The sequence below is a fragment of the Megalops cyprinoides genome, chromosome 11 (assembly GCF_013368585.1).
Source record: "Megalops cyprinoides isolate fMegCyp1 chromosome 11, fMegCyp1.pri, whole genome shotgun sequence".
NCBI classification, from domain to species: Eukaryota; Metazoa; Chordata; class Actinopteri; order Elopiformes; family Megalopidae; genus Megalops; species Megalops cyprinoides.
In genome coordinates, this window is record NC_050593.1 from 12896709 (window position 1) to 12968797 (window position 72089).

Consider the following 72089-nt stretch of genomic DNA (forward strand, 5'->3'; position numbering starts at 1 on the left):
TTACTTTTTTTCCCCAGTACAAACATTCATTTTTATTCATTTTCATGATCACCAAACTGTGTCTGTGGCAAAACCCCACCAATAATCATTTAATTGTGCATTAAAGTTAAGGCCAAATGTTTATGGAATCAAGATCTATATTTTTCCCAAATGTTGAAGCGCAGACATACCCGCTGAAACAGAAACGGGGGTATGCCGGCAGCTAGGCTGTAGTGTATTATGTTTGGGATACACACCTACATATGCAGCAACACCATTGCACTTTTAATAAGACAAATTGCTATGCACCATGCAGCCTCAAGTCTGTGAAGACAAACAGTAGCCATGAACCGTGACCTGAAATCACCCCTCTCAATATAGATCTGTCGGTGGTGTTTAAAGTGTCCCCTGGAAAAACTGAAACGGAGCATTTAACCGCAGAGAAATGGAGAAATTAAACTACACACAAATCAACAGTTGTGTGTTGATATTGATACTAGGCATTGATACCACTTGGTTCAAATGCTTGCTTCACTATTTAAGGTGACAACACTGCCTCTTGTTTTTCTGCAAACCTGCGATGTTTGCTTTGTGCTGGCAGAACTGAATGAAAACTATATCTCATTCAGGAGACATTTTATAATTCTAATATAAATATTAACAATTGAATATGCTTTGCATAATATGAATGTAAAATGCATGTGCCTGAAACAGAAAAATGCATCTGAACACACCTCCAAGTCAAACATGAGAAGGTGGAACAGACGATTGGCTGTTTACTTTGTGGGTGTTTATTTTCATGCCCTTTTTCAGATTTGAAGTTATTGTAGAACCCAATACAATGATAAAATGTAGGGTTCCTTTTCCTCTGCTGTGGAGTATTCTATCGTACATCTACTGCATTTCCTCCATAATCAGTAAATTAAAGTCTGTGCTGTTCTGTGGAGCAGTGGCTGAATCACAATGAATCTCAGACATAAATTTGATGAGCAAGCCCATTTCAAAAACCAAATGCTCATGCTGATTATAGATGGCATTCACATGAAAATTAGATACGAGGTTGGAACGAATAGGGATAGAGGGGACATTTCTGGTACAGGTTTGGACAAATAGGAATACAGGTAAAATTGCTGGTATGAGGTTGGACAAATAGGAATAGAGGGGAATTTGCTGTTACAAGTTTGGACAAATAGGAATATGGGGAAAATTGATGGTATGAATTTAGAAAAATGGGAATAGAGGGGAAATTGCTCATATGAGGTTGGAAAAATAGGAATAAAGCAAAATTGCTAGTATGAGGTTGGACAAGTAAGAAGTCGGGGGAAACTGCTTTCCCAGCAGAAGCACAGTGGTGTGTGACTTGAACTACATCATTTATGTGGCTCTCAGCACACATATGTTTTCATCATCTGTGCGTCTGGAATTTCAACTAATGATTTAAATCAAGACATATAAGCTACAGGGAAAATACATTGCCATTACTGGAATCTGAAAGCAATGCAAACATGAAAAGTAAATTTAGTAAATTCCTGTTTAGATTAAAAAATGTATACATTTTAGCAGAAACAGGTAAAATATCTACAACATACACTATAGTTTTGGTACACTTCTTTATTACAGACTTAAGGACTTTATTGTTCAGTTTAAAAAAATAAAATGTTGCCCCCACGTTGCCAGAGTAATTAACTAAATTACAAGCTGTTATCCAAGAGATACCCTAAAACGAACAAACGCCTTCTGTGGCAATGAATCTGAAAGCAGGAGACATTATTATTAGTAATTGTTTTTTATTATTCATAGTAATTTTTTCCAGATAGATCACATTGAATACAGCCGTTAGACAATAGCAGTTGAGATAATCCATACAATAGATGTGTCTCAGTTCTCTTGTTGCCCAGTGTTGCGTGGAGCCCTATGGGGTGACAGGGGGAAAGGGTTGGGGGCTAAAAAAAGTTGGGCGTGGGCCCCCGTGGACAATAGGGGGCGATAGTGTTTGGCCCTCAATCACATTTCATTCAATTATGCGCCGAATCAACAAACTTTGAAAGCCGAAATTCCCCTCTGATCTAATGCAGCAATTAATCCTTCCCAAAGCCAAAAGAAAGTAATTAGACAATAATGAGGGGGTGTACATTATGCTAGATTTCCAACTACGTGTTGACCTCAGCAACTTCTACTCCATTAGCCAGCCAATAGCTTGAAAGCCAAGGGTAATAAAGCATGTCTTACACTTCACACAGACAACTCTTATTTATGCACTTAAATTACCGGCCTTTTGTTTGAACACAGGACCCATAGCAGACCACAAAAGATTTTAGCGAAAAAGCAAAGTTGTGACAATGATCTTTTGTTTTTTTTTCTTCTTTTTTTTTAAAAAAAAAAGGTCACAAAGTACATAGGAATACACTTACTTTTCAATGTTAATGAGCACTTATACCTGGCAGTGTTTGTACACACTCACACACACACACACTCACATGTACGCACGCGTGTGAAAGCAATGAAACGTGATCAAAGTTGGTTAAAGGAACAAAACCAAAAAAAAAAAAAACTACACGCAAGCACACTCCATATCCGTCTCTGCGCTCCAGCTACCTCTTCCAAAACATTTATGTTCCGTGGAGGTGCTGTTCATTTAAATGAAAGAGTTCAGCTGTGGTGCAATGAGCGAAGAAGGACAGGAAGCAAAGTAATTCTGTCAGGCTGAAGCGGCCTATTGTGGATCTGAGATCAGAAGCGTGCAGAGCGCCGTATTTCATTGTTTGTTGCAGTTGTTGTGGCATTCTGGCGAACATGTCGAGCATGTCAGAAATGTCAGACTTGTCATCCTGTTTAAAAATCTCATTTAGAGACGAACACAAAGGCATCCTTTTTTCCCCACAGCCCGTTTCTGGTAGGGCATTGATAAATCTACTATAACGGAAAGAAAGAGAAAATAAAAAAAAAAAGTCTGCATGCTCTTTTGAGGCAGCAAGATGACGATAAGGGAGAAGAAGAAGAGGAAGAAGAAGAAATATGGATTTGTGGGAATGTAGAAAAAAAACCCCACAATTGTCTTTCTACTCTACAAAGGATATGAAACCTGGTTCTTGAACGCCAGAGATGTTTCTGGTTTTTGTTCCATCTGAGCTCTTAATCGCATAATTGGATCAATTATTACGGCACATTAATGCAGGTGACCGCGTGCATTTGGCGAAGGGCTGAGCACCTCCAGCACGCGGCCCAGCTGAATCAATTTAGCGTGGTAATTGATCCAATCATGTGATTAAGAGCTCGGAAGGAACAAAACCTGGAAACATCTCCGGCAATCCGGGTAACCTTTCGCCCGCACAGAGAACATCTATCGTTCACGTGTCACTTCGGGTTCCTTCTGCTGGGTGACGCAGAACTGTAGAGTTCCAACAGCATGGCGGAGTCAGTAATGATCTTTCATGTTCTGCTATTCTCGAATTTTGGCCTCGCCGTGACAGGATGAGGAAAAGTCCTTTATGATCCATGTGTGACGATGGATACTTGCATGACCTCATGAGCATCAATTTAAGCTACTTAAATCAACACATTTTCAATCACTCTCTTTCCAATCCAACTCAGTTAAAACAAATGAATCCCAACATGTTTTCTCTCATGGCATTTCCTGGTTTAGGAATAAAGTTTACATTTTTAAAAATATATAAAATCAATGCACCGGGCTGTTAGAAACCTTGTTGTACATGAACTTAACAAGTAATTATTCAAATTCTGCTTCTACTGATTCAATGGAGCTCGATTTAGAAAAGACACAAAAAAAGAAAAGAATGGAATTTCAGTCATCAAATTTGATACATATCTTGAGAGAATGAGAATGAAATTCCGACAGACACAATAATGTGGCGCATACAGAAAATACATAAACTGCTCAAACAGGAACCTTTTCTTGGTCCTTATTTACAAAACAGCACATTCTTCTGTGAATCCTTCCCCCTCATACAGTGGTCAAAGCCACAGGAGTTCAGCGCAGTGACAGTACGGCAGTTTTATGTTTAATAAACGCCAGGTTTTCATTTGTTTAAAAAAAAATGACTACTGACAAAAATAAAATAAAATAAATTTAGCTGCCTGGGAACAACACGTTGGCTTTGTTGAAGCACTGTTTCGATCGTGTGTGGTTGTGGCTTTTACGTTAGCTGGCTCATTAAGCTTTGAACAGTTTATGTATCCGAGTCTTTCGGACTGAACGCTAAAGGATGCTCTGCACTGAAGCACTGCTGCTCAGACCAGCAGAACGACAAGCAGATGAACGAAAAGAAATTAAACTCATAGAGTTTGACGGCTACTACGGCAACAGTTGCCAAATACAATATAAGCCCATGTACTGTATATTGCAACACAACTATATATTAATTTAATAAAATACACAATATAGCTCTTATACACTTAACAATTTGGCTCATATGCACAGAAATTGCAGGAAATCAATAAAAATATGTCATTTGTATGTAAACACATTTAATTTGATACATTTACACATTAAATGATATTGTGTACAGTGATATGTGAAGGGACATTTCCTTTTTTTTCTTTTTCTTTTAAATCTCATAGCCGTAGCAGTGTCCTCTGCAGTTTATAAATAAATATTTCACAATTAACTGCACTTCAGCGTTTGAACACATTTTTCTTTTTTCTTTTCCTGTTTAATTTTTTTCCTTTTTTATTCATGTATTTATTCTTTTTTTACAAAATGTATAAATACTTTTGTTAATATCGGGACACTATTCAGTGTATGTTATATATATATATATATATATATATATATATATATCTCACAGTAGAGGAAAATTGTCCCTTATGTACAGGATTGTGATTGCCACAGGGGAGGGTTGGACACATGGACATTACTGTACATGAGGGATGGGGAACAGACAACGAATGAACAAGGTGTGTTTTACTGCTTCACAAATCTGGAATGTTCTAGAATGTGTTCGATAAATAGAGGGGAATACAGTCTACACATGTGATTAATAATGACAGGTGAAGAATGGTTACACCCCCACCCACCTCCCACCTCCCCCACCGCCTGAATCACACCCCCCCCACCCTCATACCCCACCACTTTCAGAATTAAAACATATTTTGTTCTTCAAACAACAATATCACAAATTCAGAAAAAAAGTTATATTTGTGTGTGTGTGTCTCTTTCTCTCTCTCTCTCACTCTTTCTTCTGTGGTTAAAGTCTGGAATACTCCATTTTTGCGCCGATTGTCGTGAGAAACTTCCATTCCTGTCATCACCACATGTACAGACACACATACACATTCGCACACTCACACACACACACCTCTGCCATGTGTGAGCGAGTATTTCTGCTAAAGGACTGCAGTGATATTGTTATGAGCTGGTGGGCACTTGAAATGCTTATAAGACAGGAGAGGCAGCGCTGTTCCGCTGACCCCCGCCTGGAGAGTCCCAAAGTCAGACGGCGACGGCGCTCCTCCGCCCCCACCCGAATCCAGATGGCACGCGCGCGCTTCACTTCCTGAGGGGTGCGGCCTCGCTCCCTCTGCAGTCCTGTAAGAGCTTGTCGATGTCCCGCACCACCTGCTCGGCGTCCATCCCTTCCCGGTGGGGGTCGGAGTTCCCGCGGTCCAGCTGATCCAGGACGCAGTCCATCTCGCTCGAGTCCTGGCTGATGCGGGAGCGGACGTCCGTCAGGGCCTTGGCTACGGGGTCAGAGGTCATGTACGGAGCGTCCTTCAGCTGTTTATTTGGTGAGAGGTGCTGGCCGTCTGGGGGGCCGTAGTGGCTGCTTCCGGGCTTGCCCTCGGCGCCACCTGTAGGCCCCTTGGTGGAGGTGCAGGGGGCGGGGCAGGTTTTAGTGGGACTGCTGGATGCAGAGGGGACCTCCTGAAGCAGGGGGCTGAGCGCACGCTTGGCTTTTAAATAAGGTTTGACGTTGGCCACCAGGATGGTGTGATCCCTCCTCTCCTTGCCGAAGGTGCAGAAAGTCTTTTTCCCATTGGGGTTGACGGTCTCGTAGGTCTCCGTCTCCACAGCGACCTCCATCCCTGCCGGTACAAAAATGTTGGTGCGGTAGTCAGCGCCTTCTGCCTGGTTTCCTGCAGGAAACTGGGGCATCCAGCAGCGGTCGGAGTGCCCTAGCACTCGGCACTCTTCTGTGCAGTTAATGCATTCTTCTTGCTCTGTGGAAATAGAGAAAAAAATCATCAGGTTTGTTTTCTTTTTTTTTTTTTGCTGTTGCCGAGGCTCTACCCATACGGGATTTCAAGTGACAAAAAGTCCTCCACTTGGGCATGGAGTCTGTGTGGCCCCACCGTGTCCCGTAATTAAGCGACACAAAACCGCGTACACACATGTACACTCCAATGAAAAAAGAGACGAAAAACAGAATAATTACACAAAGGAGGGGAGCATGCTTTCAGGGGAATAGGGGGTACCAGCTGGCAGAGTTTGTATTTTCCATGACTATGATCAAGGGGATGGCTGTGTTTGCTGGGAGCCGAGAATACATTCTACCCTAAAAAGGAGAAAAACAACAACAGTTCAATTTGGCAAAAGTACCACACCGTTATCACAAATTTATGTCACTGGGCTTTGAAGCCCTCCCAAAGCAGACAAGCCATATATTTGAGCCAAGCGCCTTGTGCATTTCTGTTTGTGTCTCCCTTTCATCTACATTCAGAAGAAACCACATTCCGGATTATTTGTGTTTGATGGTGTGTCCAATGCAGCCAGGACAGAAAAAAAACATATAATAAAAAAATATCTGAAGCGAAAAAAAAAATGGACCGGGCCTCTGCTCCCTGATGTAATTCTTCAAAGTGCTCAGGTAGGAATTAATTTAGAGGTAAAAACCATAAGCATATCTTTTTAAACCTCCAGCACATGGAGACACATGAATAAATACAGTTTCCGGGTTTGTGTAAAATATGAGTGTCAGGTTTCTCCATGGAAAACACATGACCAGACACTGTCCATTAACATTTCAGAGGCATGAGACAATATTGGTTAGAATGATTGGCGGATGAACAGGAACATGCACTTTGTGAGTCTCAACTCAATGGATAAGATCTCCAGTATTTCAAAACATTCACCTCAATCCAACAATTTTAAACACCCCAAACCTCACTTGACCATATATACAAAAACAAAGGTGATCCTGCATGTTAAACGTACGGCAACATTATATTCATTTTATCTCCTGCATCCCACAATGGCTGCCATGATGACAACAAGCAGCGGGGATATGGATCATTAACAGACACCTCCCCCATCACCCTGTTGGGTTTTGGGTCGGTGGCTCTAAATAAGAAACAGCTTATCCTCACGTTTGGGGATATCAGCTTCTGCCTAATGAAGTTCCACACATCACAACATTGTGCTGTCTATTGTAGCTGAGTTTCCTCTAAACGGCACCGGTGTTATTGGTGAGCATGTGCAGGTTGAGGCCATCCTGAATCTCACTGCAGGCGGGCCCTCGCTCTGGGGTGACAACCGGGCAAGCCCCCCCCGCTTTAGCAAACCGCACCCCTTACTGCTGTGTCATGCCCATCTTCGCAAAATGACTGGAAAAAAAAAAATGAGACGAAAACAAAGACAAAGACGTAGGGAGGTGAAAGCCGGACGCAGCGAGGAATCCCTCAGAGAGGAGCTGTGATGCAGGAGCGCATTGGGTTTCCTGTGGGGGCTGTTAGCGGCGGTCACACGGTGTAACCAGGCTCTGGCACTTCCTGTTACCTCTCCGTCTCTCGGCCGATACAGTGACTTTATTAATAGCCACGGCCACGCACCGCTCGGAAGGCTTTCTTTGGCGACAATCCTTTAAATGTAGGAAAACACAGCCTTTTTTTACCATTTTGTATTCAGAAGAGAGTCATAAATCATGCATGACGACGGCCAAACGCAGGCAATACAAGAACCTCTCTCTCTCTCTCTCTCTCTCTCTCTCTCTCTCTCTCTCTCCCTCTCTCTGTGCTTATTCTTGTCTCTCCTCATTCTTGTGCTACATGGCCAAACAGATCTGTCTCACCTTCAATAGTTTCCAAAGGTAAGGTGGGGAGTGTCTAGCACAGTACAAGGCCTGTTACATGGCTTAGTCCTTAGTTATTCCTGAAAAACACATTTTACGCTTTTGTAAAACACAGGGTCCCATGTGGAGAGGCACACGCGTCTGACTGCAGTGGAGGTGCACTCAGCATGGCCTCGGTTTTCCAGTGTTAAGTGCCCTGCTGTGGGCGCTCAGCTCGTGGCTGCTGGCTTGTAGGTCAGCCGTTTGTTCTTCCCTTCGGGATGGCTCCGGGAGCCGGAGAGATGAGCTTAAGACGACAGAAATGTTAAAAGAATGCCAAATAAGACTACAAAAGGTAGCTTGACATTTCAGAGGTGAATGCATTCATCTGGAGAGAGAAAAAAAAGACGAGCCCGTTCAGCCAGGGTTGACACACGCACACGCACACACACACACACACATACAAGCACACACACACACACACCTGCACACACACACACACACACACACGCACATACATGCATGACAATACACAGGCACAAGTGCAAACAAGCACACATACAGAGAGAGGAGCTAAGTATAGGCTATACTGATGACCTGAATATTCTGCTGCTTCGATTCTATGGTATGGATCTGCGCACATGGACAAGTGGAGGGATAGGGGAGAGTGAATTAAGCCTCCTGTTACTGGACACTGCATACATCACATCTCATTGCTTTTATTTTCCTCTGCCACAATGAAATCCAGTGAATGTCCCGTGAAAACAAGCACGAGTCTACGCAGACACATTCAGATGGAGCACCTCGTATAGATTATTAATATACACTGTCCTTTCATTTGACCTTGAGAGGCTCATCTGATAACCATTGTTAAAAACATGCTACAATGCTTGAGCACAGTCAGAACAACATACTATAACAATGATAAGGACATCATAATAACATTTTGGTGGACTGTAAAAACCCTGAGTATGATTTATGACTGTCTCCAGTCATTATTCGTATAGTTATAGTTTCATTTCTATGTCGTCATCTTCCATACAACCCTCCAGGACTGCAGAGAACTCTTCATTCATTTTGAAATTATGGAAATCATTATAACAAATCACTTCTGAAAAATTGGACTATTTTTGGTACTTCATTATAAAGGCTCAATGATGGAAATGCTGGTAGAAAAAGAGTTCTCCCATTGGCTCATAACTAAAATGAATGAGCTGTGCATTTATATAAAAAAAATGCATTAGCATGCTCTCCTAAAAGGTGTAATTAAGTATCACATTTGTATGAGACTATCATGTCTAAAGCTTATGGCAAAGAGGTTTCAGTACCCAGGACAAAACAGCACATAGACATTCCCCCCATCTTGACCTTTTCAAAGCGGCTTTTAAAAGGCAGATGTTCTTTGTAAGGTGTCTACTTTTCGCGGATATGGTGAGGAAGAGCACAAAGCAGAAATGAGAGTTTCGCGGGGCGCTTCTAAGACGAGGGCTGCCGGTGTTTTATTTGATTTCACAAAGACAATGCGGAGGAGCCAAAGCCCTTGTGTACACCTAATGCACAGACGGATGCATTAAAAGCTCCAGCCAAATCTTTTATTAGCATCTCATTTTTCACCCCGCGTCTCTTCGGAGAGGAGAGTAATACCCCCCTTCCTGACTAGTCTATCCCACAGCCTCCTTCAGCTCTTTCCATCTCTGCTATCCTGCAAACAGGCAGAACTCTCTCTCTCTCCCCCCCCTCCCTCCCCCTCTCCCCATCTCTCCCCGAGCTGCCCATTTGTGAAATGTCAGGAGGAATGGAATTATGATGCCAAGATTAAAAAACCGTCAACAGGCAAGCAGGCAAAACAAAGGCCTCCAGTTTGAATTTAGCATTAGCTTTCCTGTGTCTATGTTTATTGTCCTAACAACAACCCTACGCCAGCTTTCTGCCCCTAACTGTTCCATCTGCCCTCAGCCAATCAGAACGGGGGGGCATCATCTACCAACACTGGTGCAACTTTCTTGAAGTGGAACTCGAAAACAAATTCAGGATTCCTTTTTATCCCATTCAATGCATAAAAAACACGCTCTGATCTGCACAGCAGTCGAAAGAATCTAATTCTATGGGCTGTTAGCCCAGCTTTGAAAGAATGGAATGTTAAGGCCAATTACGGAGGCTAAATTGAGGTATGCATCATGGTGCATCAAAAATGCAATATATTTGTCTTTTCAGGAAGTGATTGGCCATTAGCTGCATTTCCGAGACGCTTCCACTAGACTCAATGCAGCGAGCAGCTCCATGGAGGAAGCACGGCGAAGCTCTCGGCAGTGCAAGAAATGAAACTGCCGCGCAAATTAACAATGAGTGATTAATGAGAAGACTGCCGTCCTAGGGAGAGACAGCATGGGCGTGCTCCTTGAAAACATCCCCCATGGTTGGAAAGCAAGAAAATGGAAATAATCTTTCAGAGTCTTATGGAGAAATGCCCCGGCTGCCTCCACTCTCTGCGGCTCGCCATGTGCCGTCCTGTTCCCGCTCATGCTGTGTCATTCACCCGACATTTTCGCATCCAGGCAGAAGGACGGGTAATAACAGACAGGCCCATGGCGTCCCTGAATGTCACCCTCGCTCTATGCTGGCTCCTCCCACCCGGGTCGCCGTCCCGGAGAGAGGCAGAGGTAAAATGGGAGCCGTGTGTCGCGAATTGGGGTGCACCTGTGTCCTTGAGGCCGGGCCCAGCCGGCGGGAGGGGGGGGCAGGACAGAGCCCCCACCCCCTCCACAACCTCCAGCGCATTTGGTGGCAGCTGGATCGAGCCCTGACCATCTGTGTCAGGCTGCTCTCGCACCTGCTCACCTGAGGGGGGCGCCGGGCAGACGTGAGCTAAATAAACTGTTGCCGCAGCACGGAGGGACAGGCGACCTCAGCCCTCCACCCCAGAACAGACACCCCGCTATATGGAGCGCGACGCATCCGTTCCAGCCCCACTGTTACTCACTTGTACCCAGTAGGCACGGAGGCGCTGTTTCAGGCTGCTTTTGCTCGCCTATAACTAGGAGACACAAGGGGGTGCTGTTTCGATCTTACACTCCGCTGACAATGAAGTCCTCTGCATAAGTAACTGGTCTTTGGGCATGCATGCATTGTGACAATAACTCAAGTCCTTTCTCTACAATATGAAGAAATCATTTCAAAAGAACTTAACACACAGAACACAAACAGTGACAAGCAAATGTTAACTTGGTACATTTGTCCACAAGGGACTTGCTGGCTTCTGAATTGGACACCTTGCGATGGAATAAGGCTATTCCTCTGCCCAGGCAGCTTTTAGCCATGACACAATGGCAGGAGCCTTTCATCGCAGCACGAAACAAGAGATTTCCAATACGCGCTGTGAAGTGAACCAGCAGGCAACTAACAATGCCACACAGGAATAACTAAGCCATGGACAAACGTCTTTCAATCAAACGTTTCCCTTTCATTACATATTCCTTTCCAAACAGTGGGAACTGCAGGCCCGCTAATGCCCGGTCTTCAAAGTTCTATCCTGAGGAGAATGTATTAGAGAACAGAAGGGAGGGGAGACGGCAAACAAAAAAAAAAAACTGAATCAATGGCTATTTATATGACGAAAGGTTACCTGGTCCAGGCAGAACCACAGCCTACAAAGACTACTTAGCGTGGACGCCTTTCTTCCTCTTCCAGTGTCAGGCGGGGGATCGCCACTGGTCTTTCATGTCCGAGGGCGGGTTGGCGATTAGTGCCCCTTTGGTGATCTGAATAACCTTATGCTCAGAGACACGCGAGGGGGCAGCGGATTTATGGATTGCAGGAGTTTCCCATCTCGAGCTGCAGGAAAGCGAGAGGCTCTCTGGTGTCTCCGTTGCCCTACCCCCCCTCCGGTTTCGCGACCGGATCGTGTTACCCCAGAACAGACCGAGGGGGTATCTGAACGGAGCTTTGTTCGCCATTGTGTCCGCCGCTTCGGAAACACGTGAGGAGGGGGGTGACAGGGGTTTGATCTGTGGAGCGGGCAGGGCTTTCCAAAGAAAGAGCGCTTTGAAAGCTCAGTGGGACAGAGGATATAATTACTTTAATCTCGCTGCGAGACCAAATTAACTGAACGGCAGACCTTCGATTACTTGCAGCTAGCAGTTGTTATCAGGCGTCATATTGTATCAACACATATTATATTCGGAGATCTGTTTCACAGTCGAGGCTATTTTACATACAAAAAAACAGCAAAAAAACCTGTTTATTTAAGTTTGATCACAGGCGATGTTCTGTTCCACTGTTAGCTAAGCAAACATAAACAGTGAACACCAGTGGTACTAGTGTCTGAGCTTCCCCATAAGGGAATTTCACTTTCTCTTTGATCTAAAATAAAACCCTCTATCAGCAAGGTTTTGAGGACATTAGAGCACTTCTTATCTTCATGAGATCACATTCAAAGCAAGCTAGGAAGCCTGCGCAGGCACATGAATGTTAAATCGTTCAACTTTATCTAAAAAAATGACTGAGAGCAACTTACCTTACTTGTCTCAAACAGGACGTTAGGATTTCAAAATTTAAGACATCCACACCCATCTTGTAACCAGGTGATGCCAAAGCCCAATTAATGTCACAATGACCCCAACAATCGAAATCTAGTCACAGAACAAGTTGCACAACAGCACACTGATCACCAGTATATCCCATTTCAAAGTGAGCGTTTTGTGCAACTGAAGGCATGTTTAAAGTGTATAGATAGTTAATAGTAAGCAGTTACACTGTTGGTATGGCATTTTGGGTGATTTTTTTTCCTTACTGTCTGAAGTTTTAAAGGACAGTAACACAGTACATTCCCAAACAATGTGATGTCAACGGTGTACACGACCACAAACACGCACACATGCAAAAGTAGCCAGCAAATGCAGACAGAATGGGTGTGAAAGGCCACATATCTAAACCCCTCTGCGTCAGTGTACTCTTCCTTGGCTGGGGTTTGCATGCCCTCCCTTTATTTAAGGGAAATGGTCAGGGAGGAAAGGCCGGTCTGATATCGGGAGTCAAAGGGGGGAAAAGTGCAGGGTCGGGCTGCATGACTGCGCTTTGATGCACCGCGAAATCTCACTTTTCTGCCGGAATACATACACTCGTAAGACTAATAAGCTCTAATGGCTCGCAGAACGATGCCTCGCGGCCGGCTGGTGAGAGTGCCGAAGGACAAAGGGGCCATTTAAGCCGCCACCATGTGGCCGGAACGCCGTGTGCCAATTCAACAAGCGTGCTTTTAAAGAAATGCACCTGCCTGAGCTAACGGTATAAACACCGAAAAAAAAAGAAAAAAAAAAATCCCTGTCAGATAGAAGAGTCTCACTGTGCACCTTGCTTTTCATCACCACCATAAATATTCAAAGGAGGGCACGCAGGTGTGTGTTTACCTGGACAGGAGCTCAGAGCGCATCTTATTAAAACAGGTGAAAACAGTGAGAGGCACATTTTAATCCGGCATTTAAGCCTTTGTAATTAGGACGTCAGGGATTGGGGTTCTCCGCGGGGGGCTCTGTCTTGGTGCGCCCGTACCTCGCCGCAGACCGAGCGCGGCTTTGCCCCCTGGTAGTGCAAATCTGCACTGAGATCCAGAATTGCAAATGCCGGGCTGGAACCCGCGGGGGCGCGTGCGGCGGAGAACAGCTGAGGCAACGAGGAGGCAGGTTCAAACAGGCCGTTCTTCCGCCATAATGGAGGGCTAATTACGCGAAAAACACTCGGTGCTCCGTAATTGTTTTCATCCACTCTGTTTTCACACAAGGCTATTTGGGGAAGTGCACCACTTAGGTTTCAGTACGCTTGCCCTGCGTACTGATGTTTTTGTTGCTAAAGATTTTTTTTCATGTTTGGTTAAAGCCTTGAAAAGTCAGGATTACAATTCTTGTTCCCGCTGTAGTGCAGAATTATTTTTTAAATAACAAATAGAAATATTCAAAATACAAGTGGGCAAACGCTTTTTCTAAGTTTCTGGATCAGATGGGTCACCTTAAAATGTGATTCTAAGACAGAGAGTTCTGATTTTTTTTTAGCTCAAGAGGAACCAGGAATCTAATAAACTAATTTATCTTAAAAGATTTCTTATCAAGCTCTCATATTGTTGTCTGGATGTAGACATAACTCCAAAAATAAATAGGACAGTCAAGGTTGTAATGATTTAATTAAATCAGTATTATTATTCTTTTTGGAGGCAGGAGGGAGGAGTCCTGGAAACACATAATTTCCTTCACTCAGTGTGTGTCTTCCACAATAGCAATGTTCTACCACTAGAGGCACCAAAGCGTGTAAGGGTCTACAATGCAGTCACAGCCAGTTGAAAAACTGACTTTTAGGTCCTTATCTCAGTAGTATTCACATTTGTTTCTCTTTTTAATCTTTTTAATAACATTTTGTCATTTTTGATCATCATAGTTTTTGATGACCTTGTGATCTGGCAGAATCATATATGCTCCATTAAGGAAGAACAGGTCCATATGACCCACCGAGTAATTTGGATGTGCTGAAACCGGTGACATCCTGTTGATACCTGTTCACAGCCATACCATTGATAGTGAGTACCTACGTCACCTATGCTTACAGGGTAAAACAGATTAAAGACAGCTTGGTACTGAACTGTGACAAAGGAAAGTCTTTCCCTGGATAAGGTGTAACCTTTTAATTAAGATGTCTGACAGCTTAATAGGACATCCTGCTGTTGGTTCTCCATCACAATCCAGTTATTATCAGTGATTGCAAGGCTGTTTCACTCGGTCATGCCATAATATTTCTGCCTGAAAAGCTAATAAACTAGCAGGAGATCACAATTTTTCTTAATGTGCCCAGCAATGTTTTACCCTACCTGATTCTTGACATTTTAAATTCTATTATGTATATAAAATTGTTTTATTTAATAACTACTATTTTTATTCAATAACAAAGTCAGCACATAATACAGCCCAAAAACATGAAAGTAATTCCATGTTTTCTGGAATTAATTTCATAATTTGTGAACAATAAGACTTAGCTCTGCAATGGCAAAACTTTAACTTTTAATATATCTAAATATGTTCATTAGTCTGTTGTATCATCTTGTTTTTTCCTTTTCAAACAGGAGTATGAATTCATACTGAGTACACTGTACTTGAAAACATCTCAAATGTCAAGAATGAGACAGGAACACAACAAACACCCTGGCCCTGTTTCCAAATAATGTACTTTTCTTGCTTAGTGCAACAAGGGAACCACAATATTTCAGACAGAAAGCTTTTATTAGATGGGCTTATAGCAGGCAGTGTGACTCCTACGCGAGTAAAGGGTAAGGAGATGCTTATTTTGTTAATGCAAATGTGAAATGTAATATATTCCAGCACAATGACAACGCCAACACCATGGATACTGCGGACATTTTGCTGAACAGCATTTTCATTGGCTCTTGGATCATATTTACGACACATAAAAGCATGTGCACAACACGGAACAAGCTAATGTTGGTTTTCTTCATAGACTAACAAGGCAAAATCCGGAAAGCACAAGACGAGGAAGACATGAACAGAGAAAGAGATGAAAAGAGAAACTGGGGGACCATTGGAAGAGAGGACGAGAGGGAAAGAGAGATGATGAGGAAGAGAAGGACAGACAGGACAGCAAAGGCAGGCATCTCGGGAAGCTTTGCAGGTCTCTGTGGCTAACTGACACACTCAGACATGGCCACTTTCTGCGTCGCCCTCCACTGCCCACGGTCTAACTGGGCTTGAGTTTCCTCATCTACTTAGTATTGATATTTCATCCTTCTCTTAGCATGCTACTGTTTACTGTCTAGACCTATGCTGTTTATATTTCGCCTCATAAATATGATCAAATTAAAACATTTTTTTTTGGACTGGAATGTAATATACGCATATTAAGACACTGCAAAGGGATAATCATTACAAATGCTTGTATCGTGTTTCTACATATTAAATTAGTCTGCTCCTCCCCGGTCACAGATTTCTGCACGTTCACTACGCTCTAATTTAGTTACAGAAGCAGCCATTTCCATAAAAAGACAAACAGAGTGCCTGTCTGCAGGAATACTGTATTCATGAAAAAAATCAAGATGGGAGCATAAAAAAAGCATATTTATATTTTATATTAAAAAAAGAAGACAGAAAAAAAAGAAATCCTCCAACTACAATTCATTATGGCACTGTAAGATTAGGGTCAAAGATTAGTAAGATTACATAGGATAAGTGTAGGATTATATGAGCTCAGTGATATTAAATAACAGATCTGTGAAGCGACAGAACACCTGCTCTGTAAACAACCTCATATTACATGTACTCCTCAAGCACCCCCCCCCCCCCCGCCCCAACCCAACCCGCCCACCAACAATGCAAGAACCGGGGAGGGTAGTGTATTCTACAGAGACAGATTGACCCCAGAAGCCCACCCCCCCTTTCCCCCCATAAATCCATTACAGTGGGATTAATGGCAAAATGCTCCTGGGGGCTGGCAGAGAATTACAATCTCTTTTAATTACGTGCTCATCCTCCCTTTAATCAGGAAAGATTCTGTTGACGAATGCAACTTTATTTTGTTAATGTTAGACGCCTCTGGGTGATGTGGAAGGTGAGCACATGACCAAGCCACTTCCGAATACGCATGTCCTTATTTAAACAAAAGGAAACGGAACCTGTGTTGTTACAAGGCACAGACAACGGTAATCTGATATTTTGTAACGGGAGACCTGAGGATTAACACTCCGCATCTGACTGTCTGGGTAAGCACACACAAACACAGCTTTGGGAGTGTTTGTTTTTGGTGTAAAACTTGGCAAACAAATGCGATTTTTATGGACAAAAACAAAATTCGATTTCCGGTAGCTCGGTGAAGTTCTCAGTAAACAAGCGAACGGCAGTCCTGCTCATGATTTTTCGGTCCCTGCACATCCATAGAGCTGGGACGCGCTGAATGAAAACCTCACGGATGAGGCCGGATCTGTAAACACTCAGACAGACTGAGCCCTCTCATTCAAACCCAGGTGGTGGCACTACAGTTGTGGATTCAATAACAGCATAATGAAACCTAACTTATTGGTCAGTGAACAATGAAACTCACTCATGCAACATGCACTCTGCTGATTAAACACCTGGATTCGACGCACAGGGGCGTGCAGGGATGAGACGGAATGATCCAGAACAGGTGGAGCTGTGGTTTGGGCTCTGAGATCTGAACAGAGCACTCAGCACCAGAAGGGAACTGTGACTAATTACAACCAGCACCTTGGATTCAGGCAGCATGAATTCACTCTGGCTATTACAGACTGAGTTAGACATTTCTAAACTAGGATAATATGGCCTCACAACACATATTAGGAAAACACCAACTACAGAAAACAAGGATATATGACCTACAGTGTATATTTAGTAGTACGAAATCAATATATTAGGGGAGACATCATTGCATATCCACCCCCACTTTGAGGAGAAAGACGTTTGATCTCCCCGCTTAAAGCAAATGTATTTTCATTGGCTAGCTGCAGGAACGTGATTTCTGTCCCTCGTTGTGTGAATTCAGTGCGGTATGTGTCTCTGCTGTCAGCTCGCTCCTATCTGAAGAGGTATTATCACAATCTGCTGAATAGATTATCCTCTGCGTCATGGTACGCATTCCCACTTCTGTAGGAAATACCAAGGGGCAGGAGGCTCGCCCAGTGCGCTGATTTGTAGTTTTTAATCAGGGCGGATTTCGACCACCTTCCAGACAGATGGCCGGGGCCGCTCGCGGCGTCCCACGGAAACGAGAGCGTCAGGTTCCCAAAAACGCCACAACAAGCGTCCGAAATCCATTTACGGGACACCCAAACAATCTATCTGCAACTGCGCCGTGCAGGTTCAGTCAGCGTAATCAGATTTACATGTACGCTCGCGCGCGAATGTGTGCCAGCGCGATCATGGTTGGGGACGTCGCTACGAGGTCGCGGCGCTCCTGGTGATCCCATTGGCGGAATCAAAACGCCGCACCGGGAACGTCCTGCCAGAGCTCCACCTCCGAGCGCCACTGATTGGTCTCGGTGATGCACAACAGTAAACCTGTACGCTATGGGCAATGCCTGAACTTGCTGACTGACCTGTGGAAGTGAGCCTGAGACAGTGACAATAAAGCAAGTATGGCTATGATGTAGCCGGTGTTCATACGGAGCTATAGTGAGCGTTTATGCGGACATATATGTAACATAGATGTTTATAAGGAGACATAGCGGATGTTTATGTGGAGACATAGTGAGTGGTTTTCAGCAGATGTAGCTGGTGTTTATGAGAAGGCGCTGCTGGTGTTTATATGGAGACATAGTGGGTGTATATAGGAAGACAAACAGGCATTTATGAGGAGATATAGTGGGTGATTATGAGGAGACGTAGGAGGTGTTTATGAGAATATATAGCTGGTGTTTATGAGGAGACAAAGTTGGTGCTTATGGGTAGATATTGCTGGTGTTTATGAGGAGACAAAGTGGGCATTTATGAGGAGGTACAGTGGGTGTTTATGAGGAGAAATAGGTGGTTACAAGGAGACATACTGGGTATTTACAAGGAAATGAAGTGGGTGTTTACAAGAGACAAAGCAGGTGTTTACAATTATACAAAGCAGGTGTTTACAAGGTACCTGGAGCTTTTCAAAATTTGTTTCTCCCTTACTTTGTCTGCTTAAATATCAAGTGCTTTGGGCTTGGTAGGAGCCCATATGAATGTCTACTGTAACAGTCCAGCACAAAGAAACAATCAAACCTCAGATAATGTTATTCCTCTTCTTCTCACTTTCGAGCTTTGGTGACATTTGCTCTCTCATGAATCCTCATAATTGAAGGATTCGAGCATGTTGGAGGACAATAGTTTTCAAATTAAGCTCCCATTTCCTGGGACCTGCAATCCCTCCAGGTATTGATTTGACAAATTTAATTAACATAAAGCTTATCTTAATTACCAAGATAAAGGAATGACAAACTGGGATTATCAGAGAAAAGACACCTGTTCCTTACTTGAAAACGAGCATATACTTCACCTAATAAAGTAAACTAAGAAACAGGCTGATAGCAAGTTGATAAAAGCATTAAAGCTCAAGCTCTGGGTTTGTCACCTGTGTTCCAATAATTCCGTTGCACACTGGGATACACATCTACAGTGACAAGCAAATCTACAGTAACACACCTGGACTGAAATGCCTGGCTGGTTAGTGTAAATTTACGGTATATTTGAATCATTTCACATGCTTGTGGACAGGTTGGTTTTATAATATATTTATAGCAGGGTGGTTAATAAAAGCCAGGACTAGTGTGCAGCTCTCTGGCAGTGTACTTATATCTCCTCTGTCTCAGAGAGTGTTCTTATATTTCACATGAATGTGCTAACATCTTTTGTATTTCTGAGAGTGTGCTTACATGTAGTACATTGGAGAGTGTTCTTATGTCTTATTTATCCCTAAGAGCGCTTTCATATATCTCCATGAGTGTACTCATACAGTAGCTTATATATCTTTGAGACCGTGCTTATATCTTATAGATTTCTCCGAGTATTCTATCACCTTTGCGTAGAATCCCCCTCCCAGAGAGAACCCTCCCCCAACCCACTGCAGTGCAGGTTTTGTCCCTGCCGATCCACCTAGACCCAGAAAAGGAAAAGAACAAGCCATACCGGAGGACAACCCCAAGTGAGGGGACAGAGGGGGAGGGTAACAGCCAAATCGAGTCAAATCTTCTTTCAACAACTCTCAGGCATAGGCTACAGCTTGAGACCCCCCAGCTGCCACCTTTAACGGTGGTGATGTTGCCTTTAGTGACCTCATTTAATGTCATTAAAGGTAGCATCACTAAATTGACAATAAATAATAATTTTGAATTGTGTGGGGTAGGTGGGGTGAGAGAGCTAGTAAAATTAAGTAATTTTATTATAAACGTAGCACCCCTCTAAGAGGAAACCACAAAAGGCCATTAAAGATGGCTGGTTTGTGTACAGATCTTGTCAAAACTGATAGTAAGTGGGAATCGGGTAAGCTTGCAAAGGTGTAAGAGCCAGACTGGCGTCAGCAAAGGCAACCTCATCACAGCAGGGGGAACTGGCAGATTAGGAAACATCTCCATAGCCAGAAGGAATGGCTCACTTACACACAAAGCCCGAATGGCTGCATTTTAATTCAGATCTCCTGGGTTCTCACTTGTGCCTTACCGGGCTTGCAGGGTTGAGGCCTGGGTTAAACGCACAGAGCCTGTGCTTCAGGCCAGCTGGACTGCCGGTTTGCTGCCGCGCGGCGGACGCGTGACTTCGCAGTGGCGCGACGTGAACATGCACGGCGTAACCTCGAGATGCTGCGCGCCTGTCTGTCACCTCCTCGGTGAATACACACATAACCTGCTGTAATAAGACATGTGACAGATGGGCGGGCTGGCACGCTGCCAGCAAGTGACAGGAAGCCGTAATAATCTCCTCCCGGGCGTCGCTGGGACTGCGTCGCCGGACAACACGTCACACGTGAGGCAGCGGTGAGGTGCCACAGCTTCCCCACGGACGCTGCCATTTAAAAGACCTGGTTCTGCAGGAGAGGTCCCTCTCCAAGCCACCCCTCTATTCCTCAATTATTGACTGTCCACACACACACTGAAAAAAATGTATTATCACTCGTCCTTTCTGCTGAGACGGAAGCGTGTATTCAGTGACATGCTGGTCCCACCCTACTGAAAGGGGGGGACAGTGCCATCTGAACGTGCGTTAAGATTCCGCAGGGGCATTCCGAAAGGCTCGGCGGCCTCGTTCATGCCTCCGCATGCTCGGCTATGGTTAGCCGCCGGGCACTCGAGATCGTCTCAGTGACGGCGAAAACAGCGGCCGGAATTAACAGGGTGCCTCGAGAAGCTCTCGCCTCGGCCGTGCGGAGGAAAACATATAGATAAATCACAATCTCCCGCAAAAGCAACAACAAAATTACAATAAGTGGCCACGCTTCAGCATAATGAGATTTCATGCATCAAATAGAAGTGTTTTTGCTAATCAAGTTGTTTGTGTAGCAAAGGACAGATATGCCTGACTCCCATTACACCCAAACCCCCCCTTTCCTCTGCGTTGCTTCTCTTCCTTTGTCTGTAAAATAACTTCTGGCTTGTATTATCTCATCAGTACTCTTAATAGCTTGCTAATTAAGCACAGAATAATTATGCACTCGGCAATGCCTTAAAGTAAAAGGTTAAACCAAAATGTGTATAGTACTGGGGGCCCTGGGGATAGATACACAACGCTAATTAATCACACGTGTGTGTGTGTGTGTGTGTGTGTGTGTGTGTGTGTGTGTGTGTGTGTGTGTGCGTGCGCGCACGCTTATCACCATTATGAAGTTATTAATCAGTTTGGGCAGACAAAACACTGTACAATATATGATATAATAAAATGCAAAACAAAAGGCTCAAATAATTTTCATTAATTACTACTGCCACTACACCCTTTCATATACTTGTCAAATGTTAAAGTGATAAATCGAAGCAGGCAATGTGTTGACAGTAGGCAGTTCATGTACAACATAATTGGTTACCTTAGCTATAGGTGTGCGTTTATACTACAAACATGAACACATGCAAATGGAGAAAAGGGAAAAACAAAAAAAAAAAAGGGAAAAAACCCTCAGGTTTTCTCGTTTCTATCTCTTCAGAATATGTGGAGTAGATCATCTGTGAGCTGTGAGCCTGTGAGTCTGTGTCTGTGAGCTTGTTACTTGTTCCATTATAATGACCTGGAGTGCACTGCCGGGGGCCTCTGCCTCACACAGAGTTCATGCAATCTATCCTGCAGAGTCACAGCCAGAAGAGCTGTTCCTGGAGGTGCTACAGGAGACACACTTTGGTTCAGCTACAAAAGGTCTCTGATGGCACGAAGAATTGCTGTCTCTGACAACACTAGCCTCTTGCAATAAGGAAGGTAAAGTTTCATCACTCCATGCTCCTTGCATTAGGATGTTCCTGCAACGGCTCATACGGAAGTGACCACGATAGGACACCATCAACAGGACACCACATTCTCAATCTGTTTTTCTGAGGGGAAAAATATATAAACAAAGCACTTTCATTTTTCATTTAGAAGGTTCATAGCAACTGGGACCTCTTACACCAATGCATGTTTTTGTTTTTTTTGCAGTGCAAGCAGTAGTACTTATGACTCGGAGGCAATTTTTCAAAGCAACGGTATAGAGAGGTACAGTACAGAGCTCAGAGTCAGAGGTGATAATACAGCCTGGAAGTACTGTAATGCTCAGATCTGTAATTTTCAGCTCTGCAAGTCCCATGACTTCTAGATGAAGCCTTTTTTTCTACAGCTAGAAACAATGTGTGAAAAAATAACAGCCTTTTCCATATCATTGCCATACCAAAAAAAATGTACATCATACATATATAGCAACAGGTGCAGGTTCAATTTAATTTTCAGGAACACAGGTGACAAAGCACAATGAGATGTTGAGAATAAATTTGAGCTTTTAACTATGGCCATGTAAGTTAAGTGTACGAAGACAAATTTAGCACTAAACAGAATCGCTTTTAATATGACACTGTGACCTAACAATTTACTTGCATGGGTGCTATGCCGATATAAATTCTAGTCTGGATTTGTGATCACATTTAATATAAGTTCAGCTAATTCTTCTAATGAATGAGTGTGCAAACTGATTTCCTCTCACAGTTTTTTTATTGTGTTAATTTAAGCAGTATAAACTATTTAGTTACAACTTAGAACATAGAGTATATACTCAGAATATAGAGTATATACATGACACAATGCACTTTCATGCAACCATGAATGCATTATTTGTGTACACATGTTGATGTCTTTGCCCACATGTGTGGTTTTGCACAGATTGCTGTGAAGTGGTTTCCGTGGATGCTACAAACTTCAAACAGTACACTGCTACCTATACAAGTAAGATAAGTTGTCTGACAGTAACAATGGTCAACATTCAAATTCCAACTCCACAGCAACAATGTTATATTCAATACATCATAAAAATTCAGAATGCACTGCAACAATGTTACATTCAATACAATATTCAAATACAGACCAGTGGTTACAGCTGCACTCCAGTCACATATATATTATAAGATATTATATATGTGTGTGTGTGTGTGTGTGTTTCTTGTAACTTCAGTACTCTGTAATATTAAATCAGCTTCACATAGATCTGCAGTCTTTGGTATAACTTCATTTAAAATAAGAATGATAAATTATTTTCAGAATGTCTTACTCCAGTGAGCTATAGAATATCAAAATTTTAAACATTTAAAAAACAATGCATTTCATAGCAAGAAAGCACTATAACAGCCCCTTTCTCTAAAATTGGATATGGAACATTAAATTCATCTTAATCATGTTGCATAGTTGTTTCAGTCGGTCCCAGCTTCATAATTACCAAGACCATTTGGAGTAAAAATTATGGATTTGCAGTCATCATTTACTGGAATACATAATAATTTGTTAAGCTGGGCTAAGAGAGAGCAGTGCTGATATTTATAATTTACAGCCCTCCACCAAAGAGTAAGACATGTTCATATTATTATTAGTTTGAACAGATTCCAATACTCCAATTCCAAAACAACATTGCTAATATGTTTTTGCTCCACCTCATTTTTTTTCTGCCAATGTGGGGGAAACCACATTAACTGATCAGCTCTACTCTCATGACTTGACTCCATAAGCTCATACAGAGGAAATCATGTCTGGGACCCTTGGAGAAATAATTAAACTATGGAATTTAATAAAGTTTGTGTATTAAACAGAACATGGAATAATCCTTTAAATCTCCCACAACAAGAGACACAAATCTTAAAGCTTGGGGCCTGGATAAGAAATCCAGGGTTCTTAGCCGAAAAATCATTTTCTTGCAGTTTACCTGCATCGCCATCTTTTTCTTGTGACACAGTAAAGGCATAGATGTAAAACCCGCCTAGTCAGCTCAGCAATCTCTTACAAAGGCTGAGTACTAGGGATGTAATGATACCAAAAACTCACGGTACAATAATACCACAATAAAAAGTCCACAATATGATATTTATCATGATATTAAAAAATGAAGAAAAATTATGACTTGAAAAATGTCCTTTATTAAATAATAAATAAGCATTTTTTATTTGTATAAAATTTGTTTTTCCTTTTAACTTAAAGTGCTTCTGCTTTCCTTCTTTAATAAAATAAAATAAAAGTAGCCAGCCATGACCTAAGCATGTGCAAAAATTGGCATGAATTGTCTTTGGCAATGAATGCTGGAACTATGTATGTACTATTCAGTGGCGCCTCCTGCTAAATCTCTTCTTGCAATAATACTTCGCAGCCTGCTAGCCACATTTTCCGCTCATACCAGCTCCACAAAAATCCCCGGTTATACGATTTCCCCCGATTTGCAGATACTTGCTTTATGTTTAAATTTGGTCTGGGTGGTTCTAATTCTTTAGTTGCCAATTTATCCTGATTACTACGGCGACTGAACGGGTTTTCCCTTAATGACATGATCAAGTTGCTCTGAGTTAAGGTAACATTAGCCATGTTGACCTTGAATGTGACAAGATCGCTGGCTGCCCCGGCAATCCCTACACCAGGTTACGTATGACGAAAGCATGTTAGTGCAAGCCCACCCGGAATCCATACAGATTGCATTGCAGTGCCTGCAGTTCGAAAAAAACTGCCCTAACATCAGAATCTGGGCAATTTTCAACCAGACTGAAATCGCCCGAAAGGGGTGGTACTCCATGGAACACGACTTGACGCTGATTGGACTATGATATTCACAGGCAGGACAAACTGTCTAGCAGCTAGTGTAACACTGTGGTACCATGTGATAGAAAAATTCCCTCCCTTTCCCCCTTTGGTGGTGTATTGCCCGACCGCCCTAAGGAACAAATCGCCCCGGTACAACTTCAAAACAAAAACAATACAAGTTGAGTTAGTAGAACACAGCTATACTAGCAAAATAACCATGTAATATCCTGGTAGATTTCGTCACAGTCCCATGATGGTATCGAGACATTTTTTTATCACGATATATTGTTACATCCCTACTGAGTACCAGTCAACTTTTTTACAAGTCATAACCATACCAAGACAAACAGTAGTTGTTCCCTCAGCTCTATTATTATTGTTATTATATTATGATTCTTATAATAATTGTTATTTATTTTGCTTAGCAGATAGCCTATTCAGAGTGATTTGCTTATGGTATCCAATTTTTAACATATGGTTGTAAACAATATACAACTATATGAACTTACTGATGCATTTCAGGTTTAAGAACCTTGCTCAGTGGTACAATGACAATGTCCCATGCGAGAATCGAACCTGCAACCTCTCGGTTATAACCACTGCTCCCTAACAACTATGGCACAACTTGGGTATCAGTTTGTAAAACACCTAAAGAAAAAAAAAAGACATCTAGAACCAGACTGTGAGGTTCAACTTGGCTTGCATTGCAATTCTGTTTCTCTGTCAACATTAGAAAATAGAATACAACATTGCAGGCAGTAGACTTAATATACAGGCAATCCATTTTTATTAAGTATACATGTTTTTAAAAAATCTCTAATTCAATCTTGTCCAGTATAAAAACCTACAAACATTAAGACACTGGCAGAGGCCTGGAGAACGACTGATAACCTTCGTTAGGAGACATTTTGAGATTGATGACATACACTCTGAATTCTAGCAGCTGGCTACTGCAGTTGGTTATTTCAGCACATACAGGCTTGATTATTATTTAGACATGACTCATTACTATTCAGATAATGACTTTTCTTTCCAGATTCTCTGCAACTTAATTTTTGTTATTTTAACAGCCAACGAGCATGTGGAAAATAAACTTCCAGTCAGTTAGATAATTCAAATTAAGTGACTGTTATCCTCTTAAACAATGATAAATAATGATTTAATAAGGATGTTCACCCATACGGGGACAGGGCAGCACCTCATATTAAGGTCTCATTAATCACCCATTAATAAAACATTATTACCATTTATTAATGTTGTTAACATTAACTATTTGTACTGCATCGTCTGTGCTCAAGTATAAGTCAACTCCTAATAAATGACTTATCAGTGCTCAATGAACACCAATTAACTCTATAAAATGTAATTTAATGTTTTACATTACCTTACTCCACAGGAGGCAGTAAGTTGTTAATGTATAACAAATGTTAGGGATGACCGTAGTGTATGAATTAATGGGACGTTCACATCAACTGTTGCCTATCTTCCTTTCTATATAACACATGGTAAACACACGGCATGTGCATGGTCCTACTGCTTATGTTAAGTGCCATAAAGTGATATTCAGGCATTGTGCAGAAGTATGTTTTTTTATATCCACAAATTCAGTTAAATCCACAAAACACCCTGGAACTGTAACAAAAAACTGCCATCCCTGTGAACATATCGTCATTTCGAAAAGCCCAAAAAAGTTCAAATTCAAATAAAAGTGGCAGATGTGGTGCTACAAAACCAAACAACAGTTCTCCATATGTTCCTTGTTAAGAGCTGTGTTGAAGTCACATGATTACAACAAGGTCTCACATTACAAATACTGAAAAGTCACATAATTCAAACATGTTGTGCATGGCAAAATGAGCGCTAAACCTGAATCTCTAAAAACAATGGCAAACCACTGGTTCAAGAGAGAAAGTACCAACAATGGCAGATAATACCAACAAAACAGGAAAAACAAGACTTTATTTACAGCAAAAAAAAGAAAGAATGGCCAATCTCAGCTTGTTTCAGATGGAAATCAGTGGTGAAAACCTTACTAAAACATCCAGAGATGAGTGCAAGGCTTGACAATGAGGGCCAGTAATAACAATAATAATGCCTATTTTCCATATAAATGGTTTACAGTCAGTCCAAGACAAACGGCCTCACGGCCTCCATGATTGCCCCTCTACAGGACATTGCGCTTCTTCCAGGGCAATTTCCAACTGCTCCACATTTTGATCACACAGCACTAATATTATAAAATTACAATAAGCAATATATATTTCAGCAATAGACGATATTGTGGGTGTATAATTGCTACCCTCTCCAGTACAATGAATGAGTGGTCCTTTTTGTTAGTTTGTTTGATTTTTTTGAGTGACAAACGTCCAAAGATTAAATTTTTGAATGCTTCAGAACACCCGATTGTGTTTGTCATGATGCGGCTCTGTGTTGATTAGGGTGTCAGGTACAGTCCTGCCTTGGCAAACTGAGCCCATAAATCAAAGGGCCGCATTTTGCCTGCCGTTTTTACAAATGACAGCAGAGGAGTCCAGACACTTTATAACACAGATTGAACAAGGGGCTTCGCTGAGATAAGGCTTATTATTTTTCAATTACACTTAACAGCACAGAAATACAGTTGCTGATAGATTTCATTTATCATGCAGTTTGTTTAAAATGTTTGCCGATTTTGTCTGATTTGTTCCAGTTCTAGCATGAGAAAAAAAAAAAAAAAACAGAAAACATTGTTGATCCTTCAAATTCTTTGTACAGTATTTATCAGTTCTTCAAATGACTGCGAATCTATGTCATGTTCTTTAGTATATTTGACAGCTATTGGAACATCATAGAGTGCTGCAGTAGCGAATGACCAAATAACAAAAGCAGAGAACACTGTTCCTCGAAACAAGTAACAAACGCTTCCCTGGTGAAATTGCCAACTCCAGCTCTTGGTCACGCCCAGCCAAAATCCAAGATACTCTACCCAGGCTGCTGCAATGGTCATTGAAGCTGCTGTTAAACATCTATTGAAGGACACTTTAACACCTGTCTGTGTTTAACTTGGATCCCCCCCCCCCCCCCCCCCCACCGAAAAAAAAAATAAAGTAAAAGAAAACAGGGAGGAACAGGGATTGCAGCTCTCTATCCTGCCTGAGAACACTCATGTCTTAAGTTCGCTCTCGAGTTGCACTCCGTAGCGGCTTGGTTAAGCCTCTGTCCAATCTTAGCAGTTTAGTGTAAAATCTCTCCTGCATCACCCCACAGCCTCCAAGCTGCTTCACGCTGGAGTAATTTGATTACTGCTGTGCTAAATACACGCCACTCAAAAGATTCATACACCTTCAGCCACATTTGCATAGCATTTAATCTGGAGGGGTGTGGGGGGGGAGAGACCAAACTGAAACTAATTTCAGAATATCTGTTGTGAACATGTTTGGAATGAAAACTAAAACATGTCAGAACTAGTCAAAACAGATAATATATTCTGGGATGTAGAAAAAAGGGGATAAATTCTACTTTCAAAGCTCAGTGGGCTTCAAAATAAATAAGCAAAGGCACACAGAGTTTCACAAATGCCTGCATTATTGTACTGCAAGATATGAAAGATGTCAAATTGCTATTTTCCAGACCCACGTGGACTACCAAAGTAAAAAGAAAATGGTTACCATGGCAACCCACATGAAAAGGGCATCAGATTTGACTTTCAACCAACACATTAATCCTTCAGAAATATACTTTTAATTAATTACCTCTTGTGACTTGCTACTATTTTCTGAGTAGGGCAGAATAAAAATCTCACTACCTACATTTTGTAACAGTGATGCCTCTGGACTCTCATGGTGGACTTCCGACAGGCTCCTCTGAATGACTAGATAAATAGCACATCTCGTACAATTATGTAACAGGCACACTGATTCTTTTCAAAAATGATTCAGACTTTAGCTGTGGAAAAACACCAAAGACCAAGCGGACATGAATGGTTAACTAAAGGGCTACACAGATCGTTTTCTTTCTCTATGTCTTTTTTCTTTTTTAGCAAAAAAACAAAAAACAAAAAAAACAATCAGTTTCAAGGTGTAGTGATGACTCATTGAAAAAAAAAAAACTTGTGTACATACTGAAAAATGTTACAAACAATCTTTTTCCATCATCTCAAGTTTCTAGGAAGGTTCCACACAATAACTACGAAAGTGTGGATGAGTCCACACTGATTCCTACCTGATGACACACAAAACTGTATTCTACTCATACATCTTTATCATTACGGTTCTATGGCCAAAAATATAATGCACCATCAGGTCTTCATGGCCAGCATTTGCTGTATGATGTCACAAAGTAGGTTCAGCCTCACTGCTTACTGTTCACACAGCCTTACAGTCTTGGTCACATGACCACAGAAATCAACATTAACCTTACAGTTTGTATTAGCTGATGGAAACACTGCATTTTAACCCTTTGCGGGGGCACATGTTTGTAATTATTTTACAAGTTACTGTCCATGAGATTTAATGCATGTTTTATGATTTAGTTTCAACCATAAACAGCATGACACATTTGCAGAGCCCTCTCTTTCGCTTTCATGCAGTCCATGCTGAAATTTCTGCCATTTAACCTCTAATGTAGACAGGTCTATACAATCACCCAGGAAAGCACCGCGCAATGAAGAGAAACACAAGCTTGGTTCAAGTTGCTTTAACTCAAAATAAAAAGTCAAACAATGCAATTACAGCATAATCAGAGACTGCCTAAAAGGGCAACTTGAGCAGGAAGAAACTCTCTCCATTAAACTATTCATGTAGCTTGGTGCCACACCCACCTGTTTTACCTTGACACTCACTGCAGTAACAAAAGCTAAAAGGTGACAATTAGGGGTATTTTTTGATATTTTGCTTAATAATTAATAAAAGTGAATTTGGCCATGAATTTGCTATGCACACAGATATATTTTTACAGTCTGTATTGTGGAGCTCTTGGTAAGAAGCCAAGTCACTACCAGCCTCCAGAGCCCACTAAACTGAAGTGAGTGACCTGTGGCAGGTGTGAAGGCAGTACTTTAGCTAACAAGCTTTTAAGTTACTTATCTTTGGGACTAACTGTAGCTGGGAAAAACACAAATTTGCCATTTTCTTCATATAATGGCTTTGCTTCCCTTTTGCATATGAGGCTTACAAATGTGTTTTTGCAAGCAAATTAGCTACCAGCTGCTGGATCCTGATGGGTGTGGTCAGCTACCCTTCCGTGGATAGCTAGCTGGTTGTCAGTGCATACTGTGGTTACAGAAGATGTTTCAGCTCTAGAATGCTAACAGTTTATCTTCCACACAAGTGCTTTGATTTTGTGAACCACTACAGACAGACGAAACCCCAGATCCAGGGAGATGCATCGGGTCAGACAGTCAAATGATAACAGCTTACAAAAACACTTATGGTGTTGTGCCCAGCACTTTAAAGCACTCTGACATGTCATTACTTCTGTTTAAAGATAGCTGCTGCACCAGTCAATATTCTCTCTGGAGGCTATCCAACAATAAATGCACATGTCAGCACACTCCAAAGGGTTAAGCATCTGTAAAATAAAATGTAATCAAGACCTGGGTCTTAATCCTATTCTGTCTTGACCTCAGAATGGGAGCCATGTTTTCACATGTTCATGCTGAGTGGTCATGCAATAACGGAATGGCTAAAACATAAGATAATTGTTTATTTTTAAATGCCACAGCCAAACCCTCCCTTTAACTGACATGCCGTCCTGCCATGCTTATTTCACCAATATTTTTTAATAACCACCAGGCAAGTTCAGCCTTGACTTTGTTTTGTTTTGTTTTGTTTTAATAAGCAATAGCCATACGCAGAGGGGGAAGGTGACAGAAACAATGGTCTTTTAAATATGTATTACCATGCACAAATTAAACCAATTAGGTGGGGTGAGTGTGAACGTTCACAGTATCAAACAGCGGGCTGCTCAGCTCCCTTTCCCTCCACCAGCCATATTGTCTTGTGTTCTTGCAGGCGGGACGCAAGGAGAGCAGACGCTGATGAACACACTCCAGGATTAGTCGGTACTGCAGGCAAATCCTTGCATCACTTAATCACCAATTAATATACGGCTTCAATTTTATTGCTGCTTAATTAATACACAGCTACTCATTTAGAGAACTTAATCAATTTTAAAATACCTCCCTGATGTGTTGATAGTGTACCCCTATAATAATAATAATAGCAATACTACCACTACTACTACTGCGACTACTACTAATAATAATCATAATAATTATAACAGTAATAATAATACTAATAATAAAGTTGCTAAAGTTAATTGCATATCAATGGAAGGGGTTGAAAACTGCTTCTCTCTTTTTTCTAATCCAATAGAAGTGCATTAAAAATCAAATACAACAAAGAAAGAAAAATAATAAAAATATAACTTTGTCCTGTACATTGACTGGCAAGCTCTGAAAGGAGGACCTGGATTACTCTAGCCACCCATCCTTCTCTTTGCACCTCTGCAGTTTCTATTTCTGGGAACATGTCTCCATTTCCAGCTGGACGGACTCAAACAAAGCAGCAGTTGAAAAAAGGGAAGAATAATAATATCAGGGGTGGATTGTGCTGAGTGGAAATTAGGGAAGATGCACCCAGGAAGGTTCTGACCTCCACTCAACTCCTGTGTTTCTGTATATTTTTAGTGCCTTGGGCATGCCTCTGTGCACAGAGGAAATTACAAGCTCAGCCTCCGATGCAGCAAGTGCTTGCTTCAGTCACTGTGGAGGCTGAACAGCGCTGTAGTGGAGGGAAAAAAAAAAAAAACCCAGGGACGCTATCTAAAAGACACGCTTCCTGTCATCAGCCCAGCTGCTGAGAAGGTACAGCACGCGACGTGCGTTATCAGAACAACACTGCGGCTTTTCCCCCACCCCAGAATCCTCGGTTCCATTAATACAGCTCTGCATTCTGGAGACACCGGGCGTGTCCGATGCCCATGTTAAGGTAACGCACCACTGCACTCCACATGCCACTGCGTGCTGTGGAGGCCTGGGGGGGGGGGGAAGACCAGGCAGAAATCGATGCAAAGACGGCATTAATATTAAGCATGGCAATGCCGACAAGGGCTCAGTTTAGCTTGCAGAAGTGCCTTCTGCCTCCTCTTAGTTTTCTAAGAGCTGATAAAAGGGCTGCGAGTCCACATGAGAACAGAAGTCCGCGGACGCGCGGATCTCTGACAGTCTGACGAGTGGAAAACACCCCCTCACTCCTCTACAGCACAACAGGCAACAACCCACGGCTCATCCGCCTCATCTAAATAATACAGAACTGCAGTTCTACATTTCCTCCAATTACATTACTAACACAAGCCAAGCTGAGACACTTCTAGGGCTCTGCCTACAACTTAGCAGGGTAGGTGAAGGGGGGGAAAGGGGTCTTTTTCTATATCCCTCCCCCCACTTCGATGAGCTACTGTTCCCCAGCACTGCAAATCACACCAGTGTCATTTCACTCCAGGAGATATTAACAAACAATGAAACGCACCCTCTGTGCTTTTAAAATATGACCCGAACTCCCCCTGTCTTTTCAATTCAATAAAGAGCCATTGGAAACCTGCCCAGGAAACGAGTCGCAGAAACAGAATGTTATTGGTAAAACAGAGCCAGCTGCAACCAGTTAACTGTCTTATTGCGACCATATCGATTTTCAGAGCTGAGGGAAAGTTACAGCCTTCATCGGGTTTCGTCTGCGAGGGGATAAATAGCCGTTGTATGTAGCGCTTTTTTCGGCTCCTGAACCTCATGCGTGAAGCCTCTAAAAGATCATTAGAAATCTGCAATTTGCCGAGAGATGTCATTACGCTCGGATCCGGACATTACCAACACCATTCCACAGGCAATCCTCTTGTTGTCGTTTGCGGCGAAACGCCAGTGATTTCGAGTCATTTCGAGTCATATTCTCTCTGTGCCGATGGGTGATTAAATTGGTACATTTTGAAAATATGAAACATATGGGCCTCTTAAACTGGCCAATTGCTCTTGCCGGTGCGTTTGCTCAAGCTAAAATGAAAATGTGGTGATTGCGGCAGACAAACGCAGTCAATGTTTGCCAGAGTTCGGGCCTTCTGCTGAATATATTTAGATTTATTGTTCTTTGTTGATAATATAATATATAAGTATAACAGTATAAAACGGCATAAATTACAGCAAGTTTGAAGCATTTCTGTTCTGATCATGTTTTCATGCTATTTTGCAGTGTAAAAGTCAATGCACATTTCTTTGCAATGTAAAAGTCATTCTGCAATGACCAAAAATATGTGCTCCTGAACAACCGTATTCTGAAGTGCCTGGTACAAGCTGCACGACACTCTAAGGTACACGGTATGGCAACACATACAGCCCTCTGCAACAACTGAAGTGGAGGAATGAGAAATTAATATCAGAGTACCCATTGTTCTACATGTGTCACATGTAATTTCTGCTAACGGCAGTGGCTAAAATAATTATTCATATTTAATCAATCTGAAGATGTTACATTGCCTTGTGTACGATAAGTCATTTTCCATGTTCCATTATTAAAGTTTTAAGGAATGACGCTCAGTGCTGGTTCTCTGCTTGGACTAAATGGAAGGGCTAAAGTGCTTTGGTTTATAAAATCATAATGGGCTTGTCTCGTCTGATAAACTGATAACGTGGCCAGAATGCTAAACAGAGAGTGAAGGGGGACACCAAAGACGGAGAGATGTGGAGTGTGTGAGGGGGGTGGTGGGGGGGTAGGTGGTAAAAACAGTAAAAGGAAAAAAGAGTGAAAGAAATGTAGGAGGTGGGGTGGAGGGTAAGATATATGGAAGTCAGAGAGACTGAAAGACAGAGAAAGAGAGAGAGAAGAAGAAGGAGAAAGAGCGGAGTTTCCTTATGTCATCTCCTTGCCGTTAGAGTGGGAGTGGCGACTCACCCTGCTCGAGAGGTGGGGCTTTAGTGGAGGTGGCTTTCATCTTCAGGGCCTCCTTGGCAGACATATCACAGCAAGACCCTTTATTAGTGTCCTGGTCGCTATCGGCCTGGTCGCTGTCGCCATGGCCACTGTCTCTAAGACTCGCTCGCTCGGGGTCCTTGAACGTGGAGCTGCTAAAAAAATGGAAAAAAAATAAAATAAAGTAAAATAAAAAAAGGAGGAAGGCGGAGTGGTGGCGCTTTTTAGCGGCGCTAATCTGAGTTACATGGTCTAAGGGAGTCATACACTGACAGGGGTGGATGTTTTGTTTAGCAGCCCTTACCTTTGAACAAACTGCTGCCTGCTGCCCATGTAATTGGACTCTGCGGGGAAATTGTCTGTCTGTGAAGGAGAAAGGAAAGAATTTACGTGTTGTTCTACACAGAAACGTCTCCTGCCGTGCAACAAGATTTCCTGCTGGAGAAATAATTAATAATGCAAGGGCTCTCTCTTTAATCTTCAGATTGGTACATTTTGATAACTTAAGAAAACATGGGACCCTGCTAATTAGACATCCTACAGAATCCCATAATTCCCGACTTCAAATTACCTGCTCAATGTAAACGGCACCCTCTCGAAGGGCAGGCGGCACATTTTGTCAGTCACACTCTTTAATTACTTGCGATGCAAAGGACTAACAAATGAAGCCGACTGTATCAGAGGCGCCTGTGTGGAGTAGGCTTCTGCCTTCTGCTTTTACATAAAGAGGGACACTTTCATGGCAGAATAGTTTCATTTTCAGTTAATTATATCTGCCCGCAAAAAAAAAAAAGAAAAAAAAATTCTATGCAGCATGTAAACTACAAATTCTCTGTAGATTAAGGACTCTCAGTCCTTATGAGCCCACCCCACTCAAATCCATTGTTATGACATAACATAATATATGAATCACTAGATGTGAATATAGGACACCAGTCTTCGTACACATGGCACTCTAACACAAGGGTTCATTGCATGATAGAATCTGAACAGAGGCCCGGCCTCTGAAACATAAAGTGACTCCTGTTCTAAACCACGGGCAATTTAGACAGCCAATTAATGGACGAGTGCCTTCTCCTGTGTGTCTCAATTCGTCAGCGGTGCATCAATGTGGTGTTTCGGCCACTGGTCAATACAGGCAGGGCAAACTAACTCAATTTTAGTGGTAGTCTAGACAATATTGATATACCTAAATATAAGAATGAGTTATGCCTCTTAATGGAACAACCACTGCCTCTTTATCCATTACTTCACTTTATTAATAAAGGGAAATCTTTTATATTTTTAAAGGTGTAAACATTTATTCTGGCTTTATTTGAATACAAAAAAAACACTGGAGGAAAATCCTTATTATGTGTGCTTATCATTTATAATGATCTATTAAATACATTTATGTTATTTAGTTTGCTTGTAAAACAGTAAATTACTTAAATTATCTTCTTACACAATTTTACAAGTTTTAGTTCTTCATTTCTAAATCACAATAAAATATTCTAGCTATAGCTATAGCTAGACTATATGTATACTATATAGACTATAGATGATATAGTTAGACTACAAAGACCTCCCTATCGGAAAAAAACAAAAATTTTGAAACAATCGGGGCCAAAAAGACATAAATCACAATATAAAAAATGCATAAAATGTTTGCATGCGAAACTACAAATGCTTGGAGCTTTCTAACAAAGAAAATATCAGTGTGTCAGGAACTGTACGAAAATATATTTGGATATCGCTTCCTCCTTAAGAATTGCTGATGATTGTCAAACAAAAAAAAGTTTTCCTGAACACCAAAGTAAATGGGGTGTAAACACAAGCCAGAGCATAAATAATTCTGAATTAAATATAAATGAAATCTACTGCTGTTGATGTGTCATTTGTAGACAACTGCAGTGAAATCAAATATCTCTGGGCCAATCTATCAGCCTAGACCTGTGCGTGTGTGTTTAGGGTACACACATTTTACCATTGAGCCAACAGGCAAAAAAGGATTTTCATTAAAGGACATCAGGAAAGATCAGTGTCTGAGTGTTTAATTGCACTCGTTCATTATTATGTTTTAATTATGTCTGCATTTACATAGTGTTTAATCACACTAAGCGCCTAACCGCACAGCCAGTTATCTCAGTGAGGAAGGTATCCTTACAGATGATACACTGACAGCACCAGCTTATAGGGCTGTAGAGCAGGTGGTCTTGTGGTGTGTAGCTCGCACACTCTCACACACAGACGAGCAGGCACACACGCATACACACACTCACTCACACACACGCACACACACACTCATTCACACACGCGCAGGCGCACACACACGCCATTTGGTCACAGCCAACATATTTACCCCATATCCTTAAGACGTGCACTTAGAATAAGCTCTACTGCCAATAAAAAGCACGTTAAGAAACTATTGAGAGGGTTTCCCTGCCAATTAGAGGGGAGATGTATCCTATGGCTCCGGTTCTTCCTGTCAGCTTAATATATCGGGTCATATTAACGGCCGGGCCTTGTCAATAAGGCGAGCCTGGATGCCATTAATGGAGTTATTCCACCAGTATAATGGGCTGCATATTTATGGAGCCCTGCCTTGTGCAGAGAAGCTGTGAAACCAGATTAAAGGGTTACCCTGGGTGCATCTGGCTGCCTGGCACATAAATATTTTGGTAATTTGATCACGCAAGCTGTAGAAACACCTGTCTAATCGTCGATTTTGGGGACAGTTCCGCTTTGCTCCGCAGCGGAAAATCTGGATGGTGGCATGCCGAGCTGGTCCAAGACACAGGAGGAATTAGTGTCAAAAATCAGCTTTTTTGTTTACACCTTGTCTCGTTGGCTCGCTACGAATGTACTGTACACTTGAAGCACGGTGGTACAGTTAGAGTGCAACTGAAACACATCACTGCAGAGGGGGTACACCTGAAACACAGTGGTACAGGTAGAGCGCAATCGAAGCACATCACTGCAGACAGGGTACACCTGAAACGCAGTGGTACAGGTAGAGCACAATCAAAGCACGTCAGTATGGACAAGGTACACCTGAAACACAGGTAGTGTACAGCTGAGGCATAGTGGCGCTGGTAGCGTAAGCTTGAAGCACAACAGCCTGGTTGCTGCACAGTTCTCCTTACCAGAGGAAAAAACAGTCTATGTGGAAAGAAAGCAAAAAAAAAAAAAAAAAAAAACTGAGGCGAGCAAAAATCATTGTGTGTGTGTGTGTGTGTGTGTGTGTGTGTGTGTGTGTGCCTGCGTGTCTGTGTGTGTGTGTGGGGGGAGGTGGGGACGCAGCTCTTGTGCGTGTTTGCACTTTTGGCTTTTCTGCGTTCTCTTTATGGCCACGCGGGGATTGAATTTTTTTTACTACGGACAGTAGAGCTGATGACAGCTGCTTCAATTGAGACAAATGCTATGGGAGGCGCAGTTTGTTTTGCGACCGCGGTGTGGGAGTCCGGCAAACGCTACGCTGCACAGTGCCCTCTCCTCGCCTCCTGAATTTGTCAAACACCTGGGCACGTACATCTGAGAGAGAGGCGTGTCCTTTGCTGTCTCCTGAATGTAAACGCATACCTCAGGATGGGGTGGGTGTTGGGGGGGGGGGGGGGGGTTGAGGGCTGGGTTTTTTGCGGACGTTAAAAGCGCACTGCACGCTGCGAGAGCGCCGCCATCTGCGCTCTGCTTGCTCCTCTTCATGCGCTGCCAGCCTGCGTCAGATTTGCATTTTTAAATCGCTGTCCGCCACCCGCACCTGGAGAGCTTCAATTGCAGCGCCTCCCCGTCCCCTTTCCATTCTGACGGGGGGGGCTTTTGACTTTTGGGGTGGAGGAGGATGCTGCAGTATTTGCATTTCATAGTTGACTGTGGCTGGCCTGCACACACAAACACACACACACACACACACGTGGTCTCAGAGAGACAGGCATGGAGAAGAGACTTGCCGCCTGCTTTTTTCGGTAGAGATAGGAATTCACAGGAGTGTGACTCTCCAGCCACCACCACTTTACTGACGTAGGAGAGAATCAGAGTGTGAGCAATAGGTTCTGTCACTGTGCTTAACAACACTGAATCACACTTAACACTGCATGACACTAAATGCTGCATCGTACTTAACACTGCATCACACTTAACACTTAATGCCATCATACTTAACATGTCATTGTCTTTCCCACTGCAAGGTACTTAACACTGTGCTGCACTTAATCGTGCATGGTGCTTAACACTGTGCCATACTAGACAGTGTCCTACACCTTATAATACAGTGTACCTATACTACACCTTAACACTGCATCCCACTTAACCCTGAATCACACGTAACACTGCCTTATACTAAATTGCATATCGAGCTCAGCATTGCTTTGTGCTTAACACTGAATCATGCTCAACACTGCATTACACCTGACGCTGCATGGTGATTCTCCTCAACATCTGATTCAGCTCATCCAGAGTCACTGCTGCAGCGCTGAACTTGATGGTTTCTGTCCGATCTAATAACGTCACATAAATGATCAAACTGGCTAAAGAGCTCCAGTCCAAAACGATGCCTTTGATTGCGCTTTGACTGGTCCACAGTGGAGCCTCTTCCCCTTTGCACATTTTCTGAGGACAGGTAAAGGCTACAGGTAAAGTCAGGTAAAGGGTGCGAAATCACCCTGAGAAACCTTAATCTGGAAACCACCTGAGTGTATCCTGAAAGGGTAAACTGATTCTGCAGGTGCGCTAAGGATCATAGGAGCGTTCACCTGCACTACATCTCGGATGACAGGCTTTGTCTGCTGTCACCAAGAGAGACAGCAGACCATGAAAAAGCACCATTGTTTCGGCATGATCCTGGCGTGCACAGTAGCGCAACAAAATCCAGTCTGTGGAATCCATACTGTAGCTAGGAAGTCAGCCACGCCGCTGGACAGAACTAAATGCCACCAACACGCATTTCCCGTCTGAGGTCCCAAATGAGTTAAATGATTTAAAAATCCATTTCTTCTCACTGTAAAATTAATGTCATCTTGTATATAACATTTGCGGTGTTCAGCGTCTGGCTGATGAATTATAGATCATTAAACAAGCTCTCTATTGTATATTACTACTTGAAACTTGCCCAAAAAATCACATTACTATTTATGAGAATTTGAATATTCTTCCAAATTATTTAATCAGAGTCCATTCAAAATAACACTTTACAAGTATGCTTTATCAGCAGAACACATGCTCCACTCATCAGCTCCTATTAGTACATGTAAATGTACTAATACTATTGTAAAAAAAACCTGCACTACATAACTTTTGTTTTACATCGCAGAAAACCATGTGTCACTTAAAACAAGCATCGCAGAAGCCACAAACTACAAGCTGTGTGCTGCAAAGAGGATGTAAATTGCAAAGAGCCTAATAAGAGAGACACCAGAGTCAGCGGGGACACAGCTCAAACAGTGCAGATCCCAGTCCATCATGCTCCAGAGCAGCAGCGGCAGAACAGAAAAGCAGGGGCCTGGGTTATGCGAGTCTGAATTATATTCCAGGGCCCCGGGCACCACTTTGATAACTAAATAACACGTATGCAAATCCTATAAATAAGGCCCCGGAAAAGGGATATCTGAAATTAGCAACAGTTCCAGAGAAAGCACGGAGGAGAAGCCAACGGGGTGTGCAGTTTACAGAGAGGTTCACCTCGCTTGAATGTGGTGTGGTCTTTCCTGTCTATCGGAAGCGCATCTCATTGTCTCATTATCTTTGCACTTTCTTCATACGATCTTAATCGGGGGGTGGGGGGGGGGGGGGGGGGGGGGGGGGGTGGGGTAGTGTGTACCGTGGGAGAGAGAGAGAGAGAGAGAAGGTGCAAGTCTACATTATGTAAAGCAGATAAAACACCACTTCAAACCTTATTTGCTTAAACATGTGCGGATCTTGTACATCGACTATTCATTTTCGAGTGGACCAGCGCGTTTTAAACTGATACTTTGGTAAATCCAGGCACAGCCCGAAATAGACCACGTTGCACCCACACAGCGTCGGTATGAGAGAGAACTAGAGGGGAAAGAATCTAGTTTTAGCTCAGGCCAGTAACTCTGTCATCTGACTTTAAAAATTGTAGTTACTGAACCATGGACAGGGAAAAAAAAAAACATTTTAAACACGCCAATGTGAAAAAAAGTTAAACACATCCAAGATGAAAGTTAAACACATCCAAAATGAACATATACCAAGTAAATAACACATACCAAAGAGATTCTATGAATTCTAATTCTAAGCTCTAATCTCAACACTCAATGAAGCCCTCCTCAGCCCAATAGATACAGCCGTCACAAAACGACAAAAAATAACAAAAAATGGCAAGTGGGCCTCATAAAGACAAGAGTTTCAATAAATCAAGCAACAAATGACAAAAAAGATAAATTAGTGCAGATGCCATTTTCAGAGATCCGCTGCTCATTGGTCAGCAAGGTGCATTCAGGTGAGAACACGAAATTGTTTCCAAATGCTTTCCTATTGCCTGTCAAATTAATTGCCAAGGACATCAATAACGTAAGAACAATTCAGAAAATGCCAAGTCTGCTTCCTCTTGAGTAAGTTCACATGACTCACAGTCGATGCCTGCACAGTCCGCCAGTTCTGCCTTTTTACAGACACTTTCAGGCTGTGGAGGAAAGTGCAGTAATGCCTCAATTATGTAAATGGAACAGGAATAAAACAACAATTTTGATTATAAACGATTGGCTAGCAAGAACATATGAACATTTTCGCTCCGACGCTGCATGTAATTAATTTCAGCCTGTTAACTTTTAAAGTTTGACATTTAAATTGTGCTGCTTACTTGTTCTGTATTTCATAAAAACAATCTACTTTTTGCCATTAGTTCAGCCCTCCCTTGGAGAAGCTCGAATGATGAATGCAAAAGTAATGTGCTCTGAAATGGGATCAGAGGTAATATACGAATGCAATTTATTATTGTCATTAATATTATTAATTATTATTATTTAAACCATCTGACACGTTTGGTTATGGTTGTAGGTGTTACTGAGAGCTGACAGGAGATGAACATTTACTTCACACTTCCTTTTAAAGAACAAAATATACTGGCATTATTTTGAGATTCTCAGAACTTCACACAAACCTCATGACAGGAACTGCTGACATCTCAGAGTACAAATAAAATCAAACCTTTCTGCTTCAATGTGGCACTGTGGAAGCTAATTGAACAGTGATATTTACAGAATTTGCAACTGGACAGTACCTAGTCAGGAGCCAGAACAAAAAAAAAAACAAGGAAATTTTAAAAAGCATGAGGCAGGTATTGTTTACAGTGGTTCTATGCATGCATATTGACGCTTGCACAGGTTATCAAACAACACTGATAGAACTAGGACATACCAAAAGAAACGAGACTCAGAAAACAAAATCAATAAGCACCGCTCTAAAGATTTTCCCACAGGCCAAGAGCGTGACTTATTGCCTTTATACCTTTTCATTATGTCTCACGAAGCACAAAATGGTGCGGCTCACAAGGTTTACCTTCGCTATGAATGACCTGAATGACAGAGAGGAGAGGAACACTGTGTTGAAAGGTCATTCCCAGAGCCAGGGATGCTGTCTTTGTATGGGTTCCAATCAAGGGCAGTGGAGCAAAAACACACTGATTGTTTTCCTCAAAGCGTCTTTTTTTTTTCTTTCCCTGTCAAAACCTGCATATAGCAAACCCCAACCTCAATGTTCATACACCTAACTCTCATATATTGTACATAATTATGTTCATAATTCATGATAGGCTCAATAATCATTTTCATGTGGAAAAAAAAAAAAAAACTCCCGTACACTCAGAGTGTCGCATCTTTTTTGTCCAACTGATCCGGGATCTGCTGTGGGGCAAAAAGCAGTGAGAAGACATGACATGCTGTCATGCTCACTGGTTGTACCACTTCATTTGAGAACCACAGTACTGCAAGATATTCATTCAGAGTTCACACATCTTTCAGTGGCTCTCTCTCTGCTCCCAGGCAAGGCCAGCTGGGTGCTAGCTGTTCCGTTAAAGCTTCGCCCCTTTAACACTTTTGTTCTGTCTGTACAGATAGAGCATGGAAATTCTGTGTTGCTATTGGAGGAGGCAACCCAAGAAACCGCCATATCCATGCCTCCCTAACTCATTCATTCACTCCCTTGATAGCTGGGTTGCTCCCTCAGCAGTGAATAGAAGTAATAACATTACACCACTAGACGGACAGGCAAAATATTCACTGCCTGCTCATGTGTGGATTCATGTATTTTTTTTTTGTACTCAGATTACCGCCAAATAGTAAATACAAACAAACAAATCGTTTGACATATCTGAACTGGTTAAAGGTTAAGCACCTGAAGATGGCACCGAGGCACTAAACCTCCCGCGGGACAGGCGCCGTGTACCGCGACGGCCAGGATCAGCGGCGGGCACCCTCCGTCGCCACCTGTTACAGATTTGGGCTCATCCTCACAGCTCACTGCAAATCCCTTGAGTCCCGCTGATTTCCTACCTGGATAAGTCGGGATCAGTGATTTGGGGAAGAGGGTAGGTGGGGACACGCGAGGCTCTGCTGGAACGTGCCCCTTCGCTCCGCGTGGCTTCGGGGGTCCGCAGGTGCCACTCCGCCACACCGCCGTCAGACTCTCAAGGCAGTGGGCCACGGGTTCAACCAAACTTTTCAGACATGACATTCCACCAGGCCTCTGGATGAAGTAGACTGCCATTGTTTCATGCTATTAATGTCTATTTTCCCTTTAAGGGTTATGCTGTTAACGCTCAGGGATGCTGCTCTAACCACAACAGTACCCTCATGCCTGCAGAGTGGTGCTGTTTCAGGGCATTTTCAGCTTGTTACAAATAGTCACTGTCTACCAGCAGGAGGCTGAGGACATACTTCCTCCTGCTTCAACTGTCCTCATATGCAGATGCCATACACCTGTCGCCTTGGTAACACAGTGACAATCTGGACAGGCCATAAAGCAGAGTTTGGTTTTGGCAGAACATTGGGACTGGCACCACAACAAGCATCGGGATTGGCTGAATTTAAGACCCGCCCATCTCACCCCCCCTATTCTTTAAATCTACTTCTTTGCACTTCTCAGCCAAATCTGCCTCCGGAGCCAATTTCATCCCCAGTCACTCCTCTGAGCCAATCCACAGGAAGCACAGACAGAGTCACTAGCGACTGTGTTTGTTTGCTTTTATCTCTGGCACCAGTGAACTCCAGCATCTTAGCGCGAGATCAGATTATCAACTCTGTTAATTCCTACTGTTTGAAGCGCTTTCCGTGACTTTTATCCCAGCAAAGAAAACAATAAATGCAATTTAGCTCCAATTCGGTGTCAGCAGGCTTTGTGTGGCGTCGTGGAGGAGAGAGAGAGCTCTCAGCGACAGGACGGGGTCTGCTCTCTTCACTCCTATGGATATCAGCACATTTCCATGACAGTTTCGCCTCAGGGAGACAAAAATGGATTAAGGGATATTTTTCAATACCCTCACACAGTATTCACACACACACACACACACACACACAGAAGATGATTTTTTTTTTCCTTTTCAATTGTTTTGTTCTAATACTCTATGAAAGGAGCTCAAATCGATGTGAACGAGGTCAAAGTGTGACGAATATCTAGAAACAAATAAGCAAATGCAAACGTGAATACAGGCAGTGCGTTCGGCCCACAGTTTATTTCATCTGTGTCATTTTTAATATTCATGAGAAAGGAGAACAGAATGTTTTAACATGGACTAACCCACAGTCTTATGCAAGCAAGATAAGCGAAACTCCCCAAATCAGATTCTGCCATTCTGCCATACCATACATGTGAATCCTCCACACCTCAACACAACTAATCTCAGCTGAAAACAATTCTCAGGATATCACAATACACACATTATACTGACACACAAACCTATGAAACTGGCAAAACCAAATCTACACAAACGGTAGGCCTACCGAATAAAGCATATATGTTAACAATATAATGTGAAATCAAACATTTTAAATTATATTATAAAGATTTATGCTTCATTTTGAGATAAGCATTGACAAAAGAGATCCCTCTTTTCTGTATTTAACAACCTCCAAGGATGAAGACGGCTGTGTTGACTCTCTGAGCGGTCAGATTTCATCTGAAGGTGACCCCATCTCTGCTCAGGTCAGTAGTAAGTTATCAAGTGGAGCAGAGTGAATTTGCAGTGGGAGGCTTGCTTAATGCTGTGTTGTCAAAAAGTGGGATCATAACGCCATCCGAACTCTTTTAAGTGCATCCGCGGTGCAGAAAGGAGCTGTCAGCCAGGGTTTAGAATTAATCAGCGAGCCCCCAGAAGAAACAATCGCGCATAATCTACGGCTATAAACCAGGCTGACCTTCCCTTCAAACCCGCCGTTAAATCTTCCCTTTAGACAAGCGTTTCAGAGCTCTGTGCGAGACTTGCATCCTGGTCGACCTTTTCGGGCAACACAATGACGGGCTCACCCCTGCGCCATCCATAGGTCTCAGACCGGCTAAATAAAAGCACGCACAGGGCTGCCGACATGCCCTTAATGAAAACCGAGTTCGTACAGACAGCCCCCGCCTGTGTATTTACAGTGTAGGCATTCTAATGCTAAAAGCAGAGGAGAGGAAACAGACATACGCGCGGTGAGAACAGGTCGAAGATGCTCCAGACATCGACGCTAAACTTTCTTCAACATTATCACTCAACGGAGACTCAGTTAGCTGTACTTCATTTATTAGCGCAACAGATGATCAATACGGATACACGCATACCTCTCGTTTTTTGACGAGATAATGTCATCATTGCGAATTTGCCCTGGGACATCAGCGGCATGAGCTATTGAGCAGTTTATCTGAAATGACAAGAGCGGCAGTGAGACGAAACCTGCTACAGTCAGTTGGAGGGTTTAATGGCCTTTGAAAAAGAAAGCCGAAATGATAAAAAACGAAAAAAAAAAAAACAAAAAACAATGCACGACCACGCAGTGCACATCATTTCTGAATTCTGAGCTGAGACTTTCAGCATCTTTTCCCTTCCAGAGATGTAAACCCATTCATCCAGCCGAATCTTGCCAGGAGAGGAAGCTGAAATATGTGTAATAAAAAGGTACAATCTGTACACCCAGACCATTAAAATGCATACAAATGGCGGCAGGGAAGATAGTAACATCCTCTCTGACTACAAAGAAATCTGACATCATTGTCAAATTCCACACTACCTCATTCAGTAGACAAAAAAAAAACAGATTTTTTGGGGGGTGTCACTACTAACAGTCTTTTACTCCAGAGACGGATGCTAACTAATTTCTGAGTTCAAACCATTAAAACAATGTGCCCATTATATCATTATGTCCAGTTAGTATCCAGTTACATCCAGCCACCATGTTGCTGTGTTTGCCAAATCAGTCTCGGATGAAGCTTGTATGGTGGCAGGCAGATGACTAAGGTCTGACAGTACATTCATATTACACCCCAACACAGTAATAACGCTTGAAGTCTGTTTCTTCAAGTGAAATGTTGATTGCATCGGTTAGGGGGAAAAAAAGACGCTGCATTATTTTACAATGCAAATCAATCACAGAATGTCACGCAGTGAGCATAATTCTCAGCCCCCAGAGAAATGCTCAAATACTTTGACGTGACCCTCCTTTGCACCAGAAAGTAATGACACTTTTAGCCTGGTCTGCAAAGACAGGTCACATCAGCCAGGCTGAGCTCGACCATACTTTGCAAAACAGTGATAAAAAATAAGATAATATAGTAGATTTCTGCTGCTGGCATGAGGCACGTTAGTGTGCTGTATTGATTTACATCCTGAAAGAAGCAAACCTGATGAATAAGAGCAAAGTACTTTGCAACATGAAGTCATTACTGGCTACACCTACAGCTCTCGCTTAGTGCTTGAATAGGCCCCTTCTTCTAACAACGCACCATTGAAGACATACTCAGAAAGTATGATTCACAGAAATGGCACAGAGATACCAGAGATGACACCAGAGAGACATTACAATTTACATATTCTGTGCCTGTATGGTACCCCAGTGTGGCTGCACATAACATAAGATTGGACTTCATGCACAAAGGACTGGACAACCCCCAAACCAGAGCTCAAATATTTCCACTAAATTTTTCCACTTCATATAAAAGACCAAGGTGAATGAAGCTGTGTGTGCGTGTGTGTGTGTGTGTGTGTGTGTGTGTTTGTGTGCGTGTGCCTGTGCGTGTGTGTGTATGTGTGACCTTTTTCAGTAGGAAGAACTGAAAGACACAATACATCTCACTGTCCTGTTCACTAGTCTGCAGTGCTACATGTCAAGAAGGCTAAGGACAGCCCATTTCAGCATCTCCACAGAAACCCCCCACAATCAGATCTCCCAATCCAACACAAAACTGCAATGCTGGAGGGGGAGAGTTAATGGAGAGTACTCTTATCAATGCTTCCTGGAGTTTAAACTCGGCAGATAGGAGTATGGAATTACAGCACTACACAAGCCACTTAATTATTTACCAGTTACTTGGATTTAGAGAATTTTTGTAAATAATACATGCAGTTCAACCAACGTCTTTATGCATCTTTATACTTCTGTATGCTGCTAATGACTGTGTAATTTGGTCCAGAGATTCTCAGATCCTTCTGTGAGTCACGTGGCCACACATCTACAGAGGGAATTTGTTGCTGCTTCTCTGAAACATTTACAGCATTATCATCCATTCAAAACGAGAAGCTCCATACAGCTCTGACTTATATCAAAATTAGGACTGTTCCTTTCCCTTACTTATAATGTGCATAATGATGCCCCCCTCCCCTCAGCCAGAGCAGGGGGGAGAAGCAAATCTAAAATTGGAATTATGAATGCTCGTGTTCAGCAGATTGAACATCAGAAGGGTTTTGTGGTTTCACACTCCCCCCCCCCCCCCACGCCACCACACACAGACACACACACCAAGCCCCCCTAGCCCACACACAAAAAAAACAAGGGTTCCAGATAATTATTGTGGCATCTTCCATTTTCACGCGACTTACTAAATGCAATGAATTATTAATAAGAGTAAAAATATCTGTATTTATTTGGCAACAGAGTGCTCTCGTTACCTGCAACGAAAATCAGACGGCTGAAAAAAAAAAAAACAACAGAAACAACAACAAAAAAACACATAAAATCACAAAAACAAAACAAAAAAAAAATCACAGCTTCAAAGCGATGCAAACCAATGCAACAGACAAAACCCACTACCTGCAGGAATCAAACACAATCAGCATGCGTCTCTGGAACCTGAACAGAATTGATCATGTATACAGAAAACCAGCATCATCAATGCAACACATGCTCATGAAAGCATCAGGCTGCAAACGGTGTGTGTGCCGAGGAGAGAGAGAGAAAGACAGAGATCTCATTTGCACCAAAAACCCGGAAACTAAGCGCGGGGAAGTAAATCAGAGCAGCGTAAGACAAAGCCATTGTTTCGTGTCCCGAAGCCGCCATAAACATCGGTGCTATTTTTCGCCACTCGACAGACAGATGTTGAAAGGGTCTCCGGCATGAGAATATAAAAACCGGAGGAGATCTAACGGCACATGCCTGCTGAAGAGTGGGAGGCATTTCAAAGCAGCATAACTGCACTGACACACTCTAGGGCAGGATCTCCGAGCACTCGTAAACACAGCAGCCACAGTGCCAGGCCGTCTAAATGAGAGCCTGTCGCGCTGATATAAGGGAGGCACTGTGATGGCCATCCGACCCATTTTACACACACACTCACACACACACACACACTCACACACGGAGAACACACAACGCCATTCTCCAAAAATACCCCCCACCCTGCCAGCCTGGCTGTATACTGTGTTGATTAACATACATGACTGCTCTCATGTCTGTTCTCACATCCGGTAGAGCTGTCACGGCACTAAAAACATGATTCATTTGATATTCACTATGTTTTTGTTAGAAAAAAACTGACATCAGTAAATGCTTTGTTAGTATAAACTGCTTCTTTACATCTTAATTCAGGTTAGGCTTTAAGTGTAATGTAGGCCTATTGAGAACTTGACTATCCTTCAAATGACATAGTAAAATGCACACTGAAATATCCAACATTGTCATATCTGCTTAGGTTTTTTAGTAATGTCTGTAATAGTTCATATTTAACACATAATAGGAAACACTTATGGGTATGCTGTACACAAAGATCCTCGTACAAAAAATAAGATGACAATGACTCAGAGCCTGCACATTTTAAATGAAAGTGGCTGTATTCTCTGTGATCCCCCAGCTGGGTCCCGCCCATCTCACAGACAGAGCCTGTGCAACCTGAAGGGCTTGTTATGGATCGGGGGGGGGGGGGGGGGGGGGGGGCGCTTGCGAATGTTTAGTGGGGGGTCTGCCTCACTGCAGTCGTCTGACCTGCGGTGAGCTCAACCAGTGAATCACTGTTCTGTCTCGCTGTTTGACCTTGCGTGAGTCAGTTGACCTCGGTGTCCGGCCGGGGCTGATAAACAGGGGCCAAGCTCGATGACACGGGCGCTACAGCGACCCCCTCCTCTTTCAGCAGAGACAGCCCCATGCAAGTCCTTTGAAGCGCCCCCCACAAAAGAACCACGCTGTCTTCACTTTTTGTCTGGCGATGAGACAGAAAGTCATTGAAGTCGACTAAAATGGCTTGCTTGTAGTTTACATGGTTGCCAGCTCTTACAGAGTGTTAATATGTATGTGATGTATATGACTAAGAGGCAGGCTAGGCTTGAATCACAGCTCCTCTGCAAATCCTTTTCCTCCTGCTAACTCAAGTGGAAAGCAGCCATAAGGAAGACTGACTCCACCTAGAGGATCATTTTATTGCTTTTTTTGCTTCACCTGCTTTTCCAGCATTTAAACATTGACTTACAGAAGGTGTTTATTTAAAGGCCGTAAAGGAGCTGTACACAGGAATGCAAATAATAGAGTAAGGATTTAATACAACTAAAAGCAAGCAAAAACAAACCAAAGGCATACACCATTCATTTTGCCGACAGATACAGGGTTGACTAATACAACCATGCCATGAGGCTACATACCTACAAAATAGGCTATCATTCTTTTTCTTTCAGTGCTCTAGATTGTTGCTGGGTAGAAATTCCATCTCAAACCAATGGACAGGTCATTTAGACTGGAACACACAGACCTGCACACTCAGGGCTTAAACAACACCCTTTATAAGGAATCCTGGTCAAATATGAGTCCAATCTCATTTTGTAATCTAGTCACTAGACTCGCGCTGGCATTCCTCCCGCTGATAGGCCAGAGGGGCTTGTGGGAAAGAATTCTCCATCACTTTCAAGACAAGCATGCGGCTCAAACAGATTATAAATCCCTCTCTCTCTCTCTCTCTCTCTCTGCTTTGAGGAATACACCGCTGGATCCATTTTAACCTTGATTCAACTGTAAGTAATATGCGTTAACGCCTTAAGCTGAATTAAGCATCATTACGTGCCATCCGTCTCCTTGCTGAATAATTCTTTACAAATCAAATTATGCTGCTTGTTGCTCTCTGCAGGGTCTGTTTGCTGGTGCTGCTCGGGCCAATACCTTTTATTATTTGAAGCGCCGCGACTTTCCCTGCACCAGCTGACACAAACTTGGAGGCTGCTGTAAAAGGCATTATGGGGGCAGTAATTTGGTGTGGTGTCGTTGGGTAATAAAATGAGGTAAGGTGCCCTTGTGCAGCTGTGCCTATTTATATATTTATTTATCTCCCCTCTCCCGCTGCCATTAATGACAGATACATAGAGCTGGCCGAGATCGATAAAGGGAATTCTGTCCTCTTTTCCTGCCATATCCCTATAACCACTCAGTGCCAGATTTAGGTTACACTCTTTAGGAATGGGTGGGAAGAAGGCTTGTTTTTTTTTACACCTTGGGAAACCTGATCTCAGGCTGATCTCCCACACTGTTTCCTGTAAATAATAGAATACACGTGTCCGTCGAATACAAGAAAACAAAACATTGCAGGTAACACGATGTTTTTTCGCATTGTTTTGCTTTGTATTGTTCGACAGGAGAGAGTGGCCAGTGATGGTGTGAGTAATGGCCTCTCGGAGAGCTAACAATAGTACTTCATCACATCTGCATTACGAGCCGAGTCACTAGTCCTTCGCCATTATTCAGTTCACTTAAAAGGGGGCTGCTCAGGTTGGAGCGTTTGACAGTGTGACCTTGAATATTTTATTCCAAACAGAGACGTGCCTCTCTATCTCCACAGTAACTCAGAAAAGAGCTTGGCAGTACGCGCTGGGAACACATCTCTCAGATCAACACATTTTCCATCCAACGGAATAATATTAAAAACCACACACGTGCACGTGCATGCACAAACAAAAAAAAAATCCTGTGATAGTCATGTTTTCTCAACGTATTTAGTCTGTTCCATCTCCACTCAGATCTTGGTCAGATGCCTCGGACGTGTTTTTCAAACACATGCTACAGGCAACAGAATCACATCAGCCTTTAACAAATACCCTAGGAATACACGCACACAACACGTTGCTTAATAGAAGGGCCTAATTCCTTTTCTGCCCATGGTAATCTTGCAGGTTGTTTATGTATGCCTCGTATGAACTGTCTTAAGTTGGACTTCAGCCTTGTCTGACATGACAGATTTCACATTACTTAAAACAGGCTTAGCACAACAGATATGCAGTAGTTGTCAGGAGCTTACTGAAATCTCTCTTCACAAAGAGGTCTTAGCTGGAAAGGAGGAAAACAAGCAAACCTCTTCGCTCCCTTAGCCACACTCACAGCACCCACTTTCCACAGCAAAACACCCGCCTTTACTTTGCTAGGGGCAACTCTGGTCACCTGTGAGGGGTTACCTCCCTCAAAGCAGTAGACTGTGTAATATAGACATATAAATGAAATATATTCTTCCAGTAAGTACGATGAAAATGACAAGACACAAACATGATCTGAGTAAGTAACTATACAATGGGAGAAAACAAGGATGTGAGAGGCTCAGCAGATGCTGACGATTTGGAGGTGTCATACAATGTGTAGTCTACACGCTGTCTGAAATTGTGAAATACATACCTTTCTCTTGACTGACTGGACAAAACAGACATTTGAAAATCTACATTGCACTGAACAGATGTTGAACATTGGCTCTGAAATCAGACATGTACCCATTATTTCTAAGATGGCTGTGCAAAATGAGAAACCTAGATCAAAACTCATTGCTGGCAGACGTTAAACTTATCAGCAAAAGACACCTTCAAGCAGCACCATATTGTCATAATGTCTGTCAATCTGTCAAAAGTACTGATATAAATATACATTCCTGTATATGTTTCTGTATGTATTCATAGCATGAAATCATTCCAGCAGCTTGCATCATATGACTCATGTAAGAAACATGCTGGAAGAGAGAAAACTGCATAGTGAATATCAAGCAGAGAGATCAAGAACTGTAACGAAAGCCTTGCTCTTGCACGTATCACAAATCTCTGACTGCGCACGCATCCAAAGTGTCTGCTTTCAAAAAGTGCACAATTATACCAACAACCCCCCCCCCCCACCCCACCTCTAATTGTGCACCCACATCTCAAAGCTGAAGAGAGACTGAGGGGAGGGAACATGAGGTAGAGAGAAACTGTGCTTCCTACCTGAATTATTGACATCCTATTAACGGGGGTCTCGGTGGTATTCGTCACTGGGCTCGTAAAGCTGGTGTGACAGCCCACGTGTCCCTGAGGAACAGTCAGGTTGTTGGCGGTGGGCTTGAGGTACATGACCTCTGACCTGGGTGAGCTGAGGGGCAGGCGTGTCTGGTAATCGAAATACATGGGGGAGGTGGCGAGGGAGGGGCTGCTCACCACGTTCATCACGTTCATAGCATCTCTCTCCTCCACCTCACTCTGAACCAGCATGATGTCGTTCTTGTTGATCTTCTTCTTCTTGCCCTTGCCCAGCTGCGGGTGCGAGTACTCGGCGATCCGGCAGTTGTAAGTCCGTATCTCCTTGTTCTCCCGCTTGCACTTGACGGCGATGGTCACCATGGCGGCCAGGAGCATGATGGAGATGACGCTGAGGGTGACGATGAGCGGGAGGGACATGTCCCACTGGTGCTGCTCCTCGTTAATCCGCGGCTCACCCTCAGGCAGCGGGCCTGTGTACGCCTTGATGATGAGCTTGGCCACGGCCGAGAGCGTGGGCTTCCCGTGGTCGATCACCTTGACGATGAGCTCCACTACCGGGGCCACTTCCTCCCAGAAAGGGTGGGCCGTCCTGATCTCCCCGGTGACCGAGTCCATCTCGAAGAGGTGGTCTTCGTTGCCATCCGAGATCTCGTAGGTCAGGCGGCCGCTCTCCCCGTAGTCGTTGTCCAGCGCCCTCACCGTTGTTACGATGTGACCCACGCCGACATTTCTGGGGACGTGGATTTCCGCCGTGTCGTTCTGCAGGAGGGGTAACACGATGACTGGTGCATTGTCGTTGACGTCCAACACACTAACCCTGACTGTGGCATTGCTCTCCAGGTGAGGGGAGCCAGAGTCTTTCGCCAGGACCTTAAACTCAAAGTACTTGGTCTGCTCATAGTTGAAGGATCTCAAGGCGTATATGGCCCCGTTGGTGGGATTGACAGAGACGTAGGTGTAAATTGAAACGTCTCCAACGTTCGAGGGCAAAATGGAGTATGACACAGTTCCATTCTGACCCAAATCCGGATCGTGGGCTAGAACTGAGCCCAGGTACTCCCCGGGGATGTTGTTCTCTGGCACCTGCAGGAGGTACACCGATTTTGTGAAGCGGGGAGCGTTGTCGTTCTCATCCAAGATCTTCACGGTGAAGGATTTGGTGGAGTTTAAAGGTGGGATCCCGTTGTCTTTGGCTACTATGGTCACGTTGTACTCATCCTGTGCCTCTCTGTCCAAAGGTCTGTCTGTCACCACGGTGTAGAAGTTGTCATAGTTCTCCTCCAGTTTGAAAGGCACGTTGCCCAGCACCCTGCACTGGAGCTGCCCATTCCTCCCTGCATCTTTGTCAGTGACTCGGACCAGCGCAATGACAGTCCCTGGAGGAGCAGCCTCACTGATGGCTCCCTGCCTCACCGAGACAAAACCGATGGATGGCCAGTTGTCATTCCTATCCACCACCTTAACTGTGACTTTACAGTGGCCAGGGATTGGGTTTGGACCAAGATCCTTTGCCTGGACATCAATCTCTATGATTGGGTTTTCCTCATAGTCAATTTCTCCCAGGATCTTTATGACACCTGTTCTGGGGTCAATGGAGAATAACTCTCTGATCCTGTCTGGGGCGTAACCACTGAAGGAGTACACCACCTGCCCATTGCTGCCTTCATCTGGGTCTGTTGCATTTAGGTCTATCACTACTTTCCCTGGGGGTGAGTTTTCAGGAATCTCCACCACATAGGAAGGCTGTTCAAACACGGGGCTATTGTCATTAGAGTCAATAACCTTCACATTGATTTGCATGGTCCCTGATCTGGAATATTCCCCTCCATCGGTTGCTGTTAATATAAGGGTATGGTGACTGCGCTCCTCTCGGTCTAAGGCTCTCTGAATAACTAACTCCGGGAACTTCGTCCCATCTCCTCGGGATTTTACATCCAGAGAAAATATATTGTAATCGTCTCGCGTTATCTGATAGGTTTTCAGCCCGTTTTCCCCGGAGTCCGGGTCATGTGCGCTCGTTAGTGGGAAACGGGTGCCGGGAGCTGCATTCTCAGAAATGTCAATATCGATCTGATCCGAAGGAAAGCTGGGAGAGTTGTCGTTTATGTCCTGTATTTCCACCTTAATCATGCAGATCTCTTTGTCATTGGCAAACACTTCCATGGAGAGCTGGCACTTGGGGTTTCGTCGGCACAGTGTTTCCCTGTCTATCCGCTGCTTGGTGTAGAGCAATCCGCTTTCGGGATCCACGTCAATGAGATGCGGAGCTGAATTCTCTAACACCCTGAAGTTGGATTTCTTGCCCCGCTCTCCCGGTCCGATTCTGGCGTCTTTGGCAATGTTCCCAATCACTGTTCCCGGCCCCTGCTCTTCCGGGACGGAATAATTCAGGTTTTTCAATGTCAGGGCTTGTGCCCATAGGAGCAGAAAGATGAACACCGTCAGATGCATCCCCTTACGCTGCCCTGCGCTTTTATTTTCCATGCGTTTTAGCTTCCGACCTGTTGATTTGCTCTGCAAACTGACAATTCCTATCTTTTAATTGCAATCAGGCTAAAGCTCTTTTCATAACAAAAAGGACAAAGTCATTTCGTCGCGTTTTCTTGCTTTTGGTTCCTCGCTGGCCTTCCTTTTAGCCCCTTTTTTAATTACAAACGGTGATGCCGTACACCTAATTTAAATTCAGTTGAACGCCCAGACCCGTCTGTGGCATAATCGCAATCCAGTTTCCTCAAAATGCAATAGCCGCGGTGCACAAGCTCATCTGAAATAAAAAAAAAAAAACAAATATCCTCCCATCAGAACAGAAAATGCAAGGAAATAAACTATTTTGTCACCGGCCGGTTTTCCGTCAGCATTTGTTTAATAGAAATTAAAAAAAAATATTCCTCTTCTTGGTGACATGTATTTTTAACAAACACTCAGCACATGAGATATCCAAATTCAGTTTTTTAAATAACGAAAGTAGATTTAACTGTGGGCGATGGCAGGCATTCAACCTTAAGGTAGTGCTGGTTTATTTATGTATTTATTATGAAGGCGACATGCGTGGCTATGCATTTTGGCATTGAGTAGAAATGATCACATAAACAGCGCTCACATATTCCGACAGTTCAGTAATAATAACAATAGCAATTCTGACAGATAAATCCCTTCAAGAATGTTTTTGTGACATGCGCTACAGCTGCGTCTCTGTGGCGATCTCTACCCGTCTGAAAGCAGCCCGATGAATACAAATGCGTTCAAATAAGCTTCCTAAACGCACTGACAAATCCACATAATCCTGCCATTTAATGGAATCCGACAAGAATTTAAATACCAAAACACAAAATAAAATGAATGACATGGCTAGCTGCTTCTGTAATTAGTTTTTTTTTCGCCCAAGCTCCAGGGCTTTTTAAAAGCTGTTGCATTCTCACTGATACGGGGTAGCTGGCTAGTCCTACAAGATCACCGCGCTCCTGCATCTCAACACATACAGCAATCTTTACAATCTGTAAGAATGACTGCAACAGAATAAGACACCAACTTACCCTTGTAACACTTGGCCCCGAATTACATCTTAACGTCCTCTGTGTCCCCTATTTCTTCACAGGCTCCAGTGTACTCTACAGTATAAGTGGCTAAACTGGTGCTGAAAGTGTGCCAGTAATATCAATGAGCAGGTTTCCCTCAGTACCTCTCTGATTATAATGTAATGGCTTTCCCTTCCGCTCAAGTTGTCTTCAGCGAGTCATGAAAATGCTTCTGAAGAATGCCTACGAGGTATGTGAAAATCCAAATAGAAAATATAGATCCAGACCGGATATTAAGAGTGTGATCAGCCCTCTTGCATGCTGCATTGATGCGGGTTAAGACACCGCTGTGATATCATTGCCCTTGCTCTTCTTAAGAAGTCCAACACATGACGATTGAAAAGAAGAAAGTCAACGGTCCAGTCTCTGGATGTCTCACAGAATTGTCACGCCAAAACGGTGCACGGACCTTCCTTGTCACATCAACTGTTGAAAACGCAAGGATGATCATTTAACACACAGCGGACCTTCAGCTCTCTCTCAGCGCCACTCACTGACTAACTCCGCTCACCTCATAGTGCATTAAACACGGTTACTGATCTGCTGCCAACCAATCAGCGACACAGGGACATAACCTGCCGTCAGATTCTCGTCCAATAGAATTTGTATATTGCGCATCGAGGGAGGGATGTACGAATCAATTCAAGGAGTACGTGATTTGACCTGTTAGTTTCGATGTAGTAGACAGTGAGAAGTCTTGCTGTGCGTTTTATCTCAAATTTACTAGGCAGGGTGGCTAAAGTCAGATTTGCGTTTTCTCCTGGTGTATTTCACTCGCGCGGTCACAGGTCAGAAATGTCTGTAGAGCAGGGCTACAATCCGTGCAGATTAATAGAACTTGTTACTTGCGGTATATTGCTGAAAGTAATACGTGAAGACTAACATTGTGGCTTTTGCTGGACAGGCTTCGCGGAACCCAAGCGAGATAACGTTATAACCAATCCGTGAATATGTAGACGATGGCAATCGAGAAGAGTGTGCAAAAGAGCAAACCAGTACATTCTGTTAATTTCATAGCCTAAAAAAAATTACAGCGGCGCCCTAGCCAATAGACTGTGAACCCGATTTCTCATAACCAATATTGTTTGCGTTTTTATATATTTATAATAGCCGAGAAACGTAGCTTTGAAAACGTATAAAAGCAAGAGGTGGCGCTGTACTACCTCGCGAGTTACATTGAGCGATAGAGAATGTTCGTTTCCGCTAGGTAAAAGAACCGGTTAAACCAAAACAGCGCATTTTATCTCTAGCGCAATTCATTAGAAATCAGCATGTCAGACCGTCACCTAGCAGCAATGTGTTGGCTAAGAATTCTAGTTGAAAACACTTTTAATAATCTACTGACAGTTTTCATAATCATAAATACTCGAGCTGTAGAATTCACAATATACAGTGCAATAGTATCAGATAACTAACTGACAGTGGCATGAAATGAAGCTTCATCTCATATGTTTGAGAAGCATCGATTTGCCAGATATTTGTTGTAGGTGAGATCACATGTAATATGAAACAGGAGAGGTGTGTGGGTAATGTTAGAAAGTTGTATGTGTGTAATGTAAGCGCTTTGTTGATTGAATGCTGGAGACGAGTGTGTTAACATGCTCAGTCCAAGTCACCTACACGTTACGTTAATTACTGAGCAAACATGTTCAAGACAAAAATAATAAAAAATGGCCGCAATATTCAATCGTAAATAGGCCCTATTTGCGCAAAAACACCGATACTCATTTAAAGCAGCGAAAGGATACACGCTATCAATCTGGCGAGGGGCAGCGCTAAACGTACCTGCAAGTATAGTCTTTTGGTGGAAAAAGCCCCCAAGAGTAAAGTAGGCTATGTTCACTAAAAACATCACACCCACAATCACATACACAAAGGGAAAAAGAGATTAAAAAAATCAGAAATAATGAAATGGGGAATTTAATGAAGGAGATTTCTTTTTAAAATTCAGTTCCTCTCCTCAATTTGCCTGGAAAAATAAAAAAAGACAAAAAACGTCAAAGCTCACACCCAAACATATACGGCCGAGTATCATTTAGTATCAGAGTATCATGATTTTAAGATAAAGTGCTGTTCTCATAAAACAAGAATATTCAGTTCATATTCCAAAACCACACACCATCTGGTTACCTGAGCTAGATGAGCAAAGTGCCACCAATCAGCCCTCCTCTTCTGTGATGTCAAGTAGTATGGATTGTGCTTACTGTATCTCAATCCCAGCATGCATTTCACATAGTCTTGCCGTGGATATGGAAGAGCAGACTAATGTTCATATATTGGACATCATCCTGTGGCACAATGGGTTATGATCATGTATAATGTAGGACCGTACATATCACAGATGCATGCCTCTCTCCGTTTAAAGGAATAACAGACTGCACTAACTACCTTCTGAAGAATTCTTACCAAGTATTTGAAGTTCCAGACAGAACATATGCATCCAGACTGAATACTAAACATGTGATCATCTTTCATGCATGCTGCATTGATGCAAACCACTTCTGCGTAAAGTGCAAACTGTATAAATTGCTCTGGGTAAGACTGTCTGCTAAGCACATGTAACGTAATGTAATGTAGTGGGTAAATCATCAGAATGTACCTCGTCTCCCCAGATTCTCCTTTTGCTTGAAATTGTACATTAGTCATTTGAGAACAGGTCTGTGAATAACATAGATAATATTTATTGCTGTGAATTGGGTACATATTTCCTCTCATTGTACATGCTCCAGGAGGACCGGTGAGATTGTATCAATTTGAAATTGTTCTCATTGTAATTAAATAATGTAGTGAACAACCACTATTTGTATTTTTGTACTTAGTTTAGCACTTTGTGTCATACTTTACACTTGTAGTCTGTCACTGTGCTGGAAGCACCTCTGGAGAAGGGTGCATGCTGACTGAGTAGAATGACAATGATGCTACTGTTATTCTCACTGCCTTCCACTGGGGGGAGCCCTCACGTGGTGGTGGTATAGGGTTCGCAAGTTCTCTTAGGGCCTAAATCAGTGCATTCACAATGTTTCTAGCCATAAGATTTGTAAAGTGTTGGCTGTTCATATGTTGGTGTGCAGTTAACTGGGCCCTGTCTTTGGTCAGAACATGATGCAATATCCAATGAGGACTTGAAAACTTCACCCAGGTAGTGCTGGCTTTACAGCTGACGTTGAATGTTGCGGCAACAAATGGGTGTGTGTGTGTGTGTGTGTGTGTGTATGTGTGGTGTCTGGACAAGAAAAGACAAAGTTTTTTAGCCACAACACAGAAAAATAATACATGGAACCACAGGCAACGCACAAATCAAGAATCCATGCACTGTGTGCACATAAAAATATAAAGATTATGCATAATAATAATGGAACACTGTTTGCATTATGCCCTAATAACTGTATCAAATATTAGATATTAAATATATGTGGGGTTGACTAGGAGTGTGACCTGTCAACTAGCTCCCCTAAGTCTGTATCCCCAACTGACTGGTTTATTTCTGATGTTATATTTATAGATTTTACAGTATTGATAGCGGTTACAAATCCAGAGCAGATTTTCAGATACATACACCTCCCTCCATTTGTCATGTATTGTAATCTTCTCCAAGTGTCCTATCTGTTCTTTTGATGCAAAATCATTAAACCCTGATTTACTCTGAGGAGACAGCACGTGTGGTTGGTGTGCGTGTGTGTGTGTGTGTGTGTGTGTGTGTGTGTAACACAGCAAACAGCAAACGAACAAAAACTCAATATGTCAGGTACCTTCGGCTTGACTCCAATACATCGCAGCTGTCCTTGTGTGCTTACAAATTATTGAGACATGATTTTTTTCAGTCCCAGGCATTTGAAGGTACTCAGGGCCAGCAAAGGTATATTTCTGAGTGTTCATGTCCTGTCATAAATCACATTGCACAACCTCCCCCCCCCGCCCGGGGATTACACTAAGCACCCTTAATTTGGGAGGAGGGCTAATTTGCAATTAAGTTGCATCAGATAGAAACCGTGACCAGGGGTTTCAATGCTTTGTGAAGCCAGGTGACATCTTAGGTGACCTGTCCCACCCAGACTCTCCTGCAGAACTGGTTCTGTCACCCTTTTTTTCCTGGCAAACAAAGAAAGCTCCATCAACTGAGAGAAACCGAAAATAAAGACACAGATCTGGGCTTTAGGACTTGATGTTTCGTTGATTAAGACAGGCAGTGCTGGGTTATGATGCTCTGCGTTTCCTATGTCGCGTTCGGATTCCATTGCTGTGCATCCCAGCTCCCCTCGCGCGGAATCGTAATCAGCGCGTTTCTTTGAGGGAGGCAGGATAAAAAAAAACATCAATAAATCAGATTTTAATGGATGTCATTTTTATTGTGAGATCAGATGTGTGGTGTAAATATGCAGAATTAGGGGGGGTGGTATTGATGAGGGCGTCGGAGTTGGAGTGGATACCCCGTGGACCCATCCTGAGCGCTCCTTTCTGAATGTGACTCATTGTGATTCGGCACGGGCGGCAGGCTCATCACCGCCTCGTTCCCCGTTCCCCTTCCACAGCTTTTGTATTCATCAGCGGTTGCACCTCTCCAGGGCCTTTGTCGTATCATTACAAGCCGGCTTCTTTAATATCACTGGTTTGAAGCACTTCAATCTCCAATGGCCTTTGATTAGCCAGGAAACTGCTATGCCTGATAGCGAAGCAGCGTTAACCGTTTTCACGCTATCTGAGAGTGGGGGGGGGGGGGGGGGGGGGGGGGGGGCGGGGGTGAAGTCTCCTTGACCTTACAGCTGCCCTTTTTCCTCCATGAATGCTTCTGGCAGAAGTGACAGGCCTTGTCATTCCCTGATCAGCACCACTGATAAATGGTGTGTGTATATATACACATACATACACACATATATATATATACACACGCACACAATGCTTTTCATCTCATATGTATATAGATATCTTTGAGATAAAAAGCATTGTTTGAAGTGTATATTGATATTGTGTGTGATGTCATTTTGATTGTGTGTGATGTCAGGTCTTCTCCTCTAACTCTCTCCCAGGAGGTATCACACCCTGGATATTTATTGGAGTAGTAATATAGCATTTGACTGTCCTATGTAGGTAAATGCAGCAGAATGATAATATGTAACGTGATTAAAAGCATGGTTGATTATATTTAGGGTGATATAACAATAATGATCTTTCCCCTTTGGCTTGGTGTGATGGTTTGTTATACAAAATAATAGCTCAAGAAAAGCTGCATGTATCCTTTTGCAGTTTGACAGTAAATGTTGACATGCGCTGCTTCAGGTACACACTGTATCTGCATTTCAGCCTTTTGTGGAAAAGGTTGTCAATAAAATTTGAATGCTTGAAGGCTTGTTGAGAGTTGTCAAGTGATTTAACAATGTGCGCCATTTGAATGATAGTGAGAGCACATTCAAAGAGGAAAAATATCCAAGGCTTTGTGTGTATTCTATTTTAATAACTGATAGCTATTGGTATTATTTAAGATACAAAACAAACAATTCAGCCTAGACTGCTCTTGTGTATGTGGTGAAGTTGCTAGATTTAGGTAACATTTTAGCATCAATGATGCATTGCAGTCATAATTTGCATATTTACTTATTTACAAAGTGTATTTACTTTAACATCAGGTAATCAGTTGACAGGATTTTGTCTTCTGCAGACTTTTTGTTGCTCATAATTAAGGCTCCATTTTAATGATTCACATTTCCTTAATTGGGACTGTTACTCTGTAGTGACCATGGTTAAGGCTGTGATTGGTGTATGCATTATGGATGGAGTGATACCCTATTTACCTGGAACACTGCTTGACAATATTTCCTTTATGTTGTAGCTTCAATCAATAGCAGAACACTTAGACAAAGTCTTGTTGGTTAAGTAAAGGACCCCTTTACTCTAGAGAAGAAGTGTTCGGCTATAGTCCTAATTGGCCAACATATCAAAGGGCGTTCAGCTAATGGAACGATAAAAAGAAAGCTTTAACATGATCTTCAGAGGGGTATAATATTTTCGTGATTTTGGAGGTGTGACTCTTAACTTAAGTGGGTTTTAAGGCTGTCGAAACGGAGCAATAAAAGTGTCTTCGAAGACATCGTTTGCCTCAGTGTCACACAGAAATAATGACGACTCATTGCACAGCCCTCTTCACCCCAAAACATCACATTTATCTAAAGGGTTTGCGGATGCGATTTTGACAGGAACAGATTAAAGCCGCAGATCAGAGGAGATCGTTAGAGGAGAATGTGCTAAGGCGGAAGAAAATGTACTTTTACAAAGGGGCCTATGGTATACCGGAACATAAACAAATCCACATTGTCAGTGTCAATGCACTGAAAGGGAAATGTCGGCCTCCTTGAGAGACCGGTTTTAAAGTAGGTTGGGAGTGACACAACGGGAGGGATTTAAAGAGGGCCTCACTGCACACATACTGCACTCAATGATCATCAGGGGCCGATGGTTAGAGGGACTATCTCTTTCAATGAATCACACAAGTGCTCAGCTGGAACTTCCACAGAGTCGAAAGACAGTCTGTACCTGAAGCACCTGCAGACACTGATGAATTCTCTTTTGTCACTGGGACGCTTTTTTTTTTTTTGCAGAAAGATTTTTATACGTTCAGAGAGAATAGACTCTAGGCAAGACTTGATCTGTATTACAAAAAACCCTTGCAATGGCTCCATCCAATGAGAACCCCACCTGGAGCGCCCAGCGCAATCCCTGTTTCATATGCTATCAGGGGGGTGAGAAGGTATACTGCTATTCTGACTAATAAGGTGGGGAACAAAGACAGTACATTATCTTTGACAATGGGATCATAACAATAATAATTTAGTTATATTGCACTTTAGCTATGCTCTCCTAACAACTTAGAACCAATATTATTAATACTGATCCACACTCATCTAATTATGTTTTTTTGAACAGGAAATTCTGCACAATTTTTTTCCAGCTAATGGCAGGCCACCAGTATTTGGGAAACAGGATCATTGGGTTTAGTAATTAAAATTGCAAGATGCCATCTCTCCCAAACTTTTGGTTTCATAAATAGTTCTCTATTTCTCTATTTCTTTGAACTACTATTCTCCATAGAGCTTAATGCTGGTCATAATTTTATGGGCCATGGTAATCATAGGATTTGTGTGTACTTGATTAGGAGATGAACTGGATTTGCATTTATGGAAAAAGTTATTTGACATTAGCTATGGATATGAAATCAGCATGCATGTGTTGCTTCTGTGTTTACCTGGTTTTGGAAGGCATGCATTCTGACCCAAGAAGCTCATACAATTGGACATGTACTTAGCTTGAGATGAAACAGCACAAGAGCAATATGGGATAAAGTTGCCCATTAACAGTTTTCTCCATTAGCACAAATTAAATTACCTCTGGAAACATCTACAGCAGGCAATTTGGAAGTATGGACATAAACAGCTACATTAAAAGACAATTCGCAAATTAAATTTGAATTTAATGACAACAGTCTTTCTCCAGGTAATGAGACTAGGCACGTCATTCATGTAGACCATGAAAGCGCAGCCTGCTACTGAGAGAGAGAGTTTATGTGCCACAAAGTGCATTTTTTATCTGCTAGGAAAGGGCTCAGAGGAGGTGGTTTCAGACTTGGTGCCCTTTCCAGTAACATTTCTATTCACTTACTTTAACTGTCAGCAACGTGAGGTGCCATGCGGAATACGGAGGCCCACATTGCAGAAGAGTTCACAGTCTTTTTTATTTGCTGTGTTGAGTCAGACAGGAATAAGAGGAACCCAGGGAAGAATTTTCTTTCTTTTCAAACTAATCAAACACTCAATCCCTCCATCTCACTCTGGGAATTTCAAAAGCATGGAAGGCAGGAAGAAGATCATAGAATCATGGGGACTTCAGGGCCATGGAAGCAGAGGATCATGGGGGGTTGAGGCTTATGGTAGCTGAGAATCATAGGATCCCTGGAATCAAAATGCCTCACAGTTCAGAGTGTTTGAAAGTTTCTGGGTGCTAATGTCCATGGTAACTCCCAAAGGAAATAAAGATAAAAATATGGCCAGCACTCACTTGATGAAGGTTCAGATTTTTAAATGTTACATTAGCTGTTGCAGTTTACACAAAGATACTTTGCCTTGTGCTTTCTACAGCACGTGTGAATCTGTATCTGTGATCTGTATCAAGCAAGAGCTGGCCATATTTTTCTTTTCTAATTTGAGGACCATGGATGCTGAGCCTGGCTGTTAGATGAAGTCATTGCTACTCCCAGGGCACCATCACAATTATTTTATTTTCATGCATGTATCTATCCATGAGTTACACCAAATCAAGAGTTACATATGCAGTGTTCCATGAGGTGTTACTGATATTAGATCTTCAGTAAGAAATGGATTACTCATGTACATGCACATATAGTGCCCACATATTTATTCATACCCCTGTTTAAATATTAACAAAACATGATATAACAGGAAAATATACATATTGAATCTTTTTCCGAAATGGATGAATGCTATGCTTATAATGTAACCTCACAGAGGAAAGTAATTTAATTCCTAAATAATAATAGACCTTTTGCCATTATAGGTTTTTCCTATATATATATATATATATATATATATATGTGTGTGTGTGTGTGTGTGTGTATAGAGAGAGAAAGAGAGAGAGTGTTATATTGTTATATAGTGTTTGCTATACAAGCATAACCCTCTTTCACTGAATGCAAAGCTCATGTGCATGTCCATACAGTCCCATTTTCAGTTCATCCGACCATGAGACATGCTACCAACTGTCATTCAGATGTAGTTTGCCAAAATTCAAGCTGCCTCTTTTTGTGGTTTGCCTTCAGCTGAGGCTTCATACCAGTTTGTTTTGCAGATCTCCAACTGTTGTCTTCGGATTTGCGGTTGCCTCCCACTTGTCTCACAGCTTGTACAATGCAAGGTACACTGCTGTCCTCTTCCTGGCAGGGTTGCAACTGTACCACTAGCCTTAAATGTCTTAATAGCAGATGGAGCATTGGTAGAGTGCTGATTTAGCTTTTTTTGTGAATTCTTTTATAGCCAATAGTCAATGACTGTTTGATGGTATATTTGGAAAGCTCTTTGACCTCAACCTTGAAAATGAATGCTACTAATTAATTTATTTCCTTTTATACCCTAGGGAAACAGGAAGACTTTGAATGCCTCATTATAGTTTCAGAAACTTTCCTTGAACCTCAAAAATGCCGCTTATTGGTGTAGATGTTTTTGTTGGATTTTATTTAAAAGACTACTCAAAGGAGCAAATAAACGGAACTCTCACATTTTCTCAAACGCAATGTAATATAATCTGAATTGGCTCTGTGCGATGATAATAAGAACTTTTTCATTTTCACCATGCAGGAAAAATAAAATATGTATTTTGTCTTTTATACCATATTTGTGTTTCTGTACTTGTCAGGGGTGTAAATACATTTGGAGAGAACTGTATACTTGCACATATGGTACACATACTAATTAAGTAACTTCACAGGTTTAGAAATCTGGGAAAAAAATAACAAATAGAATACAAGTGCAATGAAATGACACATCTCTTTTCCTTGAAAATATTACAAACAGCTGAACAGAATGAAATGTGGCATAGGGCGGCACAGGGGAAAGGGGGTGGGGTCACCTAATGAAATGAATAATTCTATAAATAAATGCAAAATAACTAATTGTACACCCCACCAGTTTGAACTTGAAGATTAAATGCACCATTCAGTATGTCACTGATATGAACGGGGTGGCACAAGTTTAAAGTCACGCTTGAAAAACCATGAAGTCATGAAAAGCATCAGCTTCCAAGTAAAATAAAGTTAAGTCAAACGAAATGCTTCAAAGAGCATAATTTATCAGGTCAAGTGTGTGCGAGGGAAGAGGGAGAAATAGCTAATGCTGCATTTAAGATGTGTTTAGCAAGGTGCTCTTCCATTCAAGTGATGCCTAGTCAAGAGGTAATGGTGGCAGCTGAGGAGAGCTGGGCAAGGTCAAACTCTTCAGACCTCCTACTGTGCAGTCAGAAAGCCACAACTCGGCGAACATACTCAGAATCGTGAATGTGTGGATCACTCACATCTGATCTCAAAGCCAGTGGATATTTTCACTGGCGCGGCACAGGTTCCTCCCCAAATAGCCCGCATTCCCAACACCCCGTCTGAGTCACTGTAAAAAGCCTGGCCATGAGACTCCTTTTGTGGGTTCAGCTCTGCTTTTCTCCGAATGGGAAAGCTGGTCTCGGAGGGACTCTGATAGAAATATGTATGCGGGGCTTCAGGAATAATGACTGCAGCAGGCCCTGAAACGCTGACCCCTACGGTCACAGATTTACATCCCCCTCACAGAAACCCCTGTGTGGAGCCATTGTTCTCCCTCCGCATCAGCGCTGGCTCCGGCCCACAGTCCATTAGCAGGTTTGTAGCATTAACGCAGTCCTTCCCCAGATCTCTGGTTAGGAGCACTTTGTACACGGGGAGGTGACATCAACCGCCCCTGGCTGCAACCCGCATAAATCGGGACACATTTCTGCAGGTGGAAGATAAGCGCACAAAAGAGAAATTTTAATTATTGTTCTCCCGGTTTAAGCCCTGGGAAATGAAAGATCAGCCGTTTTGACGGCGGTTTGAATTGACACACAGTCGCACCTTCCTCGAGCGAAGTCGCTGCACTTTTAATTAAAGTTAAAAGGTTTGTATAAAAAAGACAAATCAAAACAATGGGCCCATGCCGCATGTCCCCACCTCGTGTCGTCTGTCAGAAAATGATTTTTCGAAATAGACAAAATCAAAAGGCTGTGGTCTCATTGTCCGTTTCTGTGACACTGTGCTTATGTTGATACACTAACATGGGCCTGGTGACCAACACTTGCTTGACTGAAAAATTTTCATTATTTAATCTCATCCTACTGAAGCACTACTTTCAGTGTTTTAAACTATTGACTGACCAGTAATGGAGGGAACCTGATCTGACTGATTAATCCAGCACTGATTGTGGGCACAGGTATGCCAGATGTTTAGCATGTCTAGCTCATTTCTCTGGGATCCTATGTGCTGCCTCCAAACCTAAAAGCGCACACAAGAATGTCAAGGATGTGCTGATGAAACAATAGAACATGAAAAATCATCTTACGTGACCACAGGAAGCTTGATTAGTTGTTCTTACCTGATCAACCAATAGAGAGAACAGACTGAAGATGGTTGCAGTGCAGTATAGTGTAATGGAAAAGGAGCGCAGCTAGGGGTTACAGGTTTCATCTAAAGTGTCTTGCTTTCTCAAATTGAGGAGGCCCCTCCAGCCTTGAATAACTGTGAACTTTATGAAACAATGTCTTTATGTGATTGCTCTTTATGAAACAATTGCCATTCTAGGTGATCCAATAGACATTATATTTCATTACATTATCATCATTTAGCAGATGCTTATCCATACTGACTGAGCAAGGTATGAGTTCAATGTGCATCATGTAAAGTGGCATGAAAAGTTATACAAACAGGACACTGTTAGTCACATGTGAACCATCACCATCATGTTATACTGTGTCACACAGTATAACATGACACTATTCATGACAGAAGGACTGTACCATTCTGGCACAATTGTATACCTTAAGTAAAACTTCCATATATAAAATTACACATAAGGGGACTGGAAGATCACGCTTGGGTAAGACGGCTGGCGTGCAGCCTGTAGAGGTACATCTTCAGGCTGCAATAGAGATTCTATGTATGTCTATTACTAAATACCCTACATGTGCAATTCGATACGTGAAAAAGAACCAGGCTTACAACTTTATTTTATAAACTGATTATGTTATGTAATCATTATGTACATTATGTGCTTATATGTCAAGTGTATATGATCCACTAAATAACATTAAGATATATATCTATTCATTGGGCAACACAGCTACAGCATCAATGAGCATATACAGCCAAAAACACATGGCAGCTTTCCAAGAGAAGCTACCAGTCTACATATATGATCATTGATCGGAAGCCAAGCCAATTTGGAAGTGTACGCTCAGACTCCATTGAGTGTCTGTAGACTGCTGCCAGCAGTGATTTGAAATCTCCGCTTTGCTTCTGATAAGTGACCTGTGTTATTTTTACCTGCACGGATTACAATGATCAGCATAAAAATGATATATATTATCACCACCAAAGCAGTTCTGCAGTTACGTCCCTTCCCATTTGAAATTACAATAAATTTCACTTTGGATAAAATATTCTTCACGGGTGATACAGTAACCTTATACCACTTAAATACATTCAGTTTTACAAGGGTGAGAAAGAGTAGAAACATGCACTACTTTGTATCTAAAATGGGTCAAAGTGATTTTTCAGAGAGAGATACTATCAAAGTTGGGTCACCACATTATTTCTGGCAATGTAAGCTACAAGTGAAGTTGGATTGTTGAAAATTACAAACCTTTTTTAAATAGGTGACCTAATATGGTTTCTATATTTATACCACTGATGTAAAAATTAAGACTGATTTATTGAAATGATGAATAGAAGGCACGCAGAATGGGTCTGAAAGAATCATAACTTCTAATGGTCCCATTCACAAGTAAGGATGTACAGAGCACAGGTTTGCTTGACAGAAAATGAAAAACTACTTATTTTGTTCACCTTATTCTTCACCTTAAAACTTATTTTCTTCACTTATATTATAGTGAACTATTCTTCAAGTGAACTTGTTAGAACACATTTTAAATTGATAATATCAGGACATTCATCTCTCTTTTTTTTTTTTTTTAAATCTTCAAAATCTTATTTTCAGTCTGGGTGATTTCACATTATAGTAATAATGCTATGTCTCTGATTCTCTCTGTCTCCCTCTCTCTGTCCCAAACTAACAGTACATGTGTGTTCATCACTGTCCCAACAAACATACCATCTCTGTGTTCAGTATCTCTGCATCCCCTGCTACTAAATATGTTTATCACTTGTGGCTTAAGCCCACAAAGTAGGTGGCCTGATCATGCCTGAACAGCTTCAGCCTCTTATATCAATCTCTCCATCTGTTGAAATCTTTGGTCAAGCTCTGGCTCTTTGAGGCCTATCAGGGGGTAATTAGCATTGCAAAAAATCTATTTTAGTCTGAGGAGTGTTCTTTTGTACAGCCTTTGTCCCCATCTCTCCGTCTAGGAGATTGGGATTCCACAGGCCACTGAACACCACATACAAGGTGGTGTTCAGTGATGTCATGGGTCTTTCACATTGCATCTACTTAACAGTTGTATTTGATCCAGATTGGCTTACTTAGTTAACACATAGTATATGCATTTGTACAGCTAGAAATTTACTGTGGCAGTCTGGGTTGAGAACCTTGCCCAAGCGTACCACAGCAGCATCCCACCTGGGAATCAAACCAACAACCTTTGTGTAATGAGCCCTGGCCCTGGCACTACACCACACTGCTACCTGATCTTAAAAGCACCAGCTGAAAACAGTCTTATTTACCGTAGAACCATTTATGCATGTATCCTTGCTAGGAGTTTCCATGAGTCTGAGACTGTGAGACTTGGAATGCATTTTAATTTTACGTTACTCATTTATTTTTAACTCATTTAATGATCTCTATTTCTGAAACGTATCAATTTTAACGTTGCCTCAATACAACTTGGCAATTAGAACGGTCAAAGATATCACGAAATGAGGACACACATTATTGTTTTTGTCTGCAAGGAGAAGAATCTTAATCCAGCCCCAAGGTTTATTAGAAGAATAAGAGATTTAAGCACTTTCTCAACACCGCTAAGTAATTATGACAAGGTCAAAGAGAACTAGCTCATCAAAGATGGGAAGAATATATCCACACTGCACGCCTGTCACTTCCTCTGCAGCAGAACCAATCCCAGCATGCCATCCACCTGTTCCTTGACTGACAAAAGCACAGATATTAATCCTGTAGCCATCTGGAGGAAAAAACTTATTTAAAACTCACCTAGTTTAAACATATGCTTTTGAAAAATAGCATGAAGATGCCCTGTGCAGTGCACATGTTAGTGCTTGCTTTGTCTAAATCCCTCAATCATTGTTGTAGTTAGTCCACACAGGCTGAAGATTTAATTGTGGATTGGGCATTTGACATTTCTGCAGGGAGCTGAGTGCTGTTTTTTGGGCAATGTACAAAGATTTAAGTGGAAATGTTAATGGACCAAATGTGTCCTAGCAGGGCAGAGGTTCTGATACATCTGAGGACTGTAATCTTGCTTTGTGCACCAGTAAGGTGGATTAGACAGACCCTCTGCTGTGTTCTTGCATACTACATTGTGTTATTCTTCTACTTACTCAGTGAATCATATCCTGCACCACTTCAACTCAATTAAGATTCTTTTTTTCCCACATTAAACACACTAAATATAACATTAAAATAATGCATATCTTACATTTCTTTGTTTACTTTTCAAGTCTCTGTTAGCTGGTTGTGACGACTAAGTTGCTATATTGCAGATGTTGGTGCTTGCTTTCAATTTGCTCTGTAAATGCCTCTGCAATGAAAAGGAAAATATAAAAATTTAAAAGATAGAATAATATATTTACCACACAATTTTCCACCATAAATATACTTATAATCACCATTTTCAAAATCGCAGTTTATATTTGTTTGTACCTGTGATTTCACTCTTAATTATTTTCTCTGCTAGCAATCAGTATTCAAGTCAGATGAAACAGTAATATTACACCGCATCACACTGCCAACAGTGCCAACATTGCACTATCTCTGAGCCATCACAATCCCAGGTACAGTCATGTAAACCGACATCACCACGATGACCCAGGGGCCAGGGGGGTGGTTCGACAGGGATTAGTGGGCTTGTTTAGACCAGTGCAGCTAATATCTGCAGAAATATTTGGCAATTCCAGCAGAAGGCTCGTTTCCAAGTTCAATTTTGTTCAGTATTTAATTTTGTTCCTGCCAGTCATTGTTGACCAAACTAAGCTGATTCACAAGCAGCTCTCACAGATATGTCTCTGTATGAATCGCAGGTGTTTCCATCTGTCGTTCACAGGCATTTCCTTCTGTGAAATTTTTCTTTACTGAAATTTGGTATCAGTGCTTCTTTATTGGTTTTTGTTTGAAAAGAATGATAAGTAACTTTTAAGACGTTTTCTTGAAATTCAAACAAACTCTGGCTAAAATGTCTGTATGTAACGTTATATTAGGATAGTGAGAATGGAAAGATGGACATCGTCAGGACACAGTGTTCGTGTTTTGGGCAGGCACAAGGTGGCACCAAAACTGAAAAGCAAAAACCACAAAAATCAAAGTATTAATGATTGACTGGATAAATAATTTGACATTGGTAAATCAAACATTTGATGATACTTGGTACCACTGTTGCCATACTACAATATAAGATGGAAATCAAGGTGGAAAAGTACAAGTTCACTGCAGCTTTAGAGTGAAGAACCAGCAGAGAAGGCAAATGGGGGGTATTTCAAGTAGCCAGAATACATTTATCGAGAGGACTCAAAGAGGCTATTTATAGTGGAAAAAAATCACAAAGTAGAAGAAAGGCAATTTGAATTCAAAGCTCTTTTCCTCTGTAGTCAAGGAGCATCTGGACAAGTCTTAGATCAGAGTTCTATTGCGTTATCTGTAGGGAAGTCCAAATGGCATGGAATATAATTGGAGCAATGATTATGACACTTTTATATCAATGGGAGCTTCACAGCTGGACAAAAAAGCACAAAAATGCAAGTCAGGGTATTTTAGCTAATTTTATGACCACATAATATTGCTACGGATGCAAAACGTACATATTTTTGCTAGTTTTATGATAGAGATTTGATTTAAATATATATTGTTGATGTGATTAATTGAGTTCAGGGATGGTATTTTCGACTGCCAGGGTTGGTAAGCCTTGCTGATATAAGACTTTGTAGTACATGTAGATGTATCACATGCATCACCTGTAAATGCTGTCAGGCAGGAGTTTCTAATTTGCTTCATTACCTCCTGATACATGACTGGAGGGTAATGACCAAGCAGAGGGGATGCTGTGTCTTTGTATACACGGATGTGTGAACACAGAATCTGCCCCAGAGACTGGCTGCATATCCACATCCTACCAACCATCTGTGCGAATGTAACGTAATGTAATCTGGTTTGAAGCTGTCCGAAGACCACTGCTGTTCATGGGCTGCAGAGTCCAGCATTGTGCATAATGTGTCCTTTCTGAGTCTGAGAGCTCTACAGTATGGGGCACTGTAACCGCTGCCTCTGTTTTCCATCATGATGCGTGCTGTGTAGCTGTAATGATGTGAAGACCGCTGACATCACAGTGACGCCTAGCAACAGTAATGGTGCTGACGTTGAGAAGTGCAAGTAAGAGATATAAAGCAGAGCTCAAGGCGGGTGGGGACGTGCAGCATAAATGGCTGTCGGGGGTTAAATCGAGATGGAACGACATGTATGGATGTGCTGTGCTACACTCCATCAGATTACTGGGCCAGATTCAGGGATGACAGAAGAGCTGGAGGATCATGGTGGTGTGTGATCCCCCTTCCCCCGCCCCCACCTCCTGAGTGACAGAGAGGAGGGGCTTCCAGAGCCAGTGGTGCATGTAAATTCAACAGAAACCCAATACATGCTATGCATTCTCAGTGCTTTTAAATCAAACACAGTGGACAAACATTGCATTTCCCTCTTGTAAATAGTGCTGCCTACCTGCAAATGACTAGTGACCTGGGATTAGACATGGTTACAGTGGTCGAAGGCAGAGAAGAGCTTCAGGGATGCAATGAAAACTAGGGTCAGAGCTGGAAGATGCTCTTATGGATAGGATTACTTTCACATGAAGAATCAAACATGACCAAGACACACTTCTTACGCGTCAGTGTTTTGTTTTTAACTGGGTTCCCATGCAAACATGCCAAGAGGATAAAGGCATTTTAAATAATTTAGGAAGTGTGCTTCATGTCATGTTTGATTCCTCATGGTTAAAATGGTATTGAACCGCTAGTGTGACCTTTCTGGCGTCCAAGCACACAGCGATAGATTAGGAGCACTGCTACATTCCTGAAACAAGCTGAAACACAACGTAAACTCAACAGATGAAGGACAGTCAGAGACACATCAGGACCAAAGCATTCAACAGAACTCTGTGTACACACTCTGTATCCACATCCAAAGATCCCCGGGTGCAGGGCAAAAGTGAGATGCACTGAGAGGGGAGTAGTAACTACACTGTAGTAGCTC

At 42.4% G+C, this 72089-nt stretch overlaps 1 protein-coding gene across 2 annotated transcripts; it reads right to left on the reverse strand.

The window, feature by feature from the left end:
- Positions 1-5142: 5142 nt before the first annotated feature.
- LOC118786228 (protocadherin-17-like) lies at positions 5143-55368 on the reverse strand. Of its 2 annotated transcripts, none has more exons than XM_036541334.1 (5): positions 54847-55368; positions 51281-54077; positions 33971-34029; positions 33649-33818; positions 5143-6156 (listed from the first exon to the last, which is right to left on the reverse strand). In XM_036541334.1, exons 2-5 carry the CDS (start codon positions 53795-53797, stop codon positions 5486-5488), a joined length of 3417 nt encoding a protein of 1138 aa, XP_036397227.1. In that variant the 5' UTR covers positions 53798-54077; positions 54847-55368; the 3' UTR covers positions 5143-5485. The 2 variants fall into 2 exon arrangements, with proteins under 2 accessions (XP_036397227.1, XP_036397226.1); XM_036541333.1 differs by having other exon boundaries at positions 33649-33821.
- Positions 55369-72089: the final 16721 nt, after the last annotated feature.

What these genes read in the sequence shown, in the direction of transcription:
- LOC118786228 (XM_036541333.1), bottom strand. Translation starts at nt 53,797, where the DNA reads ATGGAAAATAAAAGCGCAGGGCAGCGTAAGGGGATGCATCTGACGGTG. An exon ending in AGGCAGCAGTTTGTTCAAAG is followed by an intron (nt 33,822 to 33,970) that starts GTAAGGGCTGCT and finishes CCATTTTTTTAG; the next exon opens with CAGCTCCACGTTCAAGGACC. An exon ending in AGCCCCACCTCTCGAGCAGG is followed by an intron (nt 6,157 to 33,648) that starts GTGAGTCGCCAC and finishes CTATTTCCACAG; the next exon opens with AGCAAGAAGAATGCATTAAC.